At 44.8% G+C, this 72,089-nt stretch overlaps 1 protein-coding gene across 1 annotated transcript; it reads left to right on the top strand.

Annotated features, from left to right (window-relative positions):
* The first annotated feature begins 16,314 nt into the window (after positions 1-16,314).
* Positions 16,315-69,708, top strand: LOC135902152 (sodium-coupled monocarboxylate transporter 2-like). Its single transcript, XM_070539368.1, has 9 exons — positions 16,315-16,442; positions 17,935-18,064; positions 22,366-22,454; positions 23,698-23,807; positions 24,598-24,665; positions 49,796-49,882; positions 60,397-60,566; positions 67,133-67,236; positions 69,200-69,708. The coding sequence occupies exons 1-9, from the start codon at positions 16,384-16,386 to the stop codon at positions 69,706-69,708; spliced, it is 1,326 nt and encodes a 441-aa protein (XP_070395469.1). The 5' UTR covers positions 16,315-16,383.
* The last annotated feature ends 2,381 nt before the right edge of the window (positions 69,709-72,089 follow it).

Raw genomic sequence — 72,089 nt, 5'->3', positions numbered from 1 at the left:
GGACACCTGGGGTTCTTTAACGTGAACCTACATCTAGGTAAACCCGCCATCGTTGCTTAGTGGCTATGGTGTTAGGCTCCTAAGCACGAGGACGCGGCATCGAATCCCGGTCACGGCGGCCGCATTTCGATGGGGGCGAAATGCGAAAACACCCATGTAAATCAGATTTAAGTGCACTTTAAAGAACCCCCAGGTGGTCTAAATTTCCGGAGTCCCCACTACGGCGTGCCTTATATTCAGAAAGTGCTTTTGGCACGTAAAACCCCATAATTCAATTTAAATCAAAGTACAGGAGTGTTCTCGCATTTAGCCTCCATCGAAATACGGCCGCCGGGACCGGGATTCGATCCCGCGACCTCCGTGTTTAGCAGCCCAACACAATAGCCACTAAGCAACGATGGCGGGTGCGCACAACGGCGTAGCCAAAGAACTATCATGACGGGTTAATGGTGGTCACCGCGGAAATGTAGTAAAGGGTTTTTCATGTGGAGCCGCTGATTTTGTGAGAGCGAATTTGATTACGGGCGCCTGCAACGGTATTACGCAGTGACAATAGCAGCGTTCGTGAAGTATGCAGGCACGCTTTAACGTAAAGCTATTCCAAACTGTTTTTATTCCGTATCTTCTTGCGATCAGCTCTCCAAGGTTAGCGAAAAAATATTTCGGGTTACCCATATTTCACGTGTACGCCACGGGACGTCATGAAAACCGCCTGAACTCACCATCTCATACAAGGAGTACAGACTAATTACGCATGATTAAGCCGAACAAAAGAAATATTAGTATTTTCTATACGACACCTTTTGGGCCATCAGCAGACCATTTTTGCTGAAAAGCTTTCGGGCTGCACCCTCTTCGCCTTTCTCACCACGCGATGTGACGAAGCCGCGAAAACTCACTTGTCAAAGCGCCGATCATGCTTTAGGTATGCATCAATATGGCGAAGAAAAGTTATTTTTTTTCGGAATAGCCGACGACTACCCTGTTCCAAATGGAATTGAAGATGTTTGCCCACCGGTCGCCCTGGCACTGGCTACTCGGAGATGCCGGGGAGAACGATTTAAAAAAAAAATTTTTACGTGGCCGCATGACGCTGTCAAGGCGTTTCGACAAGAATATGACATCGCTTTGCCAACTACTCTTCACTCAGTATCTGCTTTGTTGTCATTTCTCCCCTGCCGTTGCAAGCAGCCCTCGATTTTGGACCCGCTACCGGAAGCTAAGCGAACGGAAGCGGGCCAGACGCAGACGTCGGCACTACTCACTTCATCCGGTTGTCTACTTTAAGTGCGGTAGCTCGGTCTTAACGAAACCCTCTCTGCTTTTGTGTAATCACCGCCTCTTGTCAGCCAATTACATAATAGGAAACCTGTACCGGTAGGCAACGTCATTGGCTTTGAAAGCAAACAAATGTGACCTCCTTTGTGCGAGGAAAGCTTTTGATTGGGCTGTCCAGGAAACGCTGCTGGACACCGCCCGATCCTTGCATCGGCGGTTACGTAACCTTGACGTTAGCAGATTAGAGTAAAACAAATTACAATAGCTTTACGTTGAAGGGCCTCAAAAAGGTCACATTGACTTGCGTTGCTGCTACAGGCCCATAATGAAGGCAGCACTGGAAACGCTTAACTGAAACAGCGATCAATCTCACGACATAATTTCAATCCTCCGTTTACAAAAGTGGTGTAACGCCCAAAATATTCCGCACACGAGTATGCCGCAATTTGTAAGTACATGTTCCATAAAGCAGATAAATTAAAAGACAATATTGGCAATGATTACGCAATTTATATTGCGCGCCGCTTCTGCAATGCTTGTCCAACAAAAATAAATTGCTCTCCAAGCTCTTACGTGTTATAAATTGAAGCCATCGTCGAAGAAAAGCAGTAAATTTATAGTAGCATAAACTTGTCATATATTCTGATGAAGCGTTCGAGCATTGCCCACATATTGCTCTAACGAATGACGATTGCTTTGAATTTCAGTGCAGCACATTTATCTTTCTTCATGTACTAGCACGTGCCACACGCCACCCCATTTTTGCAATAAAGGCCGGCTGGCACTCCGGTCAATAAAACTGTAATGCATGGAATATTTAGATGGCAGAGAGTTGCGCACTGTTCTTATTTATTGTCATGTGGAGTTATTCACAAAATATCACCTAACATGAAATTAATGTCTCTCTTCATAAGTTTGAATTGCAGTTATTTGCTAGTGTTCTCTGACTGGGGCGTCTCCGTGGGCTTAGCGACTCTTCTTTGTACCTTATTGTAAACGATACCTCAGCTTATGTATAGACAATACAATTACTTATACCCGGCTTCACGAATGAATCCTGAAACAGAAACAGTATAGCAAAAGCACACCAAGATAGTATGTAAGATACACCTGTATTCGCTATCGCCTTGCCTTGCCCTGTGGAACGCACTTCCTGATAACTTGCTTCATACTGAGAGCAAGTACAGCTTCGCGAAAACTTAAACAGCCAGCTAATATTATGAAAACGCACTCCTACCATAGCGTCTGATTTATTTCTTGCCTTTTTATTTGTTTTCCCGCTTTGAATGTCAGTATACACTTTACCGAAACTTGCAGTGTTTTCATTTTAGTGCATGAAATTTTTTCTGTGTTCTATTTTCTTCCTGGCTTCATTTCCTGTAACTTTTCTTGCCTTGTACTTTGACCTAGACACTTACAGGTATGCCCCTTTATGTAGTGCCTTCGGGCCCTTATGGTTGTAAATAAAAAGAATATGGCCAGCCTATGTAAGCAGTGTTGTGTGTTATAACTTTGTTTTATATTGCCACGTTCTACTTGTTTATCTTATCCCGGTGATAGCTTTTTGCCGCTTAAGAAATGGTAAACTTCATCACGCGGCGGAAGACGCAACTGTATGTGTCACAACATTGTCGATTCTTGTAGCCGCATCTGTCTGCTGTGTGGCAGGTCTTTTTGTAATCTGGTAGTATGCCTGACGCGAGTAGCGTCGTGCCATCTAGAGCTTGAGCTAGCACCAGCGACTATCCGGGAACGTTCAATGAGACATGTATAAATAGCCAGCGCATCTGACCCGCCGATCAGATTGGGGTGATTGACGAGTGAGCGCGTCTCTATCATTGTACTGAATGTTACTTGTTTTGCTGGGCTTACAGGTTCCCACAATAAGTATTTAATTTCATGAGTTGCGTTTACCACTGTGGTCACTACGACGTGACAGTAATTTGAGAATCAATGAATACCGCTGTTAACGTAAAACTGGAGCCGTGTAAATTCAAGCTATTCCATTCTGACCTTATTTCAATCTCTGTCTATCAAACTTATGCAACCGCCGAAGAAAACATCCAGCAGTTACCTGAAGCATTGTTTGAGTAGCTCAATAAAACGCTCTACTCGTTTATAGGAGGTTACATTTGTTGTTTGCTTTCAAAGCCAAAGAATAGCCAACCCTCACACCTTTTTCCTGCTTCATTGGTTGACAGGAGATGCGGAGACCGCTGAAGTGCAGAAGCTTTGTGGGGTCGCGCAAGCACAGTGAATGTAGACGACCAGGCAAAGGAGGGTGGTGCCGGCGTCTGCGATTGGCTCGCTTCCTCCTGATTGGCTTGTGGAGGCTGGCCGAAAATCTCGGAGGCGTGGAACGGGGGCCTAAAAGTGCCGCTAGAACGGATCGTCGGCGTAGAAGCGTTGTAAAAGTGATGCCGCATACGTTACACTTCCACGAAAGTGTTTTTTATTATACGCAAAGAAATTCATCCTTGCCGCAGCTGCGATTAGCCAGTGTGAAAATAATCGGCGTGCAGCTATTTTATATTCCTTTCGAATTAACACGGCAAGTTGGGCAAGTTGGTGATTGAACAAGTTCCTATGTAGGACGACAGGATGTAACCCGGATGTAGGACGACAGGAAGTACACAATTCGAGACGGGGCAACCTCCAGCTATTCAGAAAAAGAAAAAAAGTTTTGTATGGCATATATAACACAGACATTTAAGCCAGGTACGTCAACACGAGCGCTCTCTGCGCACGCCGCTTCTTCATTCAAACAGAACATAATGGGCAAAGTTACGCGCCAGCGCTGCCTATTATAATCAACACAATATCACAATGCTGTGACACTGCTGTTATCTATCTACACACTCGTTGCGAGCCGCTTGCCGCGCCTGTATGGGGCGCGCCACGGCCGTGTCCCCCTTTTCAAACACCACCTGTCTATCCACCCTCGATTGCGAATAGTGATGACGACGCGCATTGTCGCGTGAACTGTTTCCTTTCTTTCGAATATGGGAAAAGATTACATTTTTATATAACTAACTTGAATAATAATGCGTGGGTGGAACAATAAACAAACTAAACAAAAGGCACCGATGGTTTGAGTACGTGACTCCTGCGTTTTTGGCGGCTCTTGAGGCAGCGCCCAAGTTATGATAACATAAGAGTGTTATTTAGATAAGCGAACGAAACTGGAGGTGTGCCGATGGTTGCATTTTCTGTCTTGATATCATTAGCGGTTTAATCGGAGGGCGTCACCAGCGCTTGAGGAGACCCCCGAACTTTGCCAAATTCTAGCCTTCCTGCATAGAACCCCTGGAATGGTGTGCCTTGTGATGCTTTTGACACTCGTAATGCTGCAAAGAGATAAATTTCTGTTAGTTTCATTTGTGTCTTTCCAAGTAAGAAAATTTTCCTATCATTAATTATGCTTGTTGTATTTAGTTTCTCTCTATAAAACTGTTATAGAACCTAACCTCGCAAGAAATACTCTTTCCAACACATACATTGCGTCTTCTTTTAAATCCAGTTTGTTTACAGACTCTCTTTCGTAACACGGAAACTGTGAAACCAGTGAATATTGTAAGTCCTTAGCGAAATAACAAAATAATATATGCACATTAAATTTATCAAGAACGTTCCATTCCAGCTACTGTGGTTCGTTATAAAGAATTAGTTGGCATTGGTTTCAGATGGTACCCTTTAATTCAAAAGAAGGTGCTAAAAAGGAAAATTATTTCAAACGAGAGATTAGGTTACTGCGATGGGAAGTGTGGGGACCCAGGCCTCGGATGATAGAGAAAGGATGCAGTGAACTGTGAAGAAGCACTGCATTGCGATGGAACAGAGAGTTTACAAAGCATTACGAGGGCACGCTTAAATTCCGCCTATGTATACCTCATTGTGGCGAATGGTACAACTAGCGTTAGTGGCTAGTTAAGGCTTCGGATCGCGGCTACTCTGGCTTGGTAATCAAAGCCTAATGAAGCAGCCTTTAGTGTCACCTGAGCAAAATGGATTCCAGTATTCTAGATCATACGGTCCACAGTTCAGCCTAGTACGGCCAGTCCAGAACAGGCTCTGAAGGCGTCTGGGGCTGCAGTCCCGAAGTTAAGACCGGGAGATGCTGGAAGCTTCAGTCCTGAGACACAGGCTCAGGAACCAGAGGCATGGTCACGGTCGGAAGAAGTCTTTTAGCGGCGTTGAAGTCCCGCGTACAGGCCAGAGCTGCTGGTGACTGGGATAAAGACCAGCAATAGATGCGTGTGGTAGCTGCAACAGAGGCAGGGACCACAGGTGCCATTCTAGCCTCTGATAATGACCCGAACATGAGCCGCTACAGAAGCCGTAATCGTAGGATGCTGACATATCCGGGGATCAAGAGAGCCACATGCAAGCCGGTCACAACTCTGCTAACGAAATTCCACTTTCACAAAGCAGCAGGCTGCACTGTTCGATCTTCGCCATCCGCGAGCACCACTCACTTATTCGTGCTCGCTTGCTCCTTGTAATATGCCGCTGTTGCAATCCGGCGTTTACCTTGCTAGACCAGTAGCTCAGGGAGAACACTACAATGGTAGATGAGCACCAGCGCCTTCTTCACAGGCATTCTGAACGGCAATGGTTTAAGACAACCGGCTTGACATCGCCAAGGCGGTTTGGGCAATTTGCAAAGAGTCCCTCTTGCACACGACCTCGGGGTGCCTTTCTCACCTGTCGAGGACCTGGGAGCCTTTGTCTTTTCCCTTTCGTCTCGGGGCAACTTTGAAAGAGCGTAGTAGACGCTGACGCCCTTTTAGAATAAGCACGGGTCCAAAGTGCCAGGGCCGTTTATGCCGTTTGTGCCAGGCTCTGCTTGTGCACAGTGACGTGTGTGTGTTTTAGTTCAAAGCAAAAGGAAGCTCTACTCGGAGGATAAAGGCTGCCAACCTCCAGATCAGCCGAGGGTGATCTGGCACACCTCCTGACACCGGTTTGGGGGAAGGTGACGTGACCAGGGAGACGGAGCAGTGAAAAGACAAGATGGAAATTTTGTTATTCAGAATCGACAGCTACAGCTTAAACTTTGTCTTTTTCTTCATCGTTCCTCATTTTTGTCAACACGCAATTACAAACGTTTGTTTAAAATGTCTGGATGTGAGGCCTAGCCCCACTTTCCTTGGTCTATGAAATTCCCACATCTTCCAAACCCCGGTCGCAACAGCGCGTACCCACTACGGGGGGATTAGTCAAGGTGCCGGTGGTTACATGGTAGGGAAGATAGAACTTAATACAGAGAGCGTAAGGCGAGTTTAGTTTGAAATCATACAAAAAATATCAGAGTGCTCCAACTCTACAGTTGCATTTTTGAGAGAACATCTGTTTAGAAAAGGCAGCAAATTTGAAGGTAACCAAAGCAACACAAGTTCATTTGCAAATGTAAGTGTCAATTTCGAATTTAGTAATGTAATCACATTTTCTGCTGCTGTCACAGAAGAATTCGCAGAGGGCTATATACATACGTTCCTGAATCTAAATTCCAGTGTAGGTGCCCTAACGGAGATAATATTTGGAGAATTTGCACGAGTAACGTGTTTTCAGAATTCAAGATAAAATCTAAAATACTATTTTCTCTGACGTTTAGATCACCGGAAAGAAATAAGAAATGATCGGAGGTTTAAGGTTCATAACAGATATAGAACATAGGAGAGGCTCCAAGCCAGTCCTGTGTTAAGAGTAGAATGTAGAACCACCTTCCCGCCACCGCTGCAGCCATGGATACCGACACCTTCAAAACCAGCGTTCATGAAACGCCACGTTGAATATATTTTTGTATCTTGAACAATCCTTTTTTGTTATGGTCACCCACTCCATTCTGTAATGCCTCCGGGCTTGAAAATATCTTAAATAAATAAATAAATAAATAAATAAATAAAAATAACCAAATAAATAAATAAATAAATAAATAAATAAATAAATAAATAAATAAATGTGGCAGTGCAATTATGGGAGTCAATTTCCAGTTTACGCGTTGAACATTATTGCTTTCCGATGTGAAATGGAAATGGTTAGATATTACCAGAATTGCTAGTTTTGGGGAATATTGAAACACAAAATTTGATAAATTTTGACATAATGTTAGAGGCCACAGTGGACAGAACAGAAATGATTAATCCAGCAGGGGATATATACACGCGAGTCTGTCAGCCATTTCATTTAAGGACAAATCACAATGATAAGATATCGACATAAAGTGTAACATGCGTGTTAGAATAGAATAATAATATGAAGATATTCGGAAAGATAATGCCGTATGATGACACGGGTACTGTGCTGCACTGAGAATTGACCATAGTAGTAGCTACGGAGAAATTAATTTGGTGGGAGTTTGCAAAGAGATACAATAACCGCTAATTATTCTCCTTGAATTATGGTCCTGAAATCACGAAGGCGTAATGAATTAGACCACGATATTGACTCAGAAAAAACGCCTTCGCCCGCTTTCTCTTCTTGCGTCGCCGCATCGGTCGCTATATCGTGATTGGTTTCAAACTGCACGGCATTCCGCCTAATTATCTGGTGGGCAGGATTTTAGCTATTAAAAGAAATTATCAAGTTCACTGTTCACTTAGGTTAGACACTGTGTTCGCTATTCATCTCTTGTACCTAAATTGTGAGCGGTTTCGTGGTGCTTCACAAACAAAATAGAATATGTATATAAATGGGATCTATGTGTTCCTCTCACGAACATTCACCTAGTGCATGTGCACACAGCGTGCATACTTTATTGAAAGAATATTCACCATTTAAACGCGTGCGTGTGTTGTTCCTACGAAATTGACAATGTGTGCCCAAGCAGTCCCGCTCCAATGTCATTATTTACGGAGTTTTTAATTTTTCAGCATTGAACGCACCGCTTTTTTGGTGCAATGTCATTATTGGATTAACCGGGACGATCTACACGGCGCTGGTAAGCACAATAATTTAGTAGTTTCCGCAACAGCTGTTTAATTTTTTCATTCCATGGTTAGCGATGAAATGATGGCCAGTGCATTGCAAATTGAGTACTTCCGTCGCCAATTCACGCATTTCTCGTGAAATAGTGAACACGCATGGTTAGGAGCGGGCATGCTATAATGGGTTATATTTTAAATAGTTTGTTCAGCTGGAGATTTTCTATAACGAAAGGTGCCGGACCAAGAATAGGTCACAATATACTCTTCCTAGACGCTCTCGGCAAACGCCAAGGAAAGTTCGCGAGCGAAACGCATCGTGCATTGGGTGTACGCCTTGCGTTGTGCATAGATAACTACAAAAGAAAGTGGAATGATCGCAGGTAAAAATCATAAATACTGGCAAGGAATGATAGCTTATAACGCGTATGTAGCAGTCGTATGGCAGCCGTAGGAGATTGCATGATAGAAGAGCATGCCACGGCATGCCTATAGAATGAAGTGAAGCGTTGCTTAGTGTGGACATCTTTATGGGTGCCCTAGGAAATGAACGGAAAAGCTGGGAGGGGTGATACGGATGCCAGCCTTACATTATTGGGTCAAACCACTGTGGGCGCCCAAAAAATAATGGATCGGTGTTCCATGCAGGCAGAATACAATTTGTAATTATGGTTTGTCTTCATGTCCAGTACATATCCAGAGTCGGGGAACGGTGAACCTGTAGAAAACTGACGACGTGAGGAAAATAGGCGGTGCTAATTGAAGGAAGAACTGTGCTGTCCTGTCAAATTTGCGGTGGCTATAGGCTCACAGTGAAATGCATATAGAAGGCTCACTTCATCTAAAATATTACCTTCGCAACGAAGAATGAAATAGATATTTTCAGATTAATTAGAATTACATTGTGAGTTGAGCCCGCTTGCCCCTGGCCATGTGATCATGCTCCCACATATAGGTAACTTTGTAAGCTCTGAAGAATTGTGCATGTGCGTTCTGTTCTGCAGGGAGGCCTGCGAGGCGTCGTTTGGACCGACTGCATGCAGTTCTTTTTCATTTTAGTTGCACCCACTACAGTTGTCGTGAAAATAATAATTGATTCCTTGCTGCCAACGTCAACAGTCCAGCCGTTCGGTGGCGTTGACTTGCTGAAGTACTTCGGAAAGTAAGTGCATTGTGGCTGTTATCAATCTGTGATGTTTAGGCATGCGGCGTTTTTTTTATTATGGAAATGTTCGTGTTAATCCACGATAAGAAGCTCGAGAAGGTCTACACAAATGATTGATGCACATTTCTGGAATATAAAAAAATGACGTTCTTTTGAAGTGAAGAAAGAAAGTTGCCAACATTCCCTTTTCGGTTCTATCAAACCAGGTCAGTGTCATACGTAACAGCTGCATCAATGCTATGTTTTTATTCGTAGTATTCTTAGCAATGTTAAATAATGACAACTAATTGAGCAGAATAGTAAACTTGGCGTCTGATAGAAACATGTCAAATTTTTGATATGAAGGTAAAATGTTCGCATTGAAAGAAGGACGGTGCTGGTGCAGCTGACTTTTGGGGATGTCGAAGAAGGGGCCTCTGCGGGGAGCTATTAGCTTGAAGGGTGCGAACCGTCGAACATCTGAGTGCTCCTGAATGGTTGAACTTCGCGACTCCAATGACAACGTTGACTACAGTGAAGCTCATGATTCTGCACAAGGTAAGAGTGCAAATAAAGGAAGAAAACTTATGTAGTGTATTACGGTAGCCTATTGCTTAGCAAGCTTTACCAGACGAACTCTCGGCCAAAGCGACAATCACATTCAGCAGAGGGGCCGGTCTGGTGCTCGGCCACTACGAGACCTGGATGGTCGGAAAGGGGTCCTTGTCCACATCCTGAAGGCCGCCCCACTTCTATAGGCGCATTTGGGGGCCAACATGGGAAATGGTCGCCATGGGCGTGACCTAAACCTGCTTTTTTGTGCTCCTGAGGGTTCGGATGGACATTTAGGGTGCAGGCTGCTTCCTCAAGCGTATCACTCCTAAAGGAAGCGGAGTGCAAAGCCTGGGTTTCTTTGTGCCTATTAAACCAGTGCGCGCTCGTCGGCGGTAGAAATCGAACTCACATGGTAGAACTTACGTATCATTTACCGTGGTAGAGATCTTTGGAAGGCATGGCGCCTAAGTTTAACGATGTCATTTAAGACTGTCAAAGTTGTGTGCGAGAACAAGGTGTTCTTCTGAAAGCACTGGCCAGAGAATTTGCTAGAACCTTGATGCTAAAACCAAAACTCCATATCCAATTTGGAGGTGCTGATCGTTCAGTAATGTCGGTCGTGGCTTTAGTTTATCCTGGCATGTCTAGAAAGAAACAAAAACATGTTCAAGTAAGGATTGGGTTCTATCGGACCTATATTGCAGTCGCTTCAACACAAGAACCGCTAGAGCACAGCGCGCACAAAGGAATGAGGCTTCCACAGATCCCTTTGAAGAAGCGGCGCACGCGACCGTGCTAAGTGCGCGCGTGTTGGTAGAGTCATAGTCCGGCAGGGAGTCGAAGCCTCCCTGCCGCGCTGCCTCCCCGCTTTTCTCCATGCACCGCGCACGATATTGAGCCGCGATCGTCACTTCTCGGACTCGGGCGCGATATATAGAGTTGCTGCCGGAGCACAAAGCCGTCCCCCTCCCTCCCATCTCACCACGGCGTTTCGCGTGACGTAAGACGGCGCGTTTGCTCTCCGCTTGTGTTTTCCATATTCACTAGTGATAAAGACATTAACAGCATACTAAAAAAGTTGAATGCCGATGTCACGAATGTTGCTTCTTGGTGTAAAAATAACTTGCTAAATGTAAACCCTGTTAAAAGAAAGCTTACGTTATTTGACTCGTCCCCCCCCCCCAAAAAAAAAACGCCGACAAGAACCACTGAACTATACATACATTGATAACTACGTCATTAGCCCATCTAATTTTATTGCTTTGCGAGCTGTTACGCTAGACCCTCAACTTAAGTATAACATTCACGTTAACTCTGCCCCTAAGAACACTGCTCCTGTCATCCGCGTGCTCATTCGAACTACACACTGTTTTCAGCAACATAGTCTAAAATTACTTTACTACGTTTTCATTAATAGTCACCTTACTTACTGTATTTCATCGTGGGGCAACACATGCATCACACACTTGACATACCTCATTCACCTGCAGAACGAGGCGGTCAGAATAAGCACCCATAGTTCCTACACCGCATCAGCAGCACCATTTTTCGCACTCTTGAAGTTCTACCCTTAGCTTCCACATTTGAAATCAAACTAGTTCTTATATGGTATAGATGTAGAAACAGTGACATTCCCACTGACTTACTTTAGCCAACGCAACTTTTCAATACAAATAACACAAAGTTTTTTTGGAAATAATCTCTTGTTTCCTAAAGTCAGTACTAACTACGGTAATAAGACAGCCTACTTTTCTGCAATTTCATTTTGTAATTCAATGGCATCAAATATTAAATCATGCTCCTCACTACAATGTTTCCGGCGGTCTCTATAACAGTTGTTACTAACAACATACGTTACTTGAGTAATATACAAATGTATATATGTTCATATGTGTATGTGTATGTATATGTGTATGTGTATGTATGTGTATATATGTGTATGTATCTATGCGCGTGTGTGTACAATAGTTACTGTGTAGCCATGTATCATTGTTTTTCTCGTTCTGCGTTTATAGATTATTAGCCATTTGTAAATTAGTTTTGTTGCACTGTTATATTGCGCGCTGTTACATAATCACTATACTCCTATTCAATTACTGTAATGTTCGTACTTTCATGTGTATTTCAATATAGAATTATTCTTGCTCATTTCTGTCATCTTCAACTATAAGATGTTTAATTACTTCTATTATGTTGAGTACATTTTCACACTGTTCTTACATTCGTTGCAAATCGTATGTACTATATTGGTATACATGTTATAATAGGAGGTCCCCCTGACAGTTTTTACTTTGGGACCTTCGGTATTGTAAATGGATTGATTGATTAAATCGATTGATGGCTCACGCCATATTTAGCCGCGATCGTTGGTTCCATCGCGTGCTTTCATTCGCACATTCAGCATTCAAATCTCGGTGACGATGTTATTGCCCGTGGAGTTTATACAGAAAATCCCGGCGATGCTCAAGATGCGCTTGTAGTGTCCACATAATTTATATTGCAATAATATTTGGTGTACAATGTCTCGCCATTTTCTAGTTATATAGTGTTGTGGCAGTTTGTTTCTGATGGAGAAGGTGGTGGGAGTGCGTGAAGGTCGTTTAGCCATTTAAGGAAGCTGGCTGACTTGACCATGATTGAAACAATGAATTAGGGGAGCAGAAGCGTTAGTCAAAACATTCGAGATTTTCAGTCACCCGTATTCGCGAGGTCATTTATGAATCTGGCTTCTGTACAGGTATGAACAAGAGCAATTCGAACACGGGAACTGTGTCCGCATTGCGCTCTAGAGCCCTCCAGGAAGCTGCATCCCAGGCCCGCTCTCATAGCCAAGTCACAACTCTCCATCATTACTTTTAACCCCTGAATTTTAGCATCGCTCGTATCTTCCAGAGATGAACACTTGCAAACGCGATGTCACTGATTGCTGGCTCTAAAGTTCATTTAATATGCCGCACCCGCGGTTAAAAGTGTGTTGCATGCGCCGGCGTGGCCGTCGGTAGTACTCGTAACACTCCGAAGACTAATCTTTACATAAACACAGATACCAGAGAAAGTCGTAGGAAGGATGTTTGCCGCGATGGCCTAAAATGTCCGCTCGTGCAAAGCGGAGCATTTGATTTCGGCTTACACCTGAGGAATGTTGCCCCTTCCTACACTGTCATTTTCCTCTTTGTGAAAATTTATAGATTTAGTCCACAAATACCAGTAACACATGTGCTTTCCTTTTTCCAATTGTCTGTTTGCTTTATACAATAGAAAGCAAAGATAAATTATGCCCCTTGGTGGCGCTGATGTTTCTCGCTAAGCAAGCAGAAGTAATCTTAGCTTTATTGGTTGAAAACTAAAACATTGCCGAAACGAAATGTGTTAGAACGTTTTCTAAATCGGGGAGGCTCAGACAGAGGACATTTATAGACTAAACAGATGGCTGGCTGCTTCGCGTAAGGGAGGGTGAGTAAAGAAAAATAAGAATGAAGCGATAAACTACAGATAATGAGAATATAATTTTAGTGAGATATGTAGACGTGCTCTGTACGAATACGCATTGCGCAAACTGCGCCAGAACCTGCCCGTCAGGCTGTTCTAGAGCCGAGAGATGAGGCGACTTTTGGTGGAAAATTTTAAAAGCGTTCTTGATAATTAAAGTGAAACGTGCTCATCGCTCCTTAGTTGAAAAATATTACAGCTTTGCAAATGAGGCAATATCACATTGAGTGTTTGTAACTCTGCAACATTGTCAGGGCACTCACACGGGTACGTTAGACGCGCACGTTGACGCACGGGTACGTTAAAGGGACACTAAAGGTCAATATTAAGTCAACGTGGAGTGTTGAAATACCATCCCAGAAACCTCGAAGCGCTTGTTTCACGCGAAGAGACTTATTTTAAGAGAAAATGTGTTCTGATGCGTCCGCGTACCTTTAGCGCAGTTCAAATCGCCCGCCCTCTGATCTAGGAGTGGTGACGTCATGGTCTGATAGTGACGTTGCGTCGTCGTTGAGCAAAACGGCGCCCGCAGACGGCGCTATGGCTTTTCTGCGCAAAACGCAAACGAGCGGCCAGAAACAGAGACAAGACAGAGCCGACAGCAGCGCGAAAGCGGAACTATATGGTGGCTAGAGGAAGGGAAAGCGCGCGACGATAAGCTGGTTCTTTATCTTATGACGCCAACTCTGACGCTCAATGCAATGGACGACCCTTACGACGCATTGGCTCGCGATGCTGGGCCAGACTTCAGCGATTTAAGCACTGATGAGCGTGACCTGCTGCTGAGGGCTCGTGCTGCCGGCGTCATTGCGTAGTACTACGACGGCAACTGTATGTCATGGCTGTACATATTCGCACATTTGTAGCTTTTCCTTCGTGAAAACCAAATGCCGACTCACCGCCCCGTCTACGACCTGCAGTTGTTCTCGCGCTTCGGAGAATGCAGGCAAGACCGATGGAACAGCGCTACGGGAAAGTATTGCTTTGAAAGGCACTCCCCACAACTTCAGCAAGTCGGCGTTGAACTTGGAATTCTCTGGATGAAAGTGCAGCGAGCACACTATGCGATTTTCGGCTCTTTGCCTACGCGCTGTGGCAGAGGTACGGCACTTAACCACTTCGAACGGAGGGGTTCACTCGTTGGCACACAGTGATAAGTAACGTTGGATTCGCCACTACAATGCCCATGGCCAAGTTCCGCGGACCGTTCGTGCATCCCATGGCATCACATGGACGTGGCATTCTCGCTGCTTGTTCAAAATGCAAGTTTCGCGAGCCAGCAGAACCAGCGCAGCACGACGCGATAACCAAACAACTGAAACTCCAAAGAGCGCACGGTGCAGAGTCGAGCGCGCAGAGTCGAGGGAAAACGAAACTTTTCGGCAACCCACACGTATACTGAAGGGTAACGTAAAACTGTTATTTTTTCTTAGAATCGAACTGAAGTAGACAAGTAGCATTTTCTTCCGTCTTATAACCTAATGAAATGATCTCTTTAATACAAGTAGTTGAGTACTAGTGACAAAAATTATGATGAGGAGTGCCGTCGTCATCGGGCTAGTACCGGAATGTCACTGGGGGGGGGGTCTCAAATCGTGTCACGCATTTACCTCAATTTCTCGGTCACCAAAGCTCTGTTCGCGATTATATTGACACCTTAGACGTTCTAGAGCATTGCTTTATCACTTGAACATGACTTCATAGTAACCCCCTTTAGTGTCCTTTTAACTCGCACACGCGTACGTTAGAGGTTGTCTTGAAGACATGTCTTAAGACGCTATCATCGGAAAAACGAAACTTGAAGGGTCATTCTGAGTTTTAAGGTTGCCTAATTTGGATTTGTTTCACGTAAGTCTTGAACAGATCAGGCTTCGTCTTGCGAGAAACGACCTAAGTGGTAATTGGGGTTAACCGAGTGCAGAGCAGCCCAGTCAGTTTTAGTGCGGAGAAGCTAACGGCGGCAACGAAATCGGTATTTGGGTGGCAACTCTGTTATTAGGTTATAGTTAGAAACAATATAAAGCTCTATTGTAATTAAGAAGTAGCGACGGGTGATTGGAGTTCGAATAAAGTAACTAGAAAGTTGGCAGCAAGCCGATGTGAAGTGTCCGTCTCTAGTTAAAGCATTCAAGCGCACGGAGTGGTGTGTAGTGGGGGATGCCCGTGTGCTAGGTTTGTACAAAATGCAAAACGGGCATTGCAAAAGCACGTGTTGACTTTTATGCCGTACGCGCTTGTGCTAGCCATAAAATTAAAGCAACGAAATTTCAATTAACCATCCGCAACAGCATTAGCTTAAAAGTGTTTGTTGCCCAATAAGTTACCAAATGTGCACTTGACGTTTGCCCGAAAATACGCAGGCGCCTACAAGAATCTCCTTCATTCATTAATGTCAGCCGACTAGTGGCGGTTATTAGAGGGAGGGAGAAATAAAAATTGAAATTCAGAGCTGATGAGACACAAATGTAAACAAGCAATCTATACATTAGGAAAAGAAGCCTCAAATTCGTGGTAATTCGTGTTCACAGCGAGCTCAAAAGCAATGATATCCTCAGAGGCAACAAATACCTGTCCAAATGGTTCCATATTTAACTTGCATGTAGAAAAAGATGAGAGTACAAATGTGTCACTAAGGGTATTGTATGGATGAAAAACAAAATCATAATTTATTCGCGGATTTCAACTTGCTTGGGAGTGTAGCTAGAAGCGTTTATCCATTTTAATTTGACGTCTGATTATCTGAATCAAGATTTCTGTTCAATATTTTTGTTAATTAATGCCCAATGTATATAAACTAAAAAAAAATTAACATTTGTGCGACGCAGTCTCTCCTGCGATACCTGTAACACAAGGGCCGCGTTTGTTGGATAGGGGAAAGAATCTGTTAAATGATGAAACATTCTTTTTCACAGCTACAGCATTGACTTCACAAGTGATGAAAACATATGGGCCGCATTTTTTGGCTCATTCGGTTTGTCAGCGTACAGGATATGCATGGACCAAGTCGTGACTCAACGGCTGCTGGCTTCTCGGACGATCAAAGAAGCTCAAAGGTAGTACCATCGCTGAAGCTTACTTGTAAAGGGTTTTAACCCATCCATTGCTAGTGTCTTACATGTTGTACGCTGCTTCTTCACCGTTATTCCACAAATTGCTTCTAGGAAAGCTTGAGAAGGGATAATGATTGCACGTGCAAACTTTGTTAAGTGTGTATTTATCCAGACCTCATCGCCCGACAAAAGGTGGAATATCGTGGATGCAAGAAAATTGTGATGAACCTATCTGACGGCAGAAAAATACGACAAAACTGATTTAAATATAGTGCGTCGTTGCCGATATTGCGACTACCAGTCCATAAAGTACAAATTTAATATATGATAGTATTTCTATGCTATGTATTTGAAACTTCGTCACTTTGGATGTTTAAAAAGGTGGTGTTCTACTGTGAGACGAAAGGCACAGTGGGTGAGATTTTGAAAGCATACAGTAATGAGTGTACGAGACATGCTGTTATACAAATGCTAATGTATCAGGAATTTTGGTGCCCTATATAAGCTGTTTTTTTTTGTTGGAGGCAAAATATTCCTGACTTAAGCTTTTGAAACAACGCCCCGCCAGGGCGGCATACAATTTGGAACTGAAATGGCCCTCCTAATATGGTGCCTTCTCTTTCTTCCGCCTCAAGTTGAATAAGGTTGCACGTTGGGATTTTTGGCATGTCATGATTGAGGCAAAAGGCTTAGCACATATGAAGCAGGACAAAAGAAGAACATAGAGGACACACACTTGTGGCGCTAACTTTCAACAAGGAGTATTTATTGCGGGATCACGGCGTACATGATCCCCTTCTCCCGCATTACACGCGCTACGTGCAATCTGATAGCGTCTCTTTTTGCACAATGGCAAATCTGTGTTGAAGAATCATGGCATGCGCATAATTTCCACCTCTTTTCGTGATAATGAGACGGCACATTTTTGCCGTCTTCGACCAAATTTTTCTGAGGGCGAATTTTTTTTGTCCAGTTTTCACTACCATTTACTTATAATTTCGGCACTTAAAATAATGCACTGCAATATTTTTTCCTACGCTTTTCTTGTCTTCATTACCTGTTCGCTTAGCCACCCCAACATGAGCAGGCGTGAAACTCTTCAAGCATGCCAAATGGAAAAAGAAGGAAGTTCCTTCTTGATTAGCTAACTCACCATAAGCTTTCCTGAAAAAGAAATGTCTTTTTTTTTTGCAGAACAAATTATGTCGTTGATAACATAATGCTTTGTGCCTCTCGTACTGCTAGCTGTACTTTCTAAGCATTCTAGAGCGAGCCGATGGAGAAGGCAGTCAAGACAATTTTTGCGTATGCGTACACATGTACAACTTTTTTCCATGGATTATGGATTACATAGACGACATGGAAAGACATGGATTATGCCTTTCAAATAAGCCTACAGTCGTTCGCGATCATCTAGTCTGTTCCCATTTCGCCCTCTTCTGCTCACGCTGCTTTAGAACTTTGCGCTTCATTGGGTAAACATGTCTTCCCACAGAACTGCCCTCACTGGCGCATGGCTCCTGTTTCTGCTCTATATCTCAGGATTGGCTCTGGGTGTCGCATTAACCATTTGGTTTCGTGGTTGTGATCCTGGACTGCTGGGGAAAATAGCCAGCATCGATCAAGTGAGGATTACAGCCCTGAGCACTTACTCCCATTTGCTTGCCATCAACACTATTCACAAAATAATCTTGCTACTAACTTAACTAAGTATGTTGCTAACAACGCAACTACAAAGAAATGCTTTGTCTGGCAGTCAACTGAAATGCATGAGTGCACGTCTTACGTTTCTATCATAGTATTGCTGCAGCTAAAGCTAAGGCGCAATTTACTCCATATAAGCGTCCCGTTTTATCAGGTCACCCTTTTTTACATTTATGCTCTATGGTTGCAACAGAGAAAGCATGCTAAGTGAAACGATGGTGCACGCCCTGGACTGGGTACCTTTGTCGTTGCGGTTTGGAAGAATAATACGATGCACATTGCGATAAATCACGCGGCCTTCGAGCTGCCACCTGAGGCCACCATAACCATACCTGCCGGACCATTCTTTTTAATAAAGTTTGTTTTCTTCTTTGATGGCTTCAATAAATGTGCTGTAAATGAACATACACATTCATTAGAGAGAGAGAAAGAGAGAAAGAAAGACATAGAAGACAGAAAATGCAGGGAAGTTAGCTAGACGCACGCCCAGTTTGCTACCCTGCACGGGATGAAGGGGTATGGGGATGAAGACAGAGAGAGGAGAGAGAGATAGCACAGTTTCGCTCACGATCATTAGCAGCATGGATTTTATCAGTATATTAAATTGAGCCGGTACACAGACTTTCACAAATATACTGTAACTGATTATTCTGCACATATCTCTAGCATAAAAAGTTTACAAAGATCACTGAGTCAGAAGCTACTAACGAGGACATCGCCGTATGGGATAAGGTTGGGTAAAATTGGACAGAAATAAGTAAATTGATATTTAATGTTTTGTTTTTAATGATGATTGTAAAAAAATATGCTGAGAAACTTTCTTAGCCTCTTTCGTGGCCTGAGAAAATAATTTCACTTTGATTAGTGTATTTAATGAGCAAAGTTATGTTAAAAAATGACTGCCCATGCACCCCATAGAGAGGGTAAACAAGCGAAGCTGAAATGTGCGGCCATGGTGTTTATCGCTGGGTTAATTCCAATGGTTTATTACACTGTTTCTCAATTATTGGTTACGTCTTTGTGTTTCTTAATGAGGTTACGCACACGTATGAGTTGGGTTTGTCCCATTGTTTATTTGAAATACCGCACATTGGGTTTCGCATAATTACTATCATCCAGGGGTTGCAATTAGCGGTTCATTGTGTTAATCCAGCGGGTTCATCAAAATATTTCTGAATTAGGTTGCACATTTTTATTTCGTAATGTGTTAACCATAGTGTTTATTACTCGGTTATACATTGTAGTTACCATGGGACACACCGGGACCGCAGACTTCATTTATTTAACAACAGGGACTCATTTTAAAGACGAAAGCCTTTCTAGGCTCGCGGGGAAGTTTGTGTCAGGAGACGTGACCGCCGGAGTGTCCGCCGAAGCGTCATCACGCCGTATGAAAACAGATTAAAGACACGCTAAATGATCAAATATTATTCATAGTGACAGTTAGTGAATGATAACGTTATAATAGAGATTGGTAGAGGTTATTAATGACTAGTAATGACTAGTAATGACTAATAATTACTACTAATGACGTGTATGACTACTAATGACTCCGAAATGACCAATTCGTCTAACGACGGCTTCTAATGACCAAAATTGAGTAGAAATGAATAACAATGTCTAGTAATGAGTAGTAATCACTAAGATGACCAGTAATTACTTGAAATGACTACAAATGACAACGAAATTAGCAATATGTCTAACGACGACTTGGAATGACCGCAGTTGAACATGAATGACTAAAAATTACTTACTAGTAGAAATATAATTATTATTTATTGAAATTACTTGTAATGACTATGAAACGACCAATATGTCTAGCGACAACTTGCAACGACCACAATCGATTAGAAATGACTAAAAATTTTAGTTATGACTTGTAAAGACTGATAAAACTGAAATGACTTGTAGTGACTAGTAATGACTACGAAATGACCAACATTTCTAACGACGGCTTGTAATGACCCCAATAGATTATAAATGACTGAAAATGCTTAGTAGTAAGCAGCAATGACTAAATGAAAGAATTGAAAGAGAAGAGGCAAAGAGAAAGAGGCCAATGAGAAGAGGAGGAAGAGTAGGCTTTCGCTGTTCACCTCTTAAGCGAGATCTTAAGAGACCCTGCAATTTTTGGACCTATCGCGGAGTCGCAGAGATACTACTCTGGCCGTGCTCTGGTGTGAGAGAGAAACGCCGTCACTATCGACGTAGCCAATGACGTGCCACGTCTTCTGCCGGAGGGTTCCTGTGGTGGGACCGCGAACGTTTCGTTTTGGCATATACAGCTTCGTTGTAAAAGTTTTAAATGCGTAGCCATTTCTATGCCTGCCTTACGAGAAATTTGTCCGTCCATCACGTAAGACGAATACAATGGCTCATACCCCCATAAACAATGGCTCATACCCCTGCAGTAGCGTTTCTGTGGTTGGGCCAGGAGCGTTTCGACTAGGCATATACAGCTTCGCTGTAAAATGATCAAATGTCTCGGTTTGGCCGCATCCCTTTGGCAAAATGAGACGCCTCCATAAAAATGAAGTAGAACTAGTATTTACAGTTGAAGCAAGGAAAGAGGCCATCACGGACTTCATAACTATCTTCGTGGGTGCAGTGTGGGCATGCTTCTCACTGAATCCAGAGAAATAACAGGCATACTCAACCATATAAAACACTTCCTGTCCTATGACAGTGGTGGTGTACTTGCACTGAGAACTTTTAAGCTTTTGTGGATTGAACGGTGTGGCCCTATTTTTGCAGCAGTTACATTTCTTCGTTTTTCAGTTCTTTGCCGCAGCTTGGGCCCCATATTTGGCAGCTTCAGACATCATCAGCTTCTTCTTGTGAGGGAATTAGTTCAACAGAGTGCTAATTTCAGTTGATTTTGTTCTTGCGTTCAGCACACTAGGCAGACAAAAAAATTCGGTATAGGTTAAAGGTTTCGCAGCGGAGCTTCATCGATAGTTTAGACAGAAGCAGCGCTGCAATCAGTGGAGTCTCCCCTTGGTGTTCTACTGCAATCAGCAGCAATGCAAGCAAAGCTATGTTTTCAATTTCTTTTTGGATGTCTCCTTCACGTAAGCAAGGTCTCTTCGCTATATTTTCCATTTTCTGACCATCCTAGACAAAGATAAAAAATAATACACTTTACGAGCAAGCACACAAACCACTCACACTGATTGTAGCTTTCTAAAGCGTCGCAATGAAGCGTTTTGCACCCCCAGTAATACTTTAATTTGTTTTCTAAAGGAAGAAAACTGAAACAGTGAAAACTTTTCAGCAGCTCTGCCTAGTGAACAAGGATATTGGTACACATCTTACGTTTATTGTGCAGACTTTCTTCGTGCCATTGCAGTCCTCCAAGAACGTAATTGCAGAATTTGCAGCGTTTTAAATCACCCCATAGCTCACATGCAACAACTGATTTCTTTTTCCCTGGAGGTTCATTCGACTAAACATGATAATATTTAGTTCACTTGAAGTCGAAAGCGATCGACACATCACTGTCAAATGTTGCGGGTTTTCTAGTGAAAGGATTTCAAGTTAGATGGCGACAGTGAATTATGTCGCATCTGGCCCCGGGTCTCATTTTGCTCCACTTTCGCTATACAAATTGTCCACAGCCACGTTCATTGAAAGCGACAAGATTCACACCAATTGTAAGACAACGAATGACACGGGCTTGTCTGATTGCTGATGTTGCGAGCAAGAAAACACAGACACAGGAGGCCTGAACATGAATGTCAACTTTTGCAGAAGCAAGTCCGGCAGGGGACCTATATGATCGTTCATTAGGGGGTTGTCATGTTGATGAATATGTATTTAGAGTTCCCAAAGGTAATTAATCAAAAAGAACCATTTAGTCCTAAGAAAATTTGTTTATCTTTTTTGATTTTTGCTGTTCTAGCTTTCTTTGTCTTATTGTGCACCAGAAGTTCAGCACTTGTCAAATCTTTCCGCAATGATCGCAGGCACCCTACCGCGGTAAATGCAAATTTTCTTCGAACGGTACAATGAACTGCTCAATTTCTTGCTTAGAGAGAGCTGACCTGATATATGGGGTAATATTGAGCAAACAATTTTGGTTTGGGCCACACATAGCGATGGTTAATAGTAAACCGCTTATATTTTAAACTGCACACCTTGCAGTCGTAAAAAACCAAGCTGTGTCGTATAGCGTATTTTTTTGCATAAGAATTATGTCTCAGCTTCTTTAATTTCATTTCAGATTCTCCCATACTACGTAAACACGTATTTGGTTCACGTACCCGGCTTTCTCGGTCTATTTCTTGCAGGTATCGTCAGTGCTGCGACAAGGTAAGCGAACGAGCTTTCTCCGCATGTTCCTTTTGAAATTATTTGTGTGTGACTTGCCTGACCCATGAGCTGCGTGACTTTGGCGTCTTTAAGCATGATACGAAAATGCCCTAAGGACTTCAACAACGGCTATAGATACATTGCTGGCCGATCTTTAGGTTTCTATTCAAGAGGTTACTAGAGTATAGTAAAGGAGCCCTGGACATTCTAATTTTTACTAACCATTGTGGCTTAGCGGTTGTGGCTTTACGTTGCTAAGCACGATGTAAAGGAATCAAATACTCGCAGGGGCTGCCGCATTTCGATGGGGTTCAAGTGCAAAAATGGCCGTGTGGTATGCATTTGGTGTACGGTAAAGATTCCCAAGTGGTCAAAATTGTGGTTTTGGGTGCGTGAATCCCAAGAAGAAATTTTTTTCCAGCACTTCTACTGTTTATTTCACGTCTACATCAACTTCCACCCTACACATAGACTGATAAGTCCATGTGCAGGGTGAAAAACGTTTTCGTTGTATTGCTTCACATGAGCATTTTGTGCTAGCATGGTGGGTTGAACAAATGAGTGATCTAGACCTCGTGCGCCGCTATCTTATGTTGCGTTTTACATACAAGTATTTTACTCCTGTGGTCGGCAAGCTCGGTTTTTGCTTTTCACAAGATTCGGAAGAGAAGTTGGTCAAAATGCAGAACGTGGCCTGCTGTAGTGAATGACGCAGTATCGGCACCGCTAAGGAACCATTCACGTTGAAAGCACATGTTTTAATTCCCGTAATACCTTGCAGTGGTAATGACACGTAGAAAGGTGTATTGACTAACGGTATTACTCTTTCGCCCCTTAGGAGCCAGTGCAAACCTCTCGCCTGGCAAAAAGTGCTAAAATGTGAAAAGAACTGAAATGCGAGCACAAAAATATATATTAAAGCAAACGCATACGGCCATGTGCAATTCCGTAAAAAATGCTCACAAATAAATCTGCGTAGTTTGTAGATGAAAAGTGTTTTGACGCCGTGTCAGATTTAAGGCTGCAAAAAATTTTGACTGTGATACGAATGGAATCAGGTATTGCTATAATGCTAATCTTTCGCGCATATTGCTTCGTTGATATTTCTCATGCAAATTTGCCGTAGCAGCGAGTTTCCGCAAGTTTTGTGCCTTGTTTTCAGAATATAGTCTACGGAGCGCTTAAAACTTATGAAAGCTTTAACCACTTCTCATTGCTTTTAATTTATTTTGTCCTCTATCAGCACGGTGTCCTCTACAATAAACTCCCAAGTGGCCATACTATATGTGGATGTGATTGCTCGTCGATACAAGAATGCTGACCATCATGTGCTATGGATCACACGTGGAATAGGTAAGCAGATGGCTCAAAGCAAGTGCTCGCTACGACATTGTTGTAGGAGCTGTATAACACCTAATGTAGATGCTGAAGAGAAGACAGGCGTTGCTGCTTTGTCAACTATTTAAGCGTCCTGGATCTAAACTGTATTGTGATAATCTGACACGAGCTATTCAATATATTTATTAGTGGCGTAACAGGGAGCTAGCGTATTACGGCAGTAACATTTCAATGTGATTTAAAGAGGCATCGATAGCTTGTATGACCTTCGTCCAGCTTGGCGCGCTATCCTGTGCAATAGACGCTTGCAGTAGTGTAAGTACACGATAAGTGAGCTAGTCGCTGTTTTCGCAGACGCTATCGGCTATGTAATCAAGTACATTTTGGTAGTAACGGTATAGGCAGCAATAACTGTGATATATTTTTTATCCTTTCTCTCGGCTGGGAATCGCACCTCCTCGAAAGTTCCAAGCAGTTTAGGAACGAGGGAAGATACGACCTCATACCATGGCTACGCCTCAATATCTAACTAAGTAAACCTGCGCATTGTACTCTTGTGCTTCAATGCAAAATTCTCCAAAACAAACAAATATTTGCTTGTATGGAGATGCATAGGGGACGTGTTCAGCCATTTTTTTTTCTTCCATCTAGCTGTGAAATGACTAGATAAACATCTGACGGCATGCTGTAATTCAGACAGAGATGAAATATAGTGTAACCACTACGTCGAGATTTGTGCACCACTCATGCTTGAAAAATGTTCATTGAGCACTCAGCTTGAATTTAACGCTTCCATTTGTTACAGCTTTCATTTTAGGAATTTGTATGACAATTTACAGCACCCTATGCGTACACATGGGTTCTGTAACAATGGTAAGCACGACGTTTTGCTATTTAGAAATAAAAAGCTATTTTGCTTGTAAGTAGACATCAGCCAACAAAATGAATTGGCCGTCAACGCAGGATGTACGCATAATTCGATGTCAGAGTAGTGGCGAAACCAGACAATTCATAAATACACACATACTGCTAAAAAAAGATATTTTGCTGTCAATCTAACGGTATTAAAAACATTCGAATAAAATTAGCTTCAAAGTTTTATTACCAGCCGACGGTTGCTCAAAATAAGCGTTATTTGTGGAAACATCTTTCAACGCCTGCGTGCATGCGCCGGTGCGTATCTTTTGTGGCGCTGTCTTGTGCGCAACTTATCTGATATAAGTACAGGTTTGATATAGTGCATAAACACAAAAGAAAATAATTATGCTCATGCCACGTTCAGTAGGAAATAATGTTAAGCGAAGCATTTTGCAGGAAGCGGACAGCATAGTTTTCTTTCGCTTTGCGAAGTGTAACAAGGTGGCACCATGCGTGAGAAATTGCGTGCATGGTGTGGGCGCGACAGTGGTGACAATGGCTATTCGTTGATTACAATAACCGCATGACAACAGTAGCGGCGACGATGCCATGACAATAAAATCTTACAAGAGGGCTTAACACAGCTGTGTCATGACGAGCCGGCCGTGTGATCTTCCGGCCCACACTGGAGTTGTTGGTGCGTGAAGGGCATGCCGAATGCACGTTGGCACCCGCTGACAGCTACGTGGGTCACGCGTGTCCGTAATTGTTTTTGCTGTTCGTGTGCGTAAGCCGGGCCAGTTCGTCATGCTCGGGAGATGTTGCATGGTCGGATGCCTAAATCGCACGAAAAAGGCAGTAGGAACGGCGTCTTCCGCTTGCTAAAGGTGCATGCACACAAGGCCAATGCGACACCGATTGCGGTCTGCCGACTGTCGGCGATGGCGTTTTTTTTTTGGTTTTGGCACCTCTGTCACACTGTACCGAAGCCGAGCTCTCGGCCGACCGTCGGCAGATTGATAGACGTCCGTACAGTGTGAGAGAGGCGCCGAAACGAAGGAAAAAAAAAACGCCGTCGTTGACAGTCGATAGACCGAAATCGGTGTCGTATTGGCCTAGTGTGAATGAGCCTTAATAGACGAGAAGCAGTGACAAACACGGGTGTCGGCAATGCGCCAATAGAGACAGAAGTAGAAAGAACTTTATTATGACCGCAAGGTTAAAGGATGGGGCCCCTATTCAACGGCTCCCATGACCAAGCCGATGTCGCGGGCCCGTCAGACTAGCGCCTGTTGGAACTGCGGGTTTTTGTTTATTATAGCAGAGCCTCCCATTTATCCAGGCTTGGGATTGCCCGCGACAAAGGGCAGCCATCATACGTCGATGATTCTGTGGCGTTCACTGACGCTTTTCTAAAAAAATTGAACTCTGTGGCTGCGGCCACGGCAGTGTCCTGCTGCTGTCATACTGCGTCATGTTATTTAGAGCGCAAACACAGGAGGCAATCACTGGGACAAATGCAACCGTGTTCGCGTTTACGTGATTAAGACAGCACATGATACGTAGGCACCTGTTTACTTTGTTCATTCCATTAGTTTAATATCAATGACGTGAACAGCGGTTTGGTGCTGCAGAGAAGAGGAATTTAAATATATTACTGCATCTATTGAGGCCTCTTCCATACGGGCGCTTCCAAATGTGGCCGAGCAAGGCATGGATTAAATGCACCTAATCGGACATTTCCGATCGCACTTTTACTCGACCCGGTTGAATTCAGTCGTGACATAGAACTCTGACTGTGATCGTAAATGTCACTCCTATGCACCCTCCATGCTCAGTGAGCTCTACTGTATGTCTGCACATGTTCTATTATGGCGACGCCATACGTCCTAAGCGGGCGGTACGACTTCATTGCTCCCGTGGTGTATGGTCCACATTTCACGAAGTGAACACATACTTCGCCGAATCGAACGTTCGGCCAACCCTCGGGTCAATTTTCAAGCCCTCTATGAGGTGTAACGTTAAGGGATAAGAAAAGAGCAGATTGGGTGAGGGAACAAACGCGAGTTAATGACATCTTAGTTGAAATCAAGAAAAAGAAATGGCCATGGGCAGGACATGTAATGAGGAGGGAAGATAACCGATGGTCATTAAGGGTTACGGACTGGATTCCAAGGGAAGGGAAGCGTAGCAGGGGACGGCAGAAAGTTAGGTGGGCGGATGAGATTAAGAAGTTTGCAGGGATGGCATGGCCACAATTAGTACATGACCGGGGTTGTTGGAGAAAAATGGGAGAGGCCTTTGCCCTGCAGTGGGCGTAACCAGGCTGATGATGATGATGATGATGAGGAAACGATCAGAGTGCCGCTGGACGCCGGCGAAGAGTTCGACATATCGCTGACTGCTAATTTCTGGCAGCGAACTCATGTCCTCGCAAAAATCCGTCGCAGCATGTGCTATGGTAGCCTTGGTGCGCGGGAAATGTTTTGCCCAGAAGTTCTTTGCATCATGTTGCACTTCGAGTTGCGCACGGCCGGCGAGGTCAGCCTGTTTACGAAAAGGAGAGTTAGTTTGTAAAAAATAATTTTGCGGCGCGTATTTCCATCTACGAATTGCGTGTAGTGAGTTTTCAAGGCATTTCGACTTGGAGGTAAATTTCAGGATGGCATGGGTTCCGAGATATGCGGTATCAAGTTGCGGTAAAAATGCACTGCTTTTTCACTTACGATTTCTTTATAAAAACGCTGTCTTAATGAAGCGCCCAATGAAATGGTACACCGAAGCATTTCGTCGGACACATAGAAAATCTATATCTCTAAACAAGTGTAGTCCTGAGAATTCCTTCCAAGTGGATAGACATTGCGTACTCACCGGCTATAATTCGCGGGTTGATATATATGCGGAAATGTAATTTATTTAAAAGTTAATTAGTACAGGTGTGGTAAATATTAAGTTAGGCATACTGATTACTAGTGAAACTAATGGCGGCCTCCTCTTGCAATTTAGCTTAATTAAGGGTTAAAATCGTGCTATCGGCCACAGGTATATTACGCGTATATGATGCACACGTAAATCGTAGCCTATTTACAGTCTTACTACACATAATTACCACAAATACCTGTATCCCTCAAAAGGAAATTGCATTGAGACCATACGAAAGCTGTTAGCTCGGTTTGGCCATTGCTCACTCACATAGGACATTATAACATAAAGGAATTTTAATTTGATTCTATTTCATCTCAGCCACTAGGCCTACAAGATTGGTTAACAACTCTTCGGGCTATCCTCACTTCAACCTTTTTTCACGTGACGTCACAGAAACCGTGAAAACTCGTAGAGTAATGTGACGTGTATAGAGTTATTAGCTGTGATTGGGCCGAAGAAAGTATAAAATAACCTTTTTTGGATTCTACGTCTTTCCCGTAATTAGACCAGGCTGTGCGGACGTTACGTGTCTGTCACACAACGTCAAAAAACTGCGAAAACTAACCAAGTAGAAACAACGTGCACGCATTAATGCCACATTAGATTATTATGCCAAACAGGACTCATATCTTTTCGGAACAGCTGGAGACTGTCCCTTTCCGAAAGGAATAAAAGATCCCTGCCGACCGATCGCTATGAATTGGCTAGTCGGAGCTGCCGGAGAATTTCTCTTCGTACGACAAACATTTTCGTGGCAGCATATCGTACTAGAGCCCTTTCTGCAGACATGCGGCCTCCCTTTGCAAACTCTTAATCGCTGAGAATCCGTTTTAGTGATCATTGCTCATTGAGGAGAACAGAAGAAAGGACAGGAACGGCACGTGCAATAGAATATGGAGTGCTTGGGCTCGTGTTCGGGCTCGGTTATTTATTAGGCGACATTTCTTTTGGCGGCTACGTGCCCCGGTCATGGGCCTTCCATCTCTTCCAGCTTCAATGGCACCGGACGAGTGGCTGCGCAGCAACCGGGGCCTCTTAACGGCCAGAATCACAAAAACTGCTACGCTCCTGACCGATGAACTGCCGGCCTCCATTCCCGATGACTCTCAGTTGGGTTCTCACGTTACCCACCTTATTCGCAAGAACATGGAGCTCGTGAGCTTCGACAAGCAAATTTTGGACGCCACTGATGACGACGCTTATGCGAAGTAACTCGAGGCAGTGACCGAATACGTCCTAAAAGTTTCTTACGTATTGTCCCCTGTTGGTTCTTTCTTCGTGAGCTTGTGAATCGAATGAAGGTGGCGAGTGCCTTAAGTCCGGATGCAACTCTACCGAATTGCGACGCCGGTAGTGACCCCACCTGAGCAGAAAAATGAGGTTAGTGACTGTTCACCTCGCATACCAACAAAGTCAATTACTCCCAGTCACGGGACCACGCCGCATCATCACGCAGTGGTTCTGCCAAAACTGCAAATTCCTACGTTTTCCGGCGCACTTCTCAATTGGCAGCATTTGTGAGATCATTTTAGTGCCACAGTGCATCTGAACACATAATTTTGCCCCTAAAGAAATTTAAGCGTCTATTATCATGCTTCACTGGCACAGCGAAGATAGTAACCGAGGGAATTCAATTGACTCAAGAAGATTATAGCATCCCCATCATGATTTTGACAGTGATTTGGTCGACGAGGCTTGTTCATCAACGAGCACGTAGACCAACTCCTCGCCTTGCCACCAGTCAAGTCTTCGGAAGAGGTCGAAAGACTTCTGCTGCTCTACGATAACGCCCTGTTTCGGGTCTCCGCGTTGACCAGTTTGGGTGTCTCACCTGATTGATATAACATAGTCCTCAACAGCGTGCTGATGAAGTGCCTGCACGACGACCTCGCGATATTCTATCGCCAAAAGTCAAAGGAAGGGTCGGAAGACACGTCGGATGATAGACTCCTCTAAAGAGAGTGCGGCAGGCTACGAAAATGCTGTTTTCTACGCAGTCAGATTCAGATAGGAGAAGAGGGCAGGCCAGGGCGCCAGACGTCTGCATCCTCGCGTTGCCTACCCGAAGTTGACGTCCTATTTCTCTCAACACCAACGAAACAACATGTGCCATCGCCATCCGCTCTTGCTACTGAGTCTGTGCTGTTGCGGAACAAGCCTGCAACGTGGTAATACCGTTGTGAAATGGAACGTCCAAGTTCCTGCGTATGAATAAAAGGCTCGGTTGCGCCGCACTAGATGTTACTACCATTGCGCCAGGGCTAATCACGTGGCACGACTTTGCCGACGTTGGCACAGCATCGTGTGTAGGAAGTGCCATCGCTGTCATTTGAACATTATCTCCTAATTATTTAGGGTAGCTGTATCAACCAGAACAACCGCGACGACAGCGGATCAAGACACACCGTGCCTTTTCTTCGCGTGGTACCAGTCCGTCTCCGGTGACATTGGTTCCAAGCACCCTGAGGGAAGTCAGTGCGGTCCTGCTTTATATAGGAATGGATTGCGTTGAGTGCGAATCACGAAGGCGTCTCGTGCGCGCTTTTCTCGAGAGCGACAGTCAGGACACCTTTATTCGAGCGGATCTTTCGAAGGAGCTCAAGTGTCCGGCCACTCGAAGCTTGGCCACTCGAAGCCCCGCCAAGTCTTGCGCACTCATCGGGTAGTTTTAAATCCGCGAAGCCAACACAGCGACATCGCGGTAACGGTTGAGGCTCTGGATGTATCTGAAGCGTGTACCGCAACAAGCACGTGGCTCAGAAGTACAGTCTTGCAGCTTCTGTGGAGGAAGAAATATGACGTTGCTGACAACATTCACCCTAACAGATGACAGACACATGAAATACGCGTTTTACTTGTTTTTGATGTGTACTGGAAGGTGGCGTCCCGATGTCATTGGAATCAGCACATCTATAGCAGAAAAACGGCAAGGTTCACCCAGAAGTTGAGGTATTGGAAGAGAGCATCTATAAATTTGATGGGCACTACCAAGTACCGCTTATGGCACAAGTTCCAGAGATACATTCTGGCAATGATAATTGAAGGCTAGCCGAGAGCCCTAGGCGAGCCAGCTCAATAGGTTTCTACAACAATCTGAACCCCTAAAGCAGTATGACGTGTATTTGAACAAAAAGCACGCAGGGCGAGTTGGCAAAGACCTACTGCCAAAGAAAAATATGTATTATATTGACACGTGGACTTCTCGAAGTTTCTGGAATGTTATCGATGGTTCTACCCGCTGTCTATTGTCACCGAACCTTGTGTAATGTGATTGCACGTATGCGCGACGCGAATGGTGTAGAACTTCCTGCAAAAAAACGCGGGCACCAGCGATTATTCTGGAACGTTCTATGGCTCATGTATAAAAGGTGACGCGCTATACCCGCTCAACAATGTTTCGACGATTGCCGACTCTGTTCGCCGCTGTCGTTGTACTTTAAGTATAGCCTGCTTTTGCGGGCACATGTTCGCCCAATAAAAGATAGTTTCGTGATTCACAGTATCCCTACTGTGTTCTTTGCCGCCATTACTACGTAACAATATGTCCCATCATGTGGTTGTCCGCCGAGTTGCTGTCATGACGAAGCTTCGTGAAGTGTTTAGTGCTTCCTTTTAAGGGATATAAAGCTCGGTGTTGACATTGTGCAGCTGCTAATCATCTTCCCATGTCACCCAGTCGTCCTAAATACGGATATGCAAAACGCATACTTGCAGATATTTATTCGACCGGAATACCGCCACGTACTGTGATTACTCTGGATTTACTAGTTGTCCTCAGATGTTCCACCGATGGTGAAGTGGATCATGACGCGTGTCTCATTGGGAGCCTCATCCAATTCTTTTTTCGCTACAGGCACCACTCGCCATCACGTATCGGCATGTCGAGAACGCTATCCAGTAACTACGGCTTTGCTGGAAAAGGCCTTTTACGTCGATGTCCTCATCGGGGACTTCTGAATGTATATAAAAGTGCAACAGTGTACAGTGAAACACACACAGTATTCTCTGGAGCAAGCATGGAACTGCGCAAGTGGGCTTCCAATTCAGGTGTTTCGCGGAAACTCTTCCTGTGCGACAACGTCCGGAGCCGAAGCCGGAGATGAAGCCGGAGAGAATCCCGTAGTGAAGGTGCTAGGCGTACTCTGGGAGCGCGAAGAAGATTCTTTTCACTATGCGCGAACTGTCCGACTTCGCATTGAACAAGCCTTCTACATAGAACATGGCGCTTCGGGCATTAGCAAGGGCGTACGATCCTTTGGGGTATCTAGCGCCATTTACGCTCAGAGCGAAGCTGCTCTTTTAAGACCTGTGCAAGAAGAAATGCGCATGAGACGATGCCCTTCCCCAGAGACAAGAAACAAGCCGGAAGAGTTGGCATGCTCATTTGGCCAGCATGTACCCCGGTATCGTTGAACGGTACGTTTTCCTGAGAGCAACTGATGAAGCCTTTTCAATCGAACTACACGTATTCCCCGTCAAACACAAGTACCCTGGTGTACGGCGCCTGTATCTACGTGCGTGCGTGCTGAACAAATGACACCAACAAAACGCAACGCATGTGAAGGTAACCCGCCGTGGTTGCTCAGTGGCTATGGTGTTGGGCTGCTGAGCACGAGGTCGCGGGATCGAATCCCGGCCACGGCGGCCGCATTTCGATGGGGGCGAAATGCGAAAACACCCGTGTGCTTAGATTTAGGCGCACGTTAAAGAACCCCAGGTGGTCAAAATTTCCGGAGTCCTCCACTACGGCGTGCCTCATAATCAGAAAGTGGTTTTGGCACGTAAAACGCCAAATATTATTATTATATATACTATATGTGAAGCTAGAGCCGTGTTGCACCACTAAAGCTGATTTTTCTTCCGCGCCTGGAGCTATTAGCATGCGTCATCGGCGCTAGTTTTAATGGATATGTCAAGACATTGCCATTGCTGAGCTCTGTTCCAGTTCACTTTTGGACCGATTCACCCGTCGCCTTATATTGAATTTGGAGTACGGCGAAAAAAAAAGAACTGTTCGTATGTCGTCGAGTGCCGCGATTCATGGCCCGACATCGCCAATACAGAGGCACAATTGTGCCGCAAAAGACAACCAAGCAGACCTGTAGACATGAAAAGTGCAATTTCGCTGTCGTTTTGCGTCAGCTTTATGGTTGCACGACCCAACCTAGCTTCATAAACTGCAACATCCCATTACTACTCAGTATACCGAATCGGCAGAACTATTTGAAGACTTGGTGAGTGACAGATGAGGCATCAATGCATCTTGCAGCTTTTATTACAGCTTTTGTTATAGTATCTGTTGACAGGAACAGTACAATGAAGAAACTAGGATCACCGGTTGGCGAGTCGTCTTGTTTGCTGGAAACAAGTTGTCGAAACGATCTTCGACTGCTGGACAAATAACCGCAGCAGAGCTTTACGAGGCGGAACATTACAGGGTGTAAAACGTCCAAGAAAGGTTCTTTGAAGATGTGAAATCGCTGCGCGTTGGGCAAGACCTACCACCCAAAACTCCAGTTGTTCGACTATATCCCTACCTCAAGTGCTTTACTTCGTGTTGGATGTCGATTGCAGCAGCTCGCAGCCTCCTTGGACGTCAGGTACCGAATTCTGTTACCAACAGGGCACGCCTTCACATACCTCACTGTTTTAAAGGCGTGTGAGCACGTACTTCATGGTGGATCCGTGGCCACGCTTTCTGAGTTTAGAGAGGGGCTTTCGATTGAAAAAGGACGGCAGACCACTAAAAGGGTGCTAAATAGTTGTTAAATGCTAAATGCTAAATATATCATTCATACTAATATGGATGAGATAGTTCAAGTGGCTGAGGAGTACTATAGAGATTTATACAGCACTGGTGGCAAATACGAGGATAATAAAAGAGAGAATAGTCTAGAGGAATTTGAAATCCCACAAGTAATGTCGGAAGAAGTAAATAAAGCCTTTGGAGCTATGCAAAGGGGGAAGGCAGCTAGGCAGGATCAAGTAACAGCAGATTTGTTGTAGGATGGTGGGCAGATTGTTCTGGAAAAACTGGCCACCCTGTATACGCTATGCTTCATAACCTCTAGCGTACCGGAATCTTGGAAGAACGCCAAGATAACCTTAATCCATAAGAAAGGGGACGCCAAAGACTTGAAAAATGATAGACCGATCAGGTTACTGTCCGTTGGCTACAAAGTATTTACTAGGGTAATGGCATGCTCTGGTATCCATGTTACTAAATTTGAAAACCAAAACATCGTGTGGTCTTGACAGTATCCCAAACGTATTCCTACCACGATATGCTTTACCTCCTGGTAAATGTTTGGTTATTATTTTTTGCACTTTGCTGACTTCACAACTACCCAGTGATTGCAGGACATCACCAATTGTACCCATCTTTAAAAAGGGAGACCGCCTGACACTAGACAATTACCGTCCTATTTCACTAACTTCGCAATGCTGTAAAAGTACTGAACATATCATAGCTACTAGTATAACAAACTTCCTCGAGGAACGCTGCATATTAGCCAAATATCAGCACGAATTTTGGAAGGGACTATCAACCGTAACACAACAGATGTATCTGGTCAACACTCGGGCTGTCTTCCGGTCACATCCGGTGTACCCCAGGGCAGCTAGTTAGGCCATTTGCTTTTTATACTGTATATTAATGATATTGCTGACGTTGTTCTCCCTGGTGTAGAAATAAGATTGTTTGCTGATGATTGTGTTTTGTTTAAAGAAATTAGTTACACTAACCATTACAGCGATCTCAACGCTAGTCTGGACAATATACATGAATAGTGTATAAAACGGGGAATGACCCTTAACACGAGCATATGTGTCTCCCTTCCAGTAACTCGCCCAAAAAATCCGCTGTCATATACCTACATATTAGGGTCTTCACCATTACAAGAAGTAACTTGCTATAAATATCTTGGTGTAACACTCATTGCAAGCCTGTCTTGGAATCTTCATATTCCTAATGTTTCTTCGTCCGCCTTCCACAAGCTTTGTGTTCTTAAACATAAACATAAAACTGCTCCCACTAATGTTAAGCTGCTCTGCTATACTGCTCTTGTGTGCTCAAGATTGGATTATGCGTGCGTTATATGGGATCCTCACATTAAGCGCAACATTGATTATCTTGAACGTATTCAGAAAAATGCCGTAAGGTTTAGTTTTAACAAATTTTCAGCATTATATTCACCTTCTGATTTAATACAAGCAAATTGCATTCCCGTATTGCAAGCACGAAGGCAAAAATTTAGATTAGAATTTCTTTCCCTACTTTTGGAAAACAACCTAGCGCTTGATGCACAACATATTTGCACCCTTAACTAGCAGGCCCACGCGACACCACAATGAAAACGACCTAACCCCATATTTTGCTCGCACAGACATATTTAGGTTTTCTTTTTTGCCGAGAACCATTAGTGAATGGAACTGCCTTATCAAAACAAGTGGTCAAACTGTGAAATAAGCTTTCTGAGCCTGTGATATTGTTGCTTTTTTCGTCGCTGTTTCTTTTGTATTTCTTGTATTTGTAGCGACCACCCTGCTTGGACCATGAGTCCGCAGTATTGTATAAATAAAAAGTGAATAAAAATAGAATCAGGAATGCCTTAGACTTCTGTCAACCAAAGGACTAGGCAGAATTTCGTATAGGCTACTTAACAATAGAACACATTCACACTATCAATCAGGTGATAGAGAAATCTGCGGAATATAACCAACCCTTATATATAGCTTTCATTGATTACGAGAAAGCGTTTGATTCAGTCGAAACCTCAGGAGTCATGGAGGCATTACGGAATCAGGGTGTAGACGAGTCATACGTAAAAATACTGAAAAATATCTATAGCGGCTCCACAGCCAGTTGTCCTCTATAAAGAAAGCAACAAAATCCCAAAAGGCAGAGAGATACGATCTATCCAATGCTATTCACAGCGCGTTTACAGGAGGTATTCAGACACCTGGATTGGGAAGAATTGGGGCTAAGTGTTAGTGGAGAATACCTTAGTAACTTTCGATTTGCTGATGATATTGCCTTGCTTAGTAACTCCGGGGACCAATTGCAATGCATGCTCACTGACCCGGAGAGGCATAGCTGAAGGGTGGGTCTAAAAATTGATCTGCAGAAAACTAAAGTAATGTTTAACACTCTCGGAAGAGAAAAGCAGTTTACGATACTAGGGAGGCATGGAAGTGATAAGGGAATACATCTACTTAGGGCAGGTAGTGACGGCGGATCCGGATCATGAGACGGAAATAATCAGAAGAATAAGAATGGGCTGGGGTGCGTTTGGCAGGCATTCTGAAATCATGAACAGCACGTTGCCATTATCCCTCAAGAGAAAAGTGTAGAACAGCTGTGTCTTACCAGTACTCACCAACGGGGCAGAAACCTGGAGGCTTACGAAAAGGGTTCTACTTAAATTCAGGACGACGCGACGAGCTATGGAAAGAAGAATTATGGGTGTAGCGTTAAGGGATAAGAAAAGAGCAGATTGGGTGAGGGAACAAACGCGAATTATGGACATCTTAGTTGAAATCAAGAAAAAGAAATGGGCATGGGCAGGACATGTAATGAGGAGGGAAGATAACCGATGGTCATTAAGGGTTGCGGACTGGATTCTAAGGAAAGGGAAGGGTAGCAGGGGGCGGCAGAAAGTTAGGTGGGCGGATGAGATTAAGAAGTTTCCAGGGACGACATGGCCACAATTAGTACATAACCCGGGTAATTGGAGAAGTATTGGAGAGGCCTTTGGCCTGCAGTGGGCGTAACCAGGCTGCTGCTGCTGCTGATGATGATGGGAATGAAATAATTGTTCATCTTCCGCCAAGAGAGTGCCATTTGTTCCGTTATCAGAAGACCAAATCACCGAAGCAAGTTTGTTCTCTGTCGTTGGTTTGGATGACTGCAGACCCCACCACATGCGTGATATGGCTGCTACTAGCAAAACGGCATACATGCTGTTCCTCTCGTGTGCCGTCACTTGCGCCATCCATACAGAATGGACGACCAATATGGTGACGACCACCACAATTCTTGATTTCGTCATTTTGTTTGGTAGCGTGGAATCATCGACACTAATATAGAACGGATGGCCAATATAACAACCACCACACTTCTTGCCTTTCATCATTTTGTCTCGCAGCGTGGAATCATCGACACTATGTACTCGGATATCACGCGGTCTTTGCACAGCTGTGCGCGAGTGCCTCATACAATTCTGCCGGCTCTCTAATAATACGTTGCTGATGTAAAGATTAACTGGAAGTTCACTAGAGATGGAGCTCCATGGTGGGGAGGCAGGTAGGAGCGCCTGATGAGGATGGTAGGAGCGCCTGATGCGCCAAGAAACGCATTCAGACGTTCACCTGAGTACAGCATTATCACCACCTCGGTCATCTCTACCATGCTATGCGAGGTTCAAGCGGTCATAAACGGCTGACCACTTACTTATCTAAACAACCCGGATGAACTGCAACCGCTGACTCCATCACACTTCTTGCTCGGAAGACGCGCCGTGTGCTTTCCGCAAGAAGCCAGCATTCCAGATGGCACGTCATCGACAAGAGCGGAGCTGCTCCGCCACACCCAGTATCGTGAGTGCCTCGCAGCGGAGCGAGTTATGTATCCGATGGAAGGTGTTGTGCGGGTTCTTGCTTCGGCCCACGCACAACACTCCTTTTTGTGAACTACTCCAGCAGCGCTAAGGTGACGTGGAGCGTGTGCATGACGACAGCGCACGTCCCCTATTATGGATGCTGGACAGAGTTCTTAGAGTGCATCCATGAAAGGATGACATTACGCACTTTTGTGCACTTCGACTAGCTCCTGGACAGACAATAAAACGATCCGTTCAGAAGGTGTACGTTTCGGAGCCAACTACGGAGGACCAGCTGCCAGGTGATCAGCTTGGCCCATTTGGAATATGTTGATAATTGCCGACAGGTGGCTATGGGGCGCAGAAGAGAATATAACGAAGGAGAGGAACGGTACGAGTAAAATAAGAAGATGGAGCAGCTCCGTTAATGAATTAGTTGAACTACCATTCTGCACAGCCGCGTTTTTCATCCACCAGCCCCAAGCAAATCTAAGGGAAGCAGGCAAAGCGCAGGCGCCAGCACCGCTATGCGCTTGCGATTATCTACTTTCACTGAGCTAGCTCTGACCCATCTAAACCCCCTCAACTTCTGCGCAGTCCTCTCCACTTGGCACCCAATTACATAAGGAGTGTCAAGCCACACAATGCAATTCGCTTTGAAAACAAACGAAAGTTACGTGTAAAGGAGGGGGGCGTTTAATTGTATGGTTCAAACAACGCTGCGGGTCTTCGCCCTCGTCAGCGATTACGTAAATATAACGTCGGCAGATTGGGTTAAGATCAGAATGGAATCATTTTACGTTATACAGCCCCAGGTTATTAGCAAGGAACCTAGTAGAGAAATGCGTAAATGCGTTCGAAGTACCATAGAAAGCCATAAAACGTCCATTTTTATCTTTAAGCATTGTGAGTCAGCGTGAGGAAGGCAAAAATTGCTGTCTTCAATTGCATCAATACAAGTTGTTTAAAGCGTTTAGGGCAAATGTACGTTTGAGTGACACTGTTGAGAAGCACTGCTCATCAACCTGGCTCTCTTCCTCGCGATGTATTTAGAAGTTCTCGTTTCTTTCTTGCAGCTTCCGCTCAGTTGCCAGATACTTGGGTAACTAGGCAAGTCCGCAATTACCCTTTGGACGTGTCTTGCCACGAGGCTTCACTGGTCTCTAGTGATTTCAACAATTTTGCCATCGATATGAGAGTGCGTCTCCCGGATGTCAGCAATCCCCCCCCCCCCCCCCCCATAAGAAAAGCGGGCGTCATAAAGGCATGATTTGAATTTGACTGCCAATGTGCTGCCGAAACGAGAACATTCGCGCACAGCACAGATTGTAGCGGTCGCATGAAGCTAAAGCAGTCGCGACGTATTTTACACGTGTAACCACTCGTACAACCAGCCACGCAAGCAATTCCCATAAGGAACGCATGCGCGCCAAAGACGCAGTCGGAAACCAAGGGCCCTATAACGTAAAACTATTGCAATATGTTTTCATTCCGATCTCCTGCCGTAAAATTTGCGTTACCGCCGACGCAAGCATCGGGCGGTTACCCGCAGGTTTGTCCGAACAGACCAATCAAACGCTCTCCCCGTTATAGGTGGTATTCTTGTTTGCTTGAAAAACGAATAACAATGCCTACACTGAGCGGGTTGTTTTATCTAATTGACTGACAAGAGGCGAGGAGCACGCTCAAGTGGAGAGGGATTTCACGGGGCCGAGCCACTGCACTGAAAATCGGTAACCGGATTAAGAGGGTGGTGCCGGCGTCTGTAATTGGTCCGCTTTCGCTTACTTAGCTTGCGGTGGCTGGTCAAAAATCGCGGTGGCATGCAACGGAAGCTTAAGAATGACGCTGAAATGAATGCTCAGCAAAGAAGAGTTGGCGAAACAAGGTCGTAACCGTGCCGAAAGTGCTCGAAAACGTTACACCACCACACAAAATTTTTATTATACGTAAGGAAGCCCATTCTCTCTGGCAGGTGCGAGTCGCCAGTGCCTGAGCGATCAGAGGCAGCTATCTTTTATTCCTTTCCGAAGGGGGCAGCGTTTGGCTATTCAGAAGAAAATTCAGTTTTGTTCGACATAATAATGCATCTTTAACGCGTACACGTCTCTTTGTGTGTGAAGTGATTTTAGGAAAGGAAAAGGAAGAGATGAGTGCAGCGCCGTAACTGTCTCTCACAGGAGGACACCTCAACAGCACTGCACGGGGAAGGGGGAATGGGAAGGAAAGGATGAAGGAGAGGAAGACGGGATGAATGTGGCAAGGACGCGGTGAGTTTTCGCGGTTTTGTGACATCGCGTGACCGGCAGGTGAAGCCGGTGCAGCCCGAAAACTTTTGACCAATAACCGAGGGCGAAAAGGGGTCGAATTATACCTATTTTCTTTTCTTCTGTCAAATCATGCATAATCAGTGTGTACACGTCATATCAGATGGGGAGCTATCACAGTTTTCGTGACGTCGCGTGACAGACAGGTGAAGTGGGGATCGTCCAAGAAAGTTTTTGACCAATTGCGGAGGGCTGATTGCGGAATTGGGGTGCTATGCAGGATGCCCCGAGTTTCTCGTTCACCCGAGCTTTACCCGAGTTTGCTCGACGGCAGTCAGTGAACGGAGATAGCGCGGAACGCGCCGAAGGTGCAGGCAAAAAATTATGTAGACAAAAAGCCGCGTATGACAACATGAGCGCACCCTGCGCGGCACGCTGCTTCCACGTTTCAAGCGCAGAAGGCTGCAAAAGGAAACGCGCCAGCGCCGCGTATTGTTATCAACGGATTATCGCAAATTAACGATACCGTGACTGTCCCGCTGTCTGTCTGCACACTTGCCGTGAGCCGCTTGCCACGCCTTTCCCGGGCGCGTCAAGGGCGTGCCTCATCTTTCGCGCACTGTCTTTCTATTCTGCATCGAATGCGGACAGGGTACATGCGGCGCATTCTTGCACCTACACTTTCACTCAAACGAATACGTTAAAATACAACAAAAAAATAACAAACATTTTTATTTCTTTAGATATCTGTTTTTCGTTTTCAACGCTAGAAATTTGGGCTGACAAACGGAGATCGAGCAAATTATTAAATTTTGCACTTCTTGCCGCGAGTGGCGACAGGGAGGCAAAAGCTTAGAAGCGGTACATTGAAGCGGGTCGCACGCACGAGGGCGTTCATACGGTGATAAGTCGCCTAGGGGCGCTGCAGTGCTATTCGCAATAAAGGCGGTCTTGATCCATGAAGGGTCATGGCCACTCTTTCTCTATTAGGGGAATAGAAACGCAGCGCCGCGGTACGGCTGTTCATCGCCGGCGCTTCACTAGGGAATTAAGGCCCCCGCATTACCAACTAAAAACGACGCAACAGCTGTCGTTGCCAAATGGCGGTATGTTATTTTAGAGTGCGTAGTGACGCAGTTCAGTGAAAATGTACCTGTTTATCTTTGTGCGCGATGCCTCTGCGATACATTGCGAAAAGTGCGTGCTGCCCCAGCGGCACAATTCATCGCTTGTCATCGCTTGCCCAGTGAAGGCGCCTCTGAGCGCATGTGCGCAGTATATGAGTGTGTTGTGCAGTAGAAGGTGCTTGCGGATTACCTCTGCTGGAGCCAGCAGCGATCGCAGATGGATATCGTAACGACACCGCAGCACTCGCATTTTGGCAGGTGAGGGCTCTTGTGTGCAGTTATGAAATCAGATTTCGAACGGAGAGAGGTGTTGGAACTGTTGAGTGCGCAGTGCTTGTGATGATGAAATGCCATGGCACTGGGTCTAGAAGAGCGAGCGATTCTCGGACGCTGATCGTGTTTACGACGCTGTGGCTCCGTTTCATCACCGATGACAGAGCAGCCATCTCAAACGACTGCTGCAATACGCACTCCTCAGCATCGTCGTCCCCCTAGACGCATCGACGCCTTGCAAGCAGCTACAGTGACGTGCCGATAATTATTTACTGTGCGCTACGCGCCACAATGCAGGCAATGAAACCGTGTTGTGCGGCCATCTCAGCCCGAGATGTATGCATAAGCCAGCGACAGTCAACGCTTTGTTTTTGATAGTGGTGCTCAGTACATCACCGATGAAAGTGCGTTGTGCGTGTTTTGTGTCGGCGGTCAAGATTGTTGATGCCTCTCAGCTCGACACCGCGTCGCTGTTGCCGGAATATAAGTTGGGCGTGGCCCAACTGTAGTGGGTGCGCGCGCAATAGTTACGTGCCTCGCGCGGGGCGTGACCTCTGGTTTTGATTGACAGGCGAACTCGTGCTAAACTCGTACATCGCGAAACCACCTCCGAGTTCAACTCGGGAACATGGCGGCGGCAGCAGCAGCCTGTTTCATTGCATCCAGCGGCAGCAAGCGTCAGTATGACCGTCCGGACCCGTTCACCTGCATAACCGACGGGGAGTTTCAGCGTCATTTTCGCCTGTCGAAGACATCAGTGTGCTGGCTGTGTGACGAGCTAGGCGAAAACTCTCGTCTGCGGAGACAGCGTGGCGGGCTTCATTCGCTCACCGTCGTAGAGCAAGTCATCTGTGCCGTCCATTTCTACGGGACTGGGAGTTTTCAGGGAAGCGTCGGTGCCGAGCGTTACATTGGACGCCATGAAACTACTGTTAGCAACTGTGTCAGAGATGTGTCTGACGCGCTTATCGATGCGGCAGTGCGTAAGCTGTGGCTAGCTTTCCAGAATACTGCGGCGGAGCGGGCCTATATAAAAGAATGCTTCCTACTTCGTGGGAACATTACGAACGTAGTTGGGTGTGTCGACGGAACGTACGTAGGAATTAAGGCGCCTTCAATGTCAGCGTTACTGTGATTAACAGATTTTTCGCTGGTTGATCACTTTTTGCCGATTGTTCTAATTGTCTGTCAGGGTGCCTTCCAAATGGCAAATGGCTTTCTTGGGAAAGAGGTTATTTAAGTATAAATAGATAAATGGATATCACAAATTGTGTGAAGTAACCTATGAATCCTAATCTCATAAAGAACTTGGGGTTCTTCATTGGTGAAGTTAATAAGTATGCACAATGCTGAGTTTTGGTCATGCGTAATCTATCGGCCGCACTATGAAACAGCGAGGCATTGCACAATTTGTTGCAGCGCGAGATGTGGATGTTGCGCCAACCGGTTGTGCCTATGCATTTGTGGTGCAATGAAAATGCATTGAGGATCTTAGTGTGTTGGCTTGCATGAAGCAAATACTTCAGATTGTTTGCTCTGTTCACTGTCGATGCATGTGCCAGAGGTTCAGTGCATCTTCTTTTTTTTGGGGGGGGGGGCGGCGTTATGCTGAATGGATAAATTGTATATTTTCGTCTCATAATGGGGCTCTAATTCTTAAGCAGTAGAACAATGCACATCTGATACTCTGCAGAACTCTTTCTACGTGAAGATGTCCTGAACCACCAAGGCAAAATTACATATCGGGAGAAATGTGGTGCAGATGCCAATGAAAAGTGGGTCTTTAACTCACCATGATAAAAATAAAAATTGCAGAGCAAATAGACGATTTGTACAGCTTTAGAGCAATGGTTACACAAAACGTGTCTATGCCCAAACGAGTAAACGCTTGCCGCAATGCCAAAGTAGGCTGAGCGACATGCAGCATATATTGGCATTGAACTGTCTCATAACCGTTATTTTTATTGTAAGCCCTCGCTGTCACACCTTTCCCTCCAGCACTCCCTTTACCGAAACGTGGCACTGTCTTTCCATTGGTGTCATGATGATAATGGTAACGGCAGCAGCAAGGCTGCTTAATGCTTGCCTCTTTGATTCCTGTGAGTTTAGTGGTAAAGAATATGGCACGTGCATACATACAGCTGTGCTGCAAATTTAACATTTGTGATTTTTTGGAGAGCTAATTTGTGTTGCGAAATTTTGAAAGATGTGCACCATTGTGGCCTAATAACTAGAGCATTGGTGAGGTTGAAGACGGTGTATTGGTATCGAAGCTTGAAGTTTAATTGCACAACAATTTGACGGGACACAAAGAGAAATACACACAGCAGAATGCGTTGCTGTGTGTGTTACACTTCTTTGTGTGCCGTTGAATTGTTGTGCGATCCAACTTCAATTAGAGCATTGGGCTTCTTTGGTGCAGGACCGAGGAAGTGTGAGCTATTCGACAACATGCCAGTGCCTTGCCACACAATTATGGAAGTCGGAAGGTTTGCAAACAAAGCTTTGCTTTCAAATCCACCTGCTCATGTAATACAAGCACTGATTGAAAGAACCATCATACAAAAATAATGGTGAAATCAATGGCCTGTGAAAAGTGTAATTCGTATATAGGCACTGTTGACATAATAGGTGCCATACCGGCCTCAAAATTGTACTCGACAGAGCAGTTTGTTTCCTATGTGAAGCACAACCTCCCATTACATGCTGTGCAAATAACCAAGCTCGGTTTGTTTTGACGTGCTACACAACATTCAGTGTAATCTGTTTTTGATTCTAAAGAAGTGCTAAACACCACCTCTTCTTCAAGGATGTCATGGGAATATTTGGCGAGACCTTTTCCAGCCCCTCATAATGGAAGTGTGGCCAGCCAGCTTTGCTTGGATGCCTTTATAGATTTCTGCTCCTGATCATTGTGTGCTATCAAGTTGCAGAAGTCTATGCAACTGGTGCAAGGCATTACGTGTTTCTATAGTCGTATACAACTTTAGGAGGCTGCGGAATCTGCACTTTAAGGCAGGTGAACACAAGCCTGCACCAATGGGCACGCACTCTAGACTGACATCGTGCCGCCGGACAGACTAATACCTGCTCGTTGGAGAGGGACTATTTCTTTAGACGTGTAAGCAATCGGCTGCTATGCTTTGGTGATCTGGGTAGGGCCTCTCCTGTCTTCTGAAGATACGACTGTAAAGGCTGCTGCTTTTCATACAACACAAAAGGACAAAGTGTACAATTACTTGGCCTATGAAATGGATACATCAGAAGTGTGCTATGCAAGGGCTTATGATGTGTGAAATATGGTACATGCAATTATAAGACAATGTTAAAGAATATGTGGTATCGAACATGCATGTAATGGCACATTTCAATCGGGGGGTGTTGCAGTGATATGCACAGTCTATAGGTGATAGCATTATTAAGCTCCTGCTGTTTCCTGTCTTCATTGTGAATTACACACACCGTTCATCTTGTGGCTAATCAACACGCACTGTATTCTTGCACATAGAAAGAACAAACAGCACGATGACGTGTATGCTGCATTAGTGTATTCTTTATTTACATGGTCCAAGAGTGGCACAGGTTGTCTTACGTTTCTGCCTATTTTGAAGGGACACCAAGTGCATGTTACAAGTCGCCTAATACGCACAGCAGAATGTTTACTGCAATAACTTTATTCATGTTCTTGAATAATAACCAAAATATTAAACTGAAAGCTCCTTTATAAGGTGCCTTCTGTGGGCTCAACAGGAGAGCAGTGAGGGCACCGATACTACTGTTGCAGAGCAGCCCTCTGGACCTCTGCCACACTCTCAAGAGCACGTGCCAGGCGCTCGCCTACTGCCACCAGGCAGTTGAGTGCCTCCAGCAGCAGAATGTTTTGCTGCAAAAAAGTGTATTGGAATGAATCAGCCGCATACAAACCATTATTTACAAAGAAAAATGCTCGTTGCACTATTAGTACTACGTGCCCTTAACTGTGGAAGCCTCTAGTGTAGTATGCATAATAACACAATGCGTTGGGACAACGTTGCTTTATTTTTCATAACTGGGGTTTTCTTTTTCAGAGCCAATTGTCATGTTGATTAGTGTGCCAGCAGCTGAGGTGGCACCGCACCTTCACGAGTCTCTACTGTCAGCACCACAAACCTATTTTTGTTCGCTGCTAAACAAATGCCTCACCCTACAATCCCGTCTTATATGAGCTGATTGCATCCTATGCCTACAAACATCATATTTTTCTCCCATTACGCAATTTTCTACCATCCTCGGCTGTAGTTCTCTCTCCTTGACATCCATTCTGTCATGCTTATGTAATCACCTGATATGAATTGGCAACAAGTGATCGAGCACGTGTATGGCCTGCCTGCCGATTCCTTTCTTTTTTCTTAATCTCAACTAGCATATCAATTGCCATGGTTTACTACGCCACTGTCTTCCTGCCTTAATGCTATCTCCAACAATTCTTGTTACTTCGCTTTCTGCACAGTCCTTGACATCTCAAGTTTCTTTGTTAACCTCCAGGTTTACGTCCCATATTGCATAACCGGTGGAATGCAATGATTCTAGACTTTCTTCATGGATATCGGTCACGTGGCGATCACGATTCGGTAATGCCTTCCATGTGCTGTTCAACCCATGAAATTTTTGTATACGTTTCCTGCTTTATATCAGTACTTGCTATTGATATTTCCCTTGGATAAAGATATTCTTCCATAAATTTTGCTGGCTTAATGTCACTCATGAATTTCTGTTATCTCACCAAGTGAGTGAAGGTTACCTTCATCTTTTCCATATTTTCGCGGGCCCACTTGCATGTAAAAGCACGAACACTCGTTGGTTCTCACTGCCTTCTTTAAACTGCTAGACATTCAGTTCGTTACTACGAAAGTGACTTAATCCGTGCACTCTTATTATGCTAAATATGAAACAGTAGAAATATACTTACCTGCAGTTTGTCGATGTCTCCTTCACTGTGTTGGTAGCGAGATCCATCGTCGGTACCACCTCCTTGTCGCATCGTCGCTATATAGGATGTCTGCCTTTTGCCCACACTATGTAATGTTCGTGACGCTCGCAGTCACGCAGAGTGGAGGAACTCAGCGCACTCGCAGAAGCAGCACCGGACAAGTTGTTTCTTCAGCACTTCGCCGTGAACAGTAGGTGCGCGTTGCGATCTGTAAAATCGCCGAAGCTATTGGCAGTCTTACCGGGTGCACGGGAAGATTGCCCACGGAGGAACAGAACTATCCAAGAAATAGTGGCCATCGTCGAGCCTGATCACTACGTCGCGCACTGCAAGCTCGTTGTACGGGTTTGTTTACACTGGTCCTCTCTGATGCTTAGCCGCCATGCTTGCCCGTTGAATGGATGTGATGACGCCACTACAGCGTTCCCTCGTGGTATAATGCGAAGCGTACTAAATTACAAATTAGTCTAAGACGCATTCAGTGCACATCTCGTAAGCTTCAAAATGCTTCTAAACAACGTTAAAGTAACTAATAATATTGTACTAAATGCATTTGTTTTACAACTTGCTTCTGCATGTAATGCACTCGGTGGAACGACAAACTAATGAAAGAAGGCACGACCATGCACCGACGGTATGATCACGTGAGCCCCAGTTTGTCGACCGCCCAGAAGGCAACGCCCAAGGAATGATAGCCAGCCAGAGTGAATCTTGATAAACCAATGAAACTGGAGGCTTGTCGAAAGATAAACTGTGTCTCGGTACCATTCGTGCTTTCATCTTGGGGTGTCGCCAGAGCTCGTGAAGATCCCGAGTTTCGCCAAACTCGACGCATCCTGCATAGCACCCTTGGAATAGAAAAGCTTGGAATAGTTTTACGGTATAGCGCCCCTAGAACACGACCATTAACACAGACTGTGCACACCAAGGTCAATTCACATGGTCGCGAAGGTGAGGCTGTAATGCGGTTCTGTGCGACTAAGCGACGACTACACCTCGTGGAGCAAAACACTAGTTAATGAATATTATGCATCAAATGCGTCACCAGCGGAAACAGTTGAGAAAGTGCAGACATTGTCATTACAATAGGAAAATGTGTAGTCACAGGCTGTTCGCGTCCATCCGCGAGTGTTTATGAGTATAAAACTGTGCAGGCTTTCTGAAGTTTGCTCGTGGTGATGCATATTGAGATATTCCGAGATTGCATTTCCGTGTTTAACACTGTTATGTCGTCAAAACTCGCTTTTGCATAGCCATAAAGAGTAATGGCAATATTTATAGCACTAACCTTATATTAGATAAGTATTTTCATTTTTACCTGCCTTTTCACTAAAAAAATATGTTTGCGCTATGTCTTCAGTACTAGAGAAAAGCCACAGCTTGCATGCGTGTTGTGTTCGTGAAAGCTAGAGTGTGGTTTTTGTGAATTATTTCAATGTATCGAGGACTTTATATTGAGGACGAAATAACAGATGTGTGTTGGTACTAAGAACCACATGCGTGTGGTACTCAGTTCTATACCTGTACAAACCCATTGTTCTTAATATATGCAACACTCCAATGATTCACCGGTGTAATGCCTACCGTTATATAATGAACTTTATAAATACCGATGGGTGTACTCGTAGTCGATTGTGAGGCGATGTTGTGGCGAATGTTCTCACTTACACTTCATTTGCACTGTTGTGTGCACTTTTCATGGCTCTTTGTATGCGATGTAATGTGAGCTGGCACAGAAGACGACTTGGCGCAACTAGCCTCGAACGTCAAATGGTGACTTTTCCTCCAACGAAAAGTTGGCGCCGCGGAATATAGATGGCGTCGCCATTCCTCCACAAGCCGCCATTGCAGGACGTGTGGGCTGCTATGGGAGATTCCATGGGAGGTCTACCTTGGTCTAAACCACATGTTGAGTTGAGCTTGCTACGACAGAAGTGGCACAAACGTCGATGATAATGGCGGCATCACGCACTGTCCCCCACTTTAACTACAGACGTTGGTTCTATAAACGTGGGCTTTAGATTCTATGCACGTGTATGTGGCCTACGAGGTAGAACATCCCGCTTTTGCGCTTGAAGAACCTGGCTAGAATCCTATCACTTGTCACATATTTATCGCAGACGCCAAGCAGGACACTGGTCGCAAAGTAAAGTCAAGGAAAGTTCTACAATAAAATTGAGAATTTTCCGCACTAAAAGGACGTGGCTGCCGAAGCGAAAAAAGCAGACGTGGTTCGCTGGCTCAAGTGCGTGAAATCTGAAGCTTAGGTACTTGTTGATCTCGTTAAGAAGATGAGCATACCCGCGACACTGGTCTTAGTGTGCTTTAGTTGCATGTTTAGGCCCGGTTACGCTGACACTGGCATATGCTAGCAATTCAGGTACCACCACTTGTGCGTTTGTGCTAAATGTTACATGCGACCTGTGGAACAACGATCGATTTCTTCGGTCATCTTACGAAGCCTATGCAATGGGGCGTGGGAGGGCGCCTACTTGGTTTCTCAGTCGTATTGCAGCAGAGTTGACAGCACGCCACTTGCATCACGCAAGACGAACTTATACAAATACCAAAGACAGGCAGTGTCCTGCCGTGTCTCATCGCGTGAAATCCGAGGGCAGCCGCAAGCAGCGTTCAACTAAAACTTTCTATCCCATAGCAACATGGTGACCACCCTAGAGGTCAATCCGGAAAAGTCGGCGATATATGCATTCTTCAGGCGTGCCGCCGTGTCTCTACAGGATATTTTAATGCGAAAACATTCGAGACTTATGGCTCAGTGTGTTTACCGGCCAGCGGGTCCAACGGGCGAGTGGCGATGGCAGCGGAGCGACGCACCAATGGAAGAGAATTTAGCTCAGCAATCCCTCACTCGATCGAGCTCAGCGCTTTGCTGCGCCACCACTCGAGCAAGGTTGGAAAAGATCTGTACGCTCGCTTCAGGTTCTCGATCCCGGTCATCCACTTCAAATCGCTTCCTAACGGCGTCGTTGCTGATACATCTCGAAGAACACAGAGGTCGCCTTCAGTGATGAAGCACGTCCGAGTGTGTATCACCTGCAGACGAGCCAGCGCTGCGTTTGAAGACGACGCCGACCACATGCCGCTATTTCTGCAGCTGCTCGCCATATTTGTTTCGCAAAAACGCTGGTGCGCTGCGGGCGCTCCGCTGGGAAGATGAGACCCACAAGCGATCGACCCACTCCGTAAACACGCTGGCCGCCCCAGCGTACCACACGTGCGTAGTAGCGTCTCCGCGGGCCCGCCGGCCGGTAAATGCGCTGAACTCTAACTATGCCCCATGAAGCGGAAAATCCAGTGAGCATCCGGCATTATCGCGATATGGTGCCAAAACACAGGTGACCAAATGATGACGTCACGTTCCTGGTGCTGGACCTGCAGCGGCTCGCAATACGAAACTGCTCGTTCAACACCCATGGCGTCAGACGGACGCTGTGGCCGACACCTAAAAAATCGACTTTGCCCAGTTCGAAAGTAAATTTTACCCACGTTCAAAACCAACCTGGCTTACTCCGAAAACTAACTTAGCCCACGCCGTAAATTCACTTCGCCCAAACCGAAAGTTGAGCTGACTCACGTTAAAAACTGACGTGGGCCACTCCCAATATTGACTTGGCCCACCCCCAAGTCTGGCTGGCCTGCCCCGAATATTGACCTTGACCAATTAGAATATTGAGTTGCCCCACGCTGAACACCGACCTGGCCCGCTCCATATATTGATTTATCCCACCCCCAGAATTTCGGTGATTCACCCTGAAAACTGACTTTCCCCAATTCGAGCACATGACCAAATGAAAAGTTTCGCGTGGAAGAGTCATACTGCTTTCGCGTTCCATGCACGTAAGGATGTTTACCTGCCTTTGTAACGTTTTGTTTGTGATGCTTTGAATAAAATTTCTTTCACCGTGCACAATTGATTTCGCGAAGACGTCAAAATTTCCTGCCTCATCGGACTCTTACAACGCAGGTCTTCATGATGGTCTACAACAGTATCACATCAGCATTCGTGGGATTATGCCTGCTTGCCGTGCTGTTCCCATTTGTGCACTGCAAGGTACGTCTCGACATCTCTGCTTTAGTTATACACAGGGTCTCTTAGATATCATGCACCAAGATTTAAAGATATGCAAATATGTAGCTGGACAGAACCAAGGTAATGTTGTTTGCCATCACTTGGAGATGCTCGGATTATTTCTTTTTGCATTTAGCTTAATTAGATAAGTAGTCCTAATTATCTAATCAGCTTCTCGAATATTTTAATTAGATGGAAAGGGTAACTGAGAAAGTTATAGAGCAGCATGAGAAATGACCTACACAGCTTTCTATTGCTCAATACGGGCTACACAAATGTGTTTTTCCGAGCGTGAAAGAAGCCCGCGAAAAACGCAAAGTGCCTCATAGGACCATTTTTTGTGCATCTTTTTGTCAGTGATTATCAGCTTAGTGGCCATTGTAGACATTTCAGCACACTGTGTTAAGTTAAGGGTTCTTCATAAATTGTAATCATCAGATTCTTACAGCGCTTGCCGACGTAATTATTGCAAATGTCCGCAAATAACCCAGATATCTTAAACTGCACCTTCAAGTAGGCCTTAACTTGTCACTTACTTTAACGAAATATGTAAAGAAATGCACTGTTAAATTCACAAAGAAATGTGAGAAATCTACAAATCGCGTAAACAAACAAACAAACAAAAATAAACAAACAAACAAAGAATTATGCAGCATAACTGTTTGATAAGCTCACATTTAGACAAAAAGCATCAAACCTTCACTGCAAATATTTCACCTAATGTGGACGCTATTTCCACACAATTTAAACGCAGTGATACGTAATTCGACTGGTGAGTGAGAAACCTAGTGAGCAATGACCGTATAGCATTTTAGGGCACGTAGTTGTGGCTTTGTTTGCACAGTCTCTAATCTAGTGAAGCGTCTAGTGAAGCTTTCTAGTGAAGTGTCTTCTTGACAGAACACTTGTTTCTGTGCTCTGCGAAGTTTTGGTGAGACCTTCCCCTTTCAAGGTGCCTCGCCTCCCCGTCTTGCGGCCATGGACACGGAGCATGCCAGAGGCCCGCCTGGCCAGAAGTCATCATGGCCGTCAACCGCAAAGAAGCGAGTTGGCTCCCCCAGTGACACCGAGGACACTGAGCTGTACTCTATGTCGGAAGACGACTCATCCGACGACGGCTTCATAGCCGTCTAGAGTAATAGGGCGAAGAGAAAGATCGCCAACACAGCGCCGTCAACTACTGCGAGTACAACGACTAGGAAGTCAAGGCCGCCGCGCTGGCCACACGTCATCATCTTCATGCCGGAAGAACCGTCAAGCAACCTACGGTTGCTGAACAGGCAAGCCCTATCCATTTTTCTGGAATGTGCGGTGGCGGATCAAATTAAAGGCATCAGAAGAAATCCGCGCAAGAATATACTCGTCATAGACGTGTACAATGCGAGTGCGCTTGGAAAACTTCAAGAAAGCATGGAGCTAGGCGGAATCAAAATGCGCCCCTTCATCCCGATTGGCGACACACCCATAGCCGGTGTAATTAACGACATTGCCATTGCCATTCCCAATGATGATTTACCTAGCCTCATCAAGCCGGCAAACAAGGGCATGATCATTACGCAAGTGCACCGCCTTGGGAATGCGCGCTGCATAACAGTAGTTTTCAAGGGGGATTGTATACCGTCCCACGTTAAAGTCGGACATTTTCGACATCCGGTTCGACCATTCATCCAGAAGGTGCTTCAATGCCATCAGTGCTTCAGGCTAGGACACGTCAAGGGTATGTGTCCCAACTCGCTACTGTGTCCCTGTTGCGCTGAACCTCATGCAGAAGAGACCTGCGGTGCAACAGTTATCAAGTGCACCAACTGTAGCGGCCTTCATGCAGCCTCGTCGAAACCCTGTCTCCGCATCAAGAGGGAGCGCGCGGTTCTGAAGCAAATGGCCAGAGACAACTCGGCCCACAGGGAGGCAGCCGAAGTAGTGCGGCGTCAGCGTCGACGTCGAAGTTGGCACCATCGTACGTCTTCAAAGAAGGCGCCTGCGAGAAGTGATAGTACACAGTCCACTACGGCACCATTTGGTCGCGCCGCGAAAGGGTCCAAAACTTCCGTGAGGGAATGAGATAAGACTCTTTATTTAGAGAAATGGCCTACGCTACCAAGCCGCTTCCATGCTAAGGAACCTCAGAAGGTCACCGCCCCACCCGGAGCCTTCTCCGGTCATGAATTATTCACCTAAAACAGATCGTCAAGTCATCTCGGTGCTACGTTCACTCATGGAGGCCACCCGGGCGATCTTAGTGGACATGGGGACACCGTCTGCTCGGAGCGCAATTAAAGTGCAAGCCACCTTAAGCCCAGTGCTTGAATCCCTCAACTAGAAAGATGGCTACTCATACCCCATCCTTCCGAAGGAAGTCAAGGCAGCGTCCGTCATCCAGTGGAAAGCCAGAGGGCTAAAATCATGAATTTGAGACTTTCGTCAGTTTGCGTACACTAATGTGTTTCCGCTCATCGTCATTTGTGAGCCCAACTTGTGGAAACCAATCAGACTGTCAGGGTACGAATATTTCATGTTATCTACAAATGGTGCATGTAGCAAAATGATCGTTTTTATTCGTTGTGAACTCACCTATGTTTTGCAGCCAATTGCGCCCCTTGACGACAATCAATATATATGCATCATAGTTAAAAAGAACAAACTCTTGTTTACTCTCATAGGCGTATATATATCGCCTTGCAGTGATTTCGATACAAAAAGATTAGCGGATATCTTGAGTGTTTGTCCCACCCTATGGGTAATCATAGGTGACTTCAAAGCACACCAGCAAGCATGGGGAAGTACAAGGACAAATGCAAGAGGACGAAGATTATCAAGCATCGCCTACAAATATGGCCTTACTCTCCTGAACGATGGTAGCCCCATCTTTTTCTTCGAGGCATGACATACGGCAGCTGCCTTGAAATTGCTTTCGTCTCCAACTCTCTCGCCAGATGTGTGACACATTGGAGTGATCACATTCACACCTATCTGAACATCAAAGGCTTGTCGTCTAGATCTGGCCCATGGAATACTATTCGGACGATTCAATGGGCCAACTTCAAATCCGATATGGAAGATGCCTGCCGCAAGGGCCTGCCCTCTTGGTTAGAGCAAACAATTAAAAATACGATGCAAAACACCACTCGCATGCTGACGATCTTTTACATGCGAAACGACTTCGACATGGAATTAGAGCGACTTCGAGCACTTCGTCGCCGGCCGGAACGTCGATATCGGCGTACAAAATCAATCCATGACCTTAGGGCAGCAAGGAGGCTGCGAAAGAAGATTAATCGACGAATGGATAGATTAGCATCGGAACATCGGGCAACGTTTTGCCAGACACTGGACCCCCGCAAGCCACTGTCTCACATTTTGAAAATGGTGGAAGGTCTGCGTTGCCTTCCGGAACGGCGTTTTTCATTGAAGGCGCTAGCGCTCTGCCAAGGGCGGCAAGACAACAATGTCGCAGAAGACATTTGTGCGCGGATGGCAGACCCAGCGACTCATCTAGATCCTCCAGCGCGAATTGACGTCCTCAATTCCCGTGATTGCTGCATGGACCTTCCTTTTACAATGGAAAAGCTCGAAGCGGCACTAGCTCTCTGCAGGCGCTAATCATCTCCGGGTCCAGATGGCATATCATACCGGGCCTTCTGCTATCTCTGTGATAGCCGTAGTGATAGTGATAGCCGTAGAATCCGCACGGATAGAATTGTTGAGCCTTTACAACTCCTCATGGCAGGAGGGAAATGTTCCTGACGAATGGAAAGTAAGCGGCCTGGTGCCACTCTTAAAGTAGGGCAAATCCACAAATGGGAGCTCCCCTCTTACCTCCCAAGAGCGCTGGCCGGCTGTGTAGGAAAGATAATGGTACGGATGATCCTTGGTCGCCTGGAATGGTACCTTGAATACTACAAGATTTATCTGATTTCCATGCCTGGTTTCCACCTGACTGCTCTTCCATCGACAATGTATTTGATCTCGTTTCATATGTCCAGCACTTACGGGACCTTTCCAGTTGCAGCTTTATTCTTAAATCTGAAAGGGGCATACGATAACGTATTACATGAGGCCATTCTAGACCCTCTTGCGATGGTTGGCCTAGGTGGTCGAGTATTTTTGTGGAATGCAAGTCACCTATCTGCAAGATCATTCTATGTGTTAACTAAAGATGGCCCAAGTATGCGACGCTATACCAGCAGGGGCGTTCCTCAAGGCGGTGCTCTCAGACCGACGCTATTCAACCTGGCTCTTGTTGGACTTGCTGTATAGTTGCCAACTACCATCAAAATTTCAATATACGCTGACGACATCTGTGTCTGGACTTCGGAAGTCACACGTCCTCAGATACGTGCGCGGCTTCATAGAGCGGCCACTTTGACAGTGAACTACTTGTGTAAACAGGGTCTCAGCATATCACCAGAAAAATGCGCACTAGTGGAATTTACTCGCAGACCAATGACGCCTTATGTCATCTCAATCAATGGACAATCATTTATTCTCTCAGAACCCACAGATTTCTTGGCGTAATTATCGACCGAGACCTCTGTTGGAGCCCGTACGTGGCCTACATGAAACGGCGCCTGACAGCAACCTCCCAGTTGTTTAAATATTTGACACGAAATACATGGCGGATGTCAGTCGACGCAATGCTGAAATTCTACAGAGCTCTATTCCTGAGTTTTTTTAAGATATAGTCTACCTGTTCTGAACTGCACCTGCAAGACAAATATTCGTGTTCTGCAGGCAGCACAAGCTCAAGCACTCAGTTTGCCTTGGTTTACCCAGATACACGTCAACAGAGGCAACTATTGCAGTTGCTCGGGACCATCCAATGCAAACTCACTTCACAGTGGAAGCCCTGAAAACGCACATCAGAGATTTTGCACGTGCCCCTATTACCACCTTGCAACACTACCTTCAAACAGGCACTAAGCACCATTCTCTAAAGCTATCGTCAAGTACAACGACAAACTTCCCTCGGGCTTCGCCGCTCCATTTAAACCATCGATACCCCCTTGGTGTCTTATCAGCCCCACAGTCCATCTCAGCGTACCAGGAATCGGGAAAAAGTCTGAGCTGTCGTCGCCTGTGCTGAAACGTTCTTATCGTTCGATCTGACATTAAGTTCTCCGTTATGAAGGCGCCAGCAGAAATTGAATCTGTCTGGTGCAAAATTTTTCTTAATTAACAGTCCTTTGTAATCGGCATTCTTTATCGACCGCCAGGTTCATCTGTCGATGTATTGCGCATCCTTAATGATTATTTGAACATACAAACGTTCAAACTGTCTAATCTTATTTTGATGAGCGATTTCAACGCTCCAGGTATCAATTGGCCATCATTTACGTTTTCTGGTCGGGATACACCCATCTGTCAAGAATTGCTGAACATTTCCTTGTTCTTAGATCTAAAGCAAATTGTTAACGAAGCAACAAGAGGTGACTCGTTGCTTGACTTGGTCATTCTCGGTTCAACTCTTTATCAGTGTGGTTTTGAATGTGATATTGTTGATGGAATTTTGGACCACAAGGCTGTGGTAGTTACTATTAACTGTCCTGTTTTCACGCCACTGTCGACTTTCACTACATTTCCTGATTTCGCTCGCGCTGACGATGTTGCTATCACCGATTTTCTTGCTTGTTCTTTCGATGCATTTCACACGATTAGTCACATGGGTGACATCAACGAACTAGTCAGCAAATTCGAAAGTATTGTCAGTGACTGCATGCAACGTTTTGTTCCGCTAAAAACAAAAAAATGAACCTCAAAGTACCCTGGATGACACGTGATATCCTTCACGTATCGCGCCGCGTTGGACGCCTCAGGCATGTGAAGCGTTTATCAGACCTTGATAGTGCCATCAGGTTTCGTAGGGCAAAGGAAGAACTGCGAGTAGTTACGAAATCGGCAAAAGATCGTTTCTTCAATGTCCAATTAGGAAATCTTCTAAAAACTAATCCTCGCAAATTTTGGCGCTTTGTTTTGCCAACAGAGTATACATCGGCATCTATAATCGTCAATGATGAAACAACTAATGATCCGTTAATAATAGCTGATGCTTTTAATGCCTACTTTAAATCTCTCTTTTCATCAGATACTCACGAAGTTTCATCCTTTGACCCTCCTAAAGTGACAACTCCGATTACTGATATCATGATTATTGAGCATGGTGTACTAAACCTAATACTAAAGTTAGACACTAAAAAATCAACCGGTCCTGATGGTATACCCAATTCTTTTCTCGTTAATTATTCATTGTGGTCTGCTCGCTACCTAACCATCATCTTTCAAAAGTCCCTCAATACCGGCATCGTTCCATCCTCATGGAAGCTGGCCAAAGTACATTCATTATTCAAATCTAGTAATAAGCAGCTCTTATCTAATTATAGACCTATTTCATTAACATCATATTCATGTAAGATGCTGGAGCACATAATTCACAAACATATAGTGGAATTTCTGGAATCTAATAACATACTTTCCAACTTTCAGCAAGGTTTTGGGAAAGGTTTCAGCATCTTAACACAACTAGCAGAATTCTCACACGACATCCTCTGTGCCCTTGATATCGGCACCCAGATCGATGCTATATTTAAAGATTTTTCCAAGGCTTTCGATACTGTACTGCATTCTAATCTCTTAATAAAGCTTAACAGGATCTTGAAAAATTCTCACTTGGTTAGTTGGATTGCCAGTTTCCTTTCTCATCGGTCACAATTTTATGTTATAATTTAACTAATTCTTCTTCTGTTGACGTGTCATCTGGTGTACCCCAAGGGTCGGTTCTTGGTCCTTTACTATTTCTTCTATACATTAATGACTTACCTCGAAACGTCACTTCACACATGCGCCTTTATGCGGATGACTGTGTTTTGTATCGCGTGATTAACACACCAGACGATTATCTTGAACTAAATTCCTCATTTGTCAGCTTCTGTACCTGGTGCAACACTTGGCAAATGACAATTAATTTTACTAAAACTGTGATAATGTCATTTTCTAATAGTGTCTCTCCTTCATTGACCAATTACACTTTCAACGACTTACCCTTGCACAGGGTCTCGGAATACAAGTATCTTGGCGTCATATTTACCACTAACATGTCCTGGTCATGCCACATTAATTTCAGTTGCACTAAAGCACTCCGGAAGCTCGGGTATTTGAGGCGCAATTTTAACAATTCTCCAAAGGAAACTAAGTAACTAATGTATAAAACTTTAATTCGCCCAATCGTAGATTATGCTTCTCCAGTCTGGAACCCTCATAAGCAGTGCGACATTAACTCCATTGAGAGCATACAACGAAAATCTATTAGGTTCATATATCGTCGCTATGATCACTATTTTTCACCCTCTCGTGCCTTATCTTCTTTGAACCTAACCCCTTTATCCATACGCCGTCACATTGAGTCATTGAAGTTTCTGCATGGCATCGTCAATTTTTCTTATCGTGTCTCACATCCCATATATATTCCTTCAGACATTCCTCGGTTACCATAACCTTAATATTAAGCCTTACTTTGCTCGATCTAATAAATTTAAATACAGCTTTTTCCCACGTACCATTGATTTCTGGAACTTAATTCCCGGAACAATTAGGTCACTGCCATTAAACGATTTCCTGTTAAAAGTTAACCACACCTGATTTTATGTATTTTCTTGTTGTTACAGTGTATTTACTCATTCTCGTTTTTGTACTGATTCTCAGTGTTGCTGCTATTTTGAGTTTCATTTGTGCCATCTGCCATATTTCTTGTAAATTTTTAATGTTATTGTTTACTTGGTTTTTTGTATGACTTTTGTTGTCTAACCCACTCCTGCGACAGTCCCATATAGGGGCTGAAGTATGTACAAATAAATAAAAAATAAAAACTGTCTCTCCTTCTTCTGCACGAGAGGTACGAGGACAGTGTACATATTTATACTGATGCTTCCACAAACATCCAGTGTTCGTTCGCTGCTGTGGTCGTCCCAGGAAGAGCTATTACCATTAGATTTAGGACTGACCACCCAACGACATCAACATCTGCGGAACTAGCTGCTCTTCGCACTGCACTTTGTTTCGTCAATCGGGAAGCACTTCGACAATGGTCAATCTTCAGTGACTCAAAGGTCGCCATACAATCTTTGCTATCAGCTCTGCGTAACGGGCCACTCGAACCACTCGCGTTCAATATTAGATGCCTACTCCATACATCACATACGAAAGGACATCAGGTGACGTTTCAGTGGCTGCCAAGTCACTGCGGCGTCATAGGAAGTCCAGGCGCCGATAAAGCCACTAGGGCAGCTCTTGAAGACACACAGGAAAATGCCATACCACTTTCATGGTCCGACGCAGCCAGCAGAGTTCGAGTGCTTGCATTGGAGATCACGCTCTCTCAATGGTGCACACCAAGCAGCCAGACCAACCGGAGCAATCGTCAATACGACCTGCCCTCTTTGATGCATCTCTGTATGCCAACTGGTCTCCGTCGAAGTGAGGCCACCCTGCTTTATCGCTTATGTTAGGGGTGGCCTTCATGAAATCTTACTCATTTCGCATTGGAATGGCCGACAACGCTCTCTGTAATGCCTGTCTTTGCGAAGAGACGCTGGAACACGTTCTGTGCGACTGTCCTGAATATAATGGTCAGAGACAGCTCCTGGCGTCCGTTCTAGCGCACCTTGACAATAGACCATTGTCAGTTGCAACTATTTTCACATATCGCCGAGAGAAGACATCGCAGCTAAAGGCGACGAAGGGACTACTTCGCCTTAAGAAGGAGACGGGCTTGGACAAGCGGGTGTGACAGTGATCTCACGTACCGCGCAGGATTGACGGATTGTAGCTGACAATGTGTGTGCTGTGTTACGTGCTGTCTCTATCTCTTCTCCCCATCTTTCATCCCCCCATCCTGCTCCCATGTCTAGGGTAGCAAACCGGTTAAGCTAAGCGGGTTAACCTCCCTGCCTTTCACATGTTCATAGCGGGTCCTCTCTTCAGAGGACGCCGCTGTGATAGCTCTTGGTATAGCACATGCCTCTAGACCCTTGTTTTCAAGGGCTCTGGCGAGGCAGCAGTGCTCCAAGTAATTGTACCATCTTATACATTTTATATTTTGCATCATTCTTGTACGATGGATTTTAATGTTCATAGTATTCGTCATTAGTCATCGCCATAATTTTATATTACGTAGATTTTACGCAGTTTACAGCGAATATTTATAGGCCACTTTACAGCCAAGTCACATCTTCTATAATACATCATCAACATTACCACGTGTGATGGCGCTCTTTGGCCAAACTTGGCCCTTGCGCCACAAAACACCACACATCATAATCATTTCCTTTGCCACTTTTTCATTCTTTCTTCTCTCGCATAAACTATTGGTTGTTACCTTTGCCCTGTCAATGTCAACTTTGTTCCATGTTGACTTCGTTGAGAATGTGGGGCACACTTCCTATGTCGTTCGTAATGTACGGTTTTAAAGCTCCTGATCAAAATATAGAAATGTTTCACTCGAAAGGCACCATGCATTCAAGCCCTACAGCTTAAACGTTTATGTTATTTTGCGCGCAATATGCTTCGTATTTCGAGAAAGAAGGTACAGTGTGCTACTTTAATTCAGTGTCGAGGACGGGAAGGCCAACTACGGCGAATGTATAAAGGCTGAAAATGAAGGAAAAAGTAGTATTCAGTGTATGTTTCGAAGGCACGACATTAACATATAGACTTCATACTTCAACACACATAGGCCCAGCTCGGTCGTCTTCTTGCAGGCGTACGGTATGGTCTTCTCCTTCAGTCAAGTACCTACTGGTCTAGCTCTCGACGTTGTTCCAGAGAGGACACTTTGCAAGCGTTTCCTATGAAGGTGCTAAAAGAGGAAAAAAACGAAGGTTAAGCAGTTTTTCTCTGGCTCCTAATTAGGCCCTAACGTGTCATACACTTCATTTATATCTAGATTTGTTGAATCATATATTTTTTTGCCTCACTAGCAGCCCGTACATATAATTTCGGAGCACTTGCAGCCACATTAACACTTGGCTGTGAAACAAGAGCCCAAAAAGTCGCACTGTCTAAAATTTGCTGCGTGTTCGCATAATAAGACATATTGTGCGAAGCGCTTTATTTTTCGCATTGTGCGCGCGAAAACAACGGGAAATAAGATATTTTTTGATGCGGCTGATAAAAGCGCCAGTATACTATTCTGAGTAGTGAGCTGCTTTTCTTTTTAACTTCTTATTCACACGACAATGACCAAAATGAGAAATTAGTAGTGGTAGTTCACGCCTTAAACATAAGCGAGGAATGATTGTCTCAATGATGTTTGTCTCGTGGGCTAATATAGCGAAATGTGGGGCTTACTGTTATTACAGGTTTGTCTGCGTAAAAAAAAACAAATCAGATCACACAGTCAAACTTTGTACATTTTCAATCACTCCGAAGATAAGCAGTACAATCTCGACGATTGATTTGTAGAGATTATTGAGGAACGCAAAATTCATCTTGCTTTTCTGACGCAGGGAGCCGGCGTTGCGACACTCATTACGATTGCGTATCAGACATTACATGTCAGCCGAATAATCAGAAGCGGAAGAAAACCTCCAAGAATGGATGTCAGTTTGGATTACTGCCCCGAAAACCAGACCAGCATCGTTGAAGCCTTGGACAGGAGTCGAGACGCACTTGAAAGGTAAGTGTGTTTGCGCATTCTCGTTTCCTCTTTTCTGTTGAATCAGAGGGATTGCCGTGGAATTTGAGCGAATATATAGAAAAATGCATTCAAACAGCTACTATTTTTTGCCTCAGCTTTACAGTTACTTGTGTGAGTAAATACTAAGGAGACGCCGCGGTATAATGTCACATTTCTCGGAACACACAGGCACACACACACAAATAAACACTGAACTAATAACTTGATCAAACCTTATTGTACAAGACCGACAATTGTGAGTCTTGTACCATAAGGTTTTAGTACTCTAAATACAGTTGCAACCTTTTGGGTGTATATCTGCTTCCCAACAATAATCGTCATGGGCCTTCCTTGCGTTTTATTTCTTGAAAACGCCGCGCTCGTTGCTTTCTTGTCGAGAATGGTTTGTCGTGCTGATAACCCGCACGCCAGTCATGACATTGAAGTACCGGGCTCGCTGCGTCAGAGAATGCAAATGCAGGCAACACAGATAAAGATTAGTGTTCTTAGGTAAATATACAGCCTAAAGGGTGCAAAAATTATTAGAGTAAATTCTGTGGGGAACCTAAGCGAAGAAGCCTGTTTTGTTGAAGGTATGAAAACGTCAGAGGCTTGTATCGCGGCTTCACGGCAGACAATGTTTAAAGAAAATTAAGGGGTTTTACGTGCCTAAACCACTTTCTGATTATGAGGCCCGCCGTAGTGGGGGACCCCCGAAATTTGAACCACCATGGGTTTTGCTATTTGCACCTAAATCTAAGCACATGGCTGTTTTCCCATTTCGCCCCCATCGAAATGCGGCCGCCGTGGCTGGGATTCGATCCCATAACCTCGCGCTTAGTAGCTCAAGAGCATTGCCACTAAGCAACCACGGTGGGTTGGAGACAAAGTTTGTCGTCCCCGAACAACGTATATATATATATATATATATATATATATATATATATATATATATATATATATATATATATATATATATATATATATATATATATATATATATATATATATATATATATATATATATATATATATATATATAATGTTACGATGGTGTATGGTCGGAGGCTACGCCCCTTCCGTAGTGAACGAGACAGTCGCACCAGCCGAAGAACGCCGAGTTTATTAACGCTCGCAAATATAAAGTAAAAGGTAAACGGAGAGGGAAGGTGTGATAGCAAGATTGCGCACATGCGCAATGAAAGAAATAGGTTGCTGGTCAAGTTCGTAGGTTACCGCATTTCTTCACCCTTAGTAACCAAAACGCACAGCAGGTTTCTTTGATCATGCGGAACGACTTAGCTTCTGTGGTTGCGCTTCTGGTATTCTCTCGTATGTTTCAGCTGTCTTTGGCTCCTTTAGTACCGGGGAAACCGTTGTAGGAAGCCTCGACAGGTCGACGGCTGCTGGGGTTTCTTTCGTGCTCCGCTTATGACCTTGATCCAAGTGGCGGCGGACAAGCCTGTCCGCAGTCTTAACATCCAGGAGGCGAGCACTGGAAGTAGCTTCCACAGTGTCTGGTGACCACTTATCGCCGGCGCCGTAATTTGCACGTACACATAATTTTCCGGTGCAAAGTTCCAGCTCGACTCATTCGCAGCTTTGGCAGGGCAGGCTCTGGAAGGAAAAGACATGTCCAGTCTTGTGCGCAGCCGGTAACCTAATAGCATCTCTGAAGAAGAAGGGCCTGCTTGGTGTGGTGCGTTTCGATAATTGCACAACAGCCGGGCAAACGACGTTATGATGCAACCGCCTCCTATCTTTTTCAAGCCTTCTTTGACGGTGCGCACGGCTCGCTCGGCTAGGCCATTACTCTGGGGGTGGTAGGGGGGTGCCCGAATATGAACTATTCCATTTCGCTGCATAAACTGCTGGAACTCCCATGCTGCGAATGGCGTCCCGTTGTCTGACACGACCGTGCGAGGTATGCCAAAACGACTAAATATTGTCCTGAGGGCATTACTGGTGGTGTGAGCGTTCGCCTGCGCCATGGGAATCGCCTCAATCCAGTGTGTGTGTGAATCGACTACACACACACACACACACACACACACACACACACACACACACACACACACACACACACACACATATATATATATATATATATATATATATATATATATATATATATATATATATATATATATATATATATATATATATATATATATATATATATATATACGTATCACCCCTTATAAGGAACCGCTTTCTCTGAGCTGAGCTCGTGATGCCGCCACGAGCATCAAGCTGTGCAGCTGGTGATGATATACAGATGAAATGCAGATGTAGAATGGTTGATGTTATGTTGAGAAGATGAAATTAAATATCAGGCATGTGTTGCGCTCACAATATACGTAGTAGATAGCCATCTACTACGTATACAGGGCAGGCCAAATTTGGCAAAAATTGTCTTTTATGTGAACAAGAAACGTGTAGGTTACTAGAAACTTGATAAAAATGGTTTCCGTTCAAATTTCGCGAGTGTTTCTTTTCTGTCAAGTGGCAAATTGCATTATGCGCAAGTTAAAAGCAACAGTTTGTGCTTGGCAAATAGCGAAGGCCACGCAACAAGTAGGCACAGGTGACCGGAGAAAGAACATAGTTCATCCTAGGTGAGCCAGCTTTCCCGGGTGGTGGCCTGAGCTAGTTGATGATCCGTGATCTTCCACGTGCAACGCACACAAGGACAAACCATTCTTTCTTTGTGTCTTGATTGTGCGTCCAATTTTCGCGGAACGTAAAGGAATTTCGCTTGTCATAGATGTGATTGGGAGGCCATTTAACCAGATCTGTTAGTAGTACATTCGCCATCATGTTTAGGGCTGTTTGGATAGGAAAGTGATTTCTCTTCACCGACATTCGGGTGGAAACTGTAACTTTCTATTGCTTTTACGCGCCGTGGTGGCTCAGTGTCTATGGTGTTAGGCTGCTGAGCACGAGGCCGCGGGATTGAATCCCGATCACGGCGGCGGCGTTTCGATGGGGGCGAAATGCGAAAACACCCGCGTACTCAGATTTAGGCGCACGTTAAAGAACCCCAGGTGGTCTAAATTTCCGGAGTCCTCCACTACGGCGTGCCTCATAATCAGAAAGTGGTTTTGGCACGTAAAACCCCATAATTTAATTTTTTCTATTGCTTTGCAGAGCTGTTTCATTGAAATAGGCGTCTGTGGATTTTAGCCACAGGCACGTAAATGACAATGGCCATATGACTGCAATTGATACAAACATGTACCGGGTGCGTGCCGTCGTCTGTGTTTCTTTTTTCGAGTGTATTACTTTTTGACAAAAAAGAAACATGTCCTTAAGAAATATGCCACGTATCCCAACTAACTTGGGCCAAAATTTAAAGAAAGCAAGAACTCTTGAGAAATCGTACCCACTGCTCATTAGTGATAGTCGTGTATATTTACAAGTAGTTTTCAGAGCGTCGGCGTCCTTTGCAGAACACAGCGAACGAGCCCAGCGAAGGATGAAAGTCCGAACGCGTAGCACAGCGGGTAATGAAAGATAGCGATAACGAAAATAGCGCGAGGAGGACAATGGGTGAGAAGCGCATGGCGAAAGCACGAGAAGCGTAGTGCAGCGGAAGACGGCCTCTGCGGCGACGATGACCACGAGATGGCGCCAGTGTAGCGCGCGTCGTCCGTTCACCGATCACTCCACCGACACCATATATGGACACAAATCGCTGCATGTGTGGAGATCTGCCTGTGGCGGCTGCTGTGAAACGCGCCCACGCGTCAGCCACGTGCTGCGTCTCGCAATCTCCCGGTTAGCAGGGCATTCGCGCCACAGTTCACTTCGTTTGCAACATGCCGGACGAGACAGATTGTCCGCGCAGCCAATATATCACGAAATGAGAACACGTATAGAGCTGCGCTCAAATTTCTTATCAGGGGAGTATCGTAATCGTCGGTAAATCTTTTTCATCGCTATATAATATTTTTTTTATTTGGTCAGCTTTTTAATGATTGCTTGAATCACTAACATGGAAATTGTAAACTCGTCGGTCACCTCAGATAACCTCGAAATCAAGCATTTATTTCTTGCTCGATTTTTCCTCGTTGCTTTTCCTTTAAGAGAGCAGTCAAGCCCTTCTCGTGTGATCAGAAGGCTAAACTGATTCTGGCTCTGAGAGGCGACGCGCGACGACGAGAGGAAAGGAAATGATATAACAGATAAGGCATTGTTGAAAGCGCCTTAGTCCATCAGCGATACTACGGAACTACGAAGTCCTTTGAATGCGAGACGGGTAGCTCCATAAGAAAGCTATGCAGCATTGGGATAGTAGGCCAAGAAGCTGAAATGTATGTTTTGGAATACTTTGCTGCCAAGTTTCACGGTAGTGTGGGCAACGCCACTGCGGAGGCTGTGACCTCGAAGTCATTGGTCAGTAGAATTTTTTAAAAAAGAAAGTTCATACGCACCCGTGTCATGCACATTACATGAAAAGCTTGAAGATCGAGATTTTCAAAACAGACTTGACCCTACTAATTGGATTTTCACGAATAGTGAACAAGGAACCGTACATTCCGGCCTGCGTGCTGTGGATAGACGAGGTAGATTTCTCCAGAAACGTACAAGTTATTCTTCACTGCACGCACTACTGCGATGGCAACAATCCCCACTGGCCGGCGCTGACACGACACTAATGGCAATGGTCGTTTATTTTATGATGCAGAATTTTTGATGGCAGTATTATCGGACCCATCGCTTAATGCGAATTCATGATATGCCCCATTTCGGAAACATACGGCGGCGGCATGACCAAAACATGGTACACAAATATGGCAGACGGCGCAAAGAGTAAAAACAATGCTCGGATTGTCGTCAAATTTCTCATGGTCCTAAACAAGCCGGCAACGACTGTTTCCTATACGCGAAAGCTCACGCAACACTTTTGATGGTGTGCTGGTCACCGTCGTCGTCATTTGCTATCACTCCCTCAATACGAAATAGCGCCTCTGCGCTCCGCGTATTCGTATTTTGGCCAATCCCCCATAGAGGGTGTGAGTCACATACGTGATAAGAAACAACTACAACAACATTCTCGACGCGAAATCACGAGTGTATGAAATGAGCTTCACCACCGCCACTACGTCTCACAAGGAACGCCGCGCAAGTTTAAAACGTGCACATCGACATGCGGCTGAATACCTAAGCGAAAACATTTCACTACAGCCCCTAAAATACCTTCCCATTCCAACATGTAAGCGGGTTTAAGAGTCTCTTCCCCATTTTTTTGACGCCACGCTAACGAGGCAACGCTGCGTGAACGACATCCTCGGTTGCCCTGTGAATGACGTCATTTACAACGTTCCATTCGCGTACCTTCGGCACATGAGCTTCCACACGATGGTGCTCCTGCGCATAGTGGAGATCAGTCTCGAGTGTGGCTCGACAGGGCATTTTTCCTAGACAGTGCATTCGCCGGCCCGGACCTGTACCCTGGCCTGCAAGGTCGCAGGACATGACACCGCTGCACTTCTGCTCGGGTTACGTAGAAGACTGCGTTTGTAGCAGTGAAACCACCCCACCGGACGCACTGAACGCAAAAATAAGCAGTCTGCTGCTAGATTGTGACGTCAATGGTAAGGGCTGCAGCAGCAGAACAGCAAGTAATGCATGGCTTCAGGCGGGGACCTGTTTGAGCACGTGCTATAAGCGGCAGTGGAAAATTACCAATTCAAGACTGGCGCAAAACGTGACTGTTTCACGTACTTTAATGATGTCACCCCATCCTTACATCAAACAACTTGAGACGAAGATAAAGATAGTAACAAAAAAGCTGCATGGTTTTGTGTCTTGTCAGGAATTCAATAGACAGAAATGGTAAATGCTAGTGCTGCACATTTGGATGTTTCGTCGCCAGCGGCTAAGACGTTTCACCTACATTGTTTCTTGTTTTTCATTGAAATAAATTCGACTGTAGGCCTTTCTGCTCTTCTGAGAGGTGCATTTTCTCGATTGCCGCACTGTTTTGCGCATTGTTGCTTTTTTAAACATTGCCTAAATTAATTTTGTAGTTTTCTTTCATGATGTACTACCGTTCAAGGTATGAGCACAACATAGTTGCGTGAGCACATGCCAACGATTACCTCACCACAAGTTAGCTCATGAAGCCCATCGACCAATCCTACCTGCCGAAAGCCTGTACGATGCGAACATAAACGAATGCACTGCTTTACCCATCAAACTTTGTTTAGGAAAGGTGGAGTGTCGCGGGCGCATTTCGCGGGCGCCTTTTTTTCCCTCGGCAAAAATAATCAGGCAAACTTTAGCTCGAAAAGATGCTTGATTACTTGAGAAGCTTTAGAACTTTATATCTGACATGTTAGAGACTCAAGCAATAATTAAAAGGCTGACCAAGTAAAACAATAATGAATTATTATTTCGTGAGGGAAAAATGCTGGTTTTATGTACACACCGCTACCGGTAATACGCAGCGGGTACGATTTCTCTATAGGTCATAGTTTCTTTTTAAATCTTGATACAAGTTAGATGAGACACCTCGTATAACGACGATTGCAATTTATTTTCCCTTCCTGCTTTTTCAGCACGGATGAGTCTTTCATTCTCTTCCGTGTCTCATACATGTGGACAAGTTTCTTTGCAATATTTGCAGTTGTCATCATCGGTGTGCTTGTGAGCTGTCTTACAGGTGAGATTTCTTTGCCTGATATTTTGCTTTTGAGGGGCTTCGAAATTTCAAATGTTTTGAAAGATTCGAAGACACTTTATTTTTTCGCATGACAATACATCAAAACAGACGGAAGCTAAAAACCATGAGCGAGGCTTGAAAGTCTTCCAAGGCATGACCACAGGCAAGGAAAATGGCACCGCAGCACGAGTATATCAGCAGTCAATAAAAAATGAAAAAGAATTACCACTATGCCCATTGCATATGTGAGATAATGATCGGCATGTTACACGCAACAACATAAGCTATAAGAAGACAGTTTGACAAGGAGGTGCCTAAATATATTTTTACAAGAAAAAATTCTTACAAGAAGAAAGAGCTACAGTGCTGAATCACATTGCAAGTATTAAGGAAATGATGCTACCCAAAGTTGTACTACACAGCAGCAGTTATTCTACCCTCTGAAGAAAGGGAAGGTTTAACGGCTTTTGGGGCAATAAAATAATGCTTCTGTTGTTTTTCTTGTGCATATTTAATGTGTTAGTGAGAACGAACTGTAACCTTTGCTTTCCGTGATTGGGCATCGCTTCGCAACTGCTACAGCAGTTGTTCCCTCGGAAACTTTGGCACTGATATCCGATGGGATGGGCAGGCAAAGTTTTATTGCAAGAAACTATAAATCGAAATACGTAAAGGTGAAGGTCAAAAGTATTGTCCATTCCTTTGTAATGTTTGTTACGACACGCGTCTCTTCAGATTTTAGCTTGGCGATTGTTGTCCGAGAATCAGGAATGCATGGCAGATAAAATCTTAGGTTATAAAGTAGACGGTGCTCAAAAGTGAGATCTATGCAATGTAATGTCTGATAAAATTTGATGTGTTTGCTGTGTGAGCAGAGCCACCAATTACCCCTATTGATTTCTTGTGCAGTGTTATTAACAAGCGTGGGGTGTTATTTTTACGTGTGGTACCCCAGACAAGGTGGCAATAATTACTGTAGGTGAGAAACATGGCATGACAAATTCTAAGCTTTAATTATTGTGTGAACTTAGAGGGGCAATTCGATAAGAAACTAATCAAGTGAGATTATTTTCGTGTTAGGCACAACACGTATTCACTCAAACTCATCTGCGAATCGAAAGCTTCTCCTAGAAAAATTACAGCGATCATCAATATATATTGGCGGTTGTGAAGGGAAAGGGTGTTATTTAAAAGGAGGTTTTTGTTCACTGCATGGAAGATAACACTATCAGTCTTCCGGGTGTTATTAGAAGGTCCGTCTGCTGTGGACTATTTGTGCGAGGAGGTGAACAGTGTTTATTTAGTAATTATTTCGTCACTAGAGAAGCCACTGAGGAAGCAGCTATTGTCAGATGCATACAAAATTTAAGACATATCGCATGCAATATTCACATGGTGGTTAACATAGACATTACATAAAATACGACCTAACAAACAACCTGAGAAGCTCAACAACGAATTAGCTGCAAGGTAAAGAGAAAGTTATGAACGACGATGACCGCATACTTATGGTTACTAGCATATCAGCATATGAGGTCAAATGATAGGCCCGAGATACCATAATGTTCAAGTTCTCTGAGCAAGATGGTGTGATTAAGTAAGTCAAAGGCGCTGATGAATTCAACAAAGATGCTGAATGTTACTTTCTCGCTCCAATGATATTTATAATCAGTTTGTGGGGAAGTTTAGCCACGGACACGCGGTGTCGACAAAAGAAGTGGCAGCAGAGGCGCGAGCTCGCCGTTCGAAAGAAAATAAAGATCACTCTGGAGCTATATCCTTGCAAGGAGGTCGTGCTTACGTCTTCCCTGTTGTCGCGACATTAGTGACCTTGAGCCAAAGACACAACAGCACTTCCCGACGGCGCTTCGATGGCTCAGCTCGACATCGCTGCTCCTCTTGCTATCGCTGTGGCGCAATAAGCTGTCAAGGTGGATGCCTCCGTACAACCCCCACCATCCAGGCATCTGGTTACTTCAGGTGGAGCCCAGCTTTCAGGCAGTCTACGTAATCTCTCAGCGGACCCGCTACGCCCACCTACTAGCTGCCCTACCTGGTGACGTCGCTCTTCATGTGCGTGATCTTCTGACGGCCACTCAGTCTCCGACGCCCAACTACACCCACAAGGCCGCTATCCTAGCGCGCACGTTCCTTTCAGAAAGACGCCGCCTGCAGGAGCTTCTATCCGCCACAAGGTATGGCGATCGTCAGCCGTCGCAGTTACTTCTACATATGCAGCATCTACTTGAACCACGAACCTCCACCTTCAATGAGGCACTTCTCAAGCACCGGTTCCTTCAACGCCTTCCAGTTCTCGTCCAAACAGTGCTACTAGGCGCATCGGAGCGCAGCCTTCCTGGCCTGGCGTCCTTGGCTGACAAACTCTACGAGGTGTCACCGCCATACCTCGTTGCATTCCAAGCGACTGTGGCTGAAACCGACCACGCCAGGGTTCATCTAACTAATTCGTGATCGTTTACCAAGCAGCATACCATGGCTGATCATTCAGTATCACAGCACGATGGCTTTTTCACCGTTTTCAAGGATATCTGACACCTCTCGGATCACGTCGCTGCTGTACTTAAAAATATATCCACCAACCGATAACCTCGCCGAACGTTGCCTTCTCGGTCATCATCGCATGCTCACCGCTCCTCTCGCGAGCAATCCACTTACGAACTCCCATCTCTATGCTGCTATTTTCGACGTTTTGGCGTTTCGGCAGGCAGGTGTACACTACCTTGTTACTGGAGAGGGAACGATCTCCGAGAGCACTAGCGGTGATAAGTGACCCCTTACAAAAACTCCCGTCGCCTTTTCTTCGTCCCTGTCTCTGTCAATGGGCTGAAATTACTCGTTGACATGGATGCTGAAGTGAGTGTGTTGTCGGCAAGAGCGGAGGACAAACACTGCCCATCCGTTCTGCACTTATAAGCCGTGAATAGTTCGAGGATTCCCGTTTTCCATCGGAAATCGCTGCACCTCAACCTAGGCCTCCGTAGAACTTTCCGGTGGCTATTGCTTGTTTCTTCTGTAAGCGATCCTATGCTAGATGCCAACTTTTCTCATGTCGGCCTCGTGGTTGACATGACCAGCATGTGGGCCCTAGTTTACACTACTGGACCAAGCATAGGTGGCAAAACCTATCCGGTTGCTCTATTAGCCTTCAAAGTGAAATGTGCTGTAGAGAGTGTAGTGGAGACATTTTACATCCTCCTTCAAGAATATCTGACTTTAACTGCGTTTGCCGTCTGGACTAAATCAGTGCTTCAAAGTGTTCAGTATCACATAATCACCAAAGAACTGCCATGCCATGCATCGCCACGTCGGCTTGCACCAGCGAAGCTACGCATCGCCAGGAAAGAATTCGAGCGCATGTTAGAAATCGGCATTGCTCATCCCTCTAGCAGCTCCTAGTCTTTTCCCTTCAAATGGCGGCCTTTCAGATATTATCGTGCGCTGAGCACTACTACAATTCCTAATGGGTACCCTACACCAAACATCAAGGATTTCACTGTCTGTCTCCATAGCGCACATATTTCTTCAAAGATCAAACTAGCGAATACCTTCCATCAAATTCCTATGGTTCCAAATGACATAGCAAACACAGCGATAACGACGTTGTTTATTCTTCTTGAGTTCCTCCTTATGCATTTCAGCAACAAGGATGCCGCGAAGATATTTCAGCTTTTCATTGATGAGTTAGTTCGAGGACTGTCGTTCGTTTTCCCCTAGGTCGATGGGATCCTCGTGGCCAGTACCTCATTAGTGACACACGTTGACTTAGAGAGGCACATTGAGTTCTTTGGTCGTCTCTTGAACTACGAAGGCATCATACCACTTCATTCTAAAGTCAAGGCCAACCCCAACGTTTCTCGCCCTATTTCAGAGGGGCAGTTACGATGTTTCATTGGTTATGTCAACCTTAAGACGCTTTATTCCGTCTTTTTCTGCTACAGTCACAACTTCGGAAGCTCTCCTCAACATCGCGAAGTCTCCATCACCCTTATGGTGGCCAGAGACGCCAGACAAAACCTTCACCGAGATTAAAACGCAACTGGCGAATGCAGGGTGTCTACCAAGTTGACATTTCCAAATTCCCTGAGTGCTCCAAATTTTCCCCGAGTGCCTTTGCAAAATTTCCTGAGTGATACAGAACTTTGTTTTATGTCCAGGCGAGCTGACACCATGTCGCCCGATGCCGTCACTCTCCAGTAAGCATGCTAAAAATTTTAAAAAGCTACATAATTCAGCTGTAATAATAAGAAGTAGTTCTTATTTTATTAAATAAGAAAACAGAAAGCGGAAGGGGGGGGGGGGAGGGCTAGTGAAATGCTACGCAAATAAAATACCTGCGAAAACAGAAAGGTAAAACCTATTGTGAATCGAGTCGAACGTTCTCAAATACGAATAAAAAGGAGTTGCATACTCAAGCAAATATTTTTGAATTTGAGCTATTTCTATCAATTCATTATAAGCTCAGTGTTATGATGTCCGAACAACGAACTTCGGCGCCTAAGGTAAACGAAAACAGCTTGAGCCTACGACATTTTTCGTAACATGGCGACGCTGCTCTCACTTGAGACGTGTCTACTGGTCACTATCGCCCCTTCCTTCTGCACCATCTCAGACACTGTATTTTTGAGCTATTGTAGTGGAGCCGTTGTAGTCAAGAGAATGCGTTGACTTCAGTGTCTTTAAAAGGATGGATACGTTTTCATTTTCAGATGGCATGCAAATGTTTCTCTTTGGGTGCTCGTAAGAAAGCTAAGAGCTGTTTCGGTATAAGCACCATGAACAAAGCTTGTATAATCAAAATTAAAATGTTCCGTTAAAATTAAGTTAGTGTGATG

This window comes from Dermacentor albipictus, chromosome 5 (assembly GCF_038994185.2).
Source record: "Dermacentor albipictus isolate Rhodes 1998 colony chromosome 5, USDA_Dalb.pri_finalv2, whole genome shotgun sequence".
In the NCBI taxonomy this organism is placed as follows: Eukaryota; Metazoa; Arthropoda; class Arachnida; order Ixodida; family Ixodidae; genus Dermacentor; species Dermacentor albipictus.
The sequence above is the reverse complement of the archived record's forward strand: the minus strand, read 5'-3'. Positions and strand labels throughout refer to the sequence as shown.

Coding starts and splice junctions, on each gene's coding strand:
- LOC135902152 (XM_070539368.1), top strand. CDS start 16,384: ATGGACCAAGTCGTGACTCAACGGCTGCTGGCTTCTCGGACGATCAAA. Junction 24,666..49,795: donor ACATGGGTTCTGTAACAATG/GTAAGCACGACG, acceptor CTTACAACGCAG/GTCTTCATGATGGTCTACAA. Junction 67,237..69,199: donor GCTTGTGAGCTGTCTTACAG/GTGAGATTTCTT, acceptor CCCACCATCCAG/GCATCTGGTTACTTCAGGTG.